This window comes from Canis lupus, chromosome 3 (genome assembly GCF_011100685.1).
Source record: "Canis lupus familiaris isolate Mischka breed German Shepherd chromosome 3, alternate assembly UU_Cfam_GSD_1.0, whole genome shotgun sequence".
Classification (NCBI taxonomy): domain Eukaryota; kingdom Metazoa; phylum Chordata; class Mammalia; order Carnivora; family Canidae; genus Canis; species Canis lupus.
The window spans coordinates 20945133-21017221 of NC_049224.1; the positions used below are offsets into that span (position 1 = coordinate 20945133).

Below are 72089 nucleotides of genomic sequence, written 5' to 3' on the forward strand. Positions count from 1 at the left end.
AAAAAGAACCCACCATACTTTTAGCATTCTCCAGAACCTATGTAATCAAATGATAATATTCTTTCATTAAATGCATCAAGGAATTACAATCCTTACCTGGTTAGTTTGTAGGGCCTTCAGATTTTCTGGATGAAATAACTGACTGTGCGTGCAACCAATAAAACTGAACTGAAAAGCTGATTAAGGGCACTTACTTAATGCAAAGCCACTCACTGAATATTCATATGATGCCTGTGTTTATGCAAATTAAAGCAAAAGAAAGCCCAAGGGGATTGGTTGCCATAGCCCACAAATACTGTGTACAGCAGAAAATATAGAGAGTAGTGACAAATAAATCTTAAAATTCATAGCTTTGGAGCAACAAAGAAGAAATGGTAAAATATTAAAAAGGCTAGGTGAATTACAGTTTTAAAGTGCTTTATTTAATCATATCACTTTAGAGCTATTGACTATTCCTACCATGTAATGATCTATAATTATCTTAATGCCAAAAGATACAGTCACTTGTGTTTGTCAGCTTTATTTATCCTGCAGTCATTTATATGAGCAGATCCCTTAAACACAGAAAAGAATAAATAGTTATAATAAAAACATAATTCAATACACTAATAACCAAACCCAGGGCCATATGTGGCCCTTTATTAAGTCTTTCATGTAGTGATCCTTCAGTGGTAATATCTTACTAGGGAATGAAGTCCAATGGAAGATCTCCAGCATTAGGTTGAGCTCACTGCTTTCTTAATACTGATAGGTATCTGCTTCACTTGAAGTGGGGATTATTTTATATTAGGAATAAATATTGTGAATCTTTTGGCCAAAATGATTCTGGTATATGCAGTTTTAAATTCCAAGGATTTTTACTTTTGGAGCCCAAATGCAGTAATATTTTCTGAAATGCATGCTATTGTGTAGTGTCTTAATCATGAAAAGATGTGAATCCTCACGTATGTATGTGAGAACCGATTACAGGCATTGACAGGATTCATAATATTTAAATGATACAATGCATGTCTGGCATTAAATGCTTTACGTTGTCAAGGATATTCTCCACGTTTTATTTTTTTAATAAGTAAGAATAGAGATGGCTAAAAATGCTGGCATGCATCTGATAGGTATTTTTTGTTTGCTTTTTGTTTTTTCCTTTGTTTTCTGGAACATACTTTCCAAACTTCAAAAATAAGAGGGAAGTGTTCTTCATTGCAGTTACCAATCACTAAAGAGTACTTATCACTTAATATTTTCCTAATAATTCTCACATCTTCATTCCACAGCCCCTCTGGTCTCCCTCACATAATGTAATAAATTTTCCAATACTTTCAAGAAATAGAAATATTTAAAGCAATTTAAGCATTTCTACAAAGCTGGCTACACTTATCATAGATACTAAAAGATGAGGTCCAATGTTTGTTAACTTGATTGTGGTGATTGATATCAGAAGTGTATGCATGTGTTTGAACTCACAACATTGTACACATTAAATATGGGCAGTATTTTGTATATCAGTTAGACCTCAAGAATGCAAGGGTAGGGAAAGAAGACGAGATCTAATTCCTGAACATTGTTTTACTAGAAGGTATTCAGAAAGAAAGAGATTTCTTTGTGGTAATTTCTGGTTGCCTAATTTCAGCTTTCAAATAATTTCCTTCTTTCAAAGTTGCTCACTGTCTTTCCATGAAAGTAATCCCCATAAATGTACATTTGTCAACTTTGACAGGTATTTTCTATAACTGATGTTATATGTATATATTAATTCTAATTAATGTCTCCTTAAAATTCCCTTAAGTTTCAGAATTGACTTGGGAAATAATGTGATTGGCATATGGAACACTTAGAAAAAAGTTGGTGAAATTCTAGAAGCCATGAACTTTCATTATGTGTTTATAAGGAACTTCTTTAATTTAATTTATTAACTATATATTCAGATATTTTCCAAAAATAGAATAAAAATTAATGGATAACTAATAATACATCTGTTTGCTAATCATGCAATTCTTTTTCTTTTATTGATTTAAGAACGTATTATTGAGAAGGTGGACTGGTAATTTCTGTTTTTAGTTAAAGAATCCTAAATTTAAAACTTCTAAGAAACAACATTTAGGTTAATCAGCAATAGTTGCCTTTTATTAAGCTTCTCTGTCTCCACAAAGATTATTTTTAAAAAAATCAGAGGACATAGTTAATTATCTGGTCCCAGCTCTTTTTTCTAAAAAAACATTTCTTTGTATAGCTTAATCCCAGTAGAAACTTTTTTTTTTCAGATGAAATACTTCAATGGCTAATAATAATAATGATCATAATAATAATTATTATTTGATTTTGTTTTCAATATAAGAACCCTCATTGAAAGTCCCAGAAAAAAGGCAGCTGGGTGGCTCAGTTAATTAAGTGTATGCCTTTGACTCAGGTTATGATCCCAGGGTCCTGGGTTCAAACCCCACATTGGGCTCCCTGCTCAGAGGGGAGTCTGCTTCTCTCTCTCCCTCTGCCCCTCTGAATCCCCCATGCCACTTTGTTCTCTCTCCAATAAATAAATAGAATCTATATAAAAAAAGAAGCCCTGGAAGAAATGATAAGATTATAAAACCAATCAATAATATGACAATGCACTTTCATGTTGGTAAATTTAGATTTTTCTTTTAAACCTCAAATGTTCCAACTTTCTAATTAAAATTTAAATGCATTTTTTTTTAACTAACACCAGGTATTGCTTGTTTAAGCTACATTAGCCATGTTTTGGTTGCAAAAAAACTAAGCCTTCCTTCAGAAAGATATTTCTGTTTTTAAAGAAACACATTACATACACACACACAAACACACACACACACACCCCTCGAATTGACTGTCAAAGCAAAATATAAATGGATATCATTAATGTCATCCTTTGTCCAATTCTTCATATCATTAGTGGGAATTTTCTTTCCTTTTCTTGGGTTGAATCTCTTAATCTCTGGCCCCTGTACAACTCTGGGGTATTTTGGACAATTTTAAAATATTTATAAACCAAATCCAAACTGCCCTAGGCCATGGTCACTTCAGACCTTTATTTTGTATCCATGTAGAGCAAGAGTAGCTTATTCAGAGAACTAGGTTCTATAGAAAACCAAAATAGTGTATTCCATGTGAAATAATCATATGCTTTTGAGACTGCATTAACTGGTTTAAATGAGGGGTCCACAATTTCCAGGCTCATAATTTGTTCAGTTCTTAGATCACAGTTAAGTGCTAAAAAATTAAAAGTTCTTATAAAGGTTTTGTAAAGAGATAAAGTTCAGCTCATTTGCTGATTATGATAGAAGTCTGAGTCTCTCTTTTGAAGCCCACTAATTGGGCTGTAGATAATCAATCCAAAGATAGTGAATGAATATACGGGTGCAACTAAACCTCAATCAGTAAATCAATCAGGTGAAATTGGTAGTCAATTGGCCCATATATAAAATTGGGACAGGAACTGGCTTCTCCCCTTGAAAACTAAACACCTAAAATTTATTTGGCCTATAAATATTTTAAAATTAAAATAAATTGCCAAGATTAAAAAGTGTAAGATTTTACATAAAAACCAGAATTTTCTGATTTTCTTCAAAAATCAGAAAATGTGTCATATTGGGTTGGCATCCCCATGAAATAACAAACCTCAGAAGCCAGATAAGTAAGATTACTTCTTCTAAGCAGATCCCAAGTTTTCCATCTGCTAGGAGTTCTCACCAGGATGCTTTTGCTCCTTTATGCTATCCCTTCAGGGATGGATTTGTGACCTGAGGCATTTGAGTTGAATTGTGAATCTGGGGTAGCACTGTTTTCAATATACACATGTCTCGTTTTTATATTTTTATTTAATAGATGTATGTTTAAACATTTGTTGTCCAAGGAGTCATTGAGAGGCAAAATAAATAATTCACAGGGTAGGTTACCACTAGGTAGTCAGGTTGTTTCCATGTGTACATTTTGACAATTCAACTTATGTCAGATATTATCATGCTATCCTTTTAATAACAACATCAACAAAAACATCTGGAACAGAAAAGTAAAATAAAACAATACTATTTTACATATCTTAATTTGTAATGGAGAAATAATCTATCTGCTCTCTAATCTCACCAAAGTAACTAACAACCTTTAGGTTTTTGGTTGCAGTTTACTTAAAACAGCATTTCTTCCCTGTTTGACTCCTTAGCAAGCATTGCCTACAACATAAGCAAATCCACCAAAGTCAAGGACATACCATTTTCTAGTAAGATCATTTGGTAGACTGTTTTTTCCCCCTAGAAAATGTTTTGTCTCCACAGGGGAAAAGTATTTTAAATAATCTCAGGGAGCTTCATCGCTTGATTGCTTAATGGTTTTGTTAGGTATAAGACGGGCAGCTTATACCTAGACAACTGGGTCTTCTCTACCTCAAATTGAAAAGTAGACAAAATGTTTCTTCCTCTCTCCTCTCCCTTCTGCTTGGTTTGCATGAACCCTACATTGTGATTATAGAGATTATAGAGATTATAGATTATACATTGTGTATATAGATTATATACCCTGACCATATTCAGCTCCTGATTTTGCTTTTGTCCTGACATTTTAAAATTCCTTTTACTGCTTCCTCTTTATAAGGGCTCAGGCTAATATCTGGTTCATTGAAATTAACTTGATGAATTAATTTGATCAATAGTTTAATAAAAGGACCAGTGGCAGAGAAAATTCAGTTCAAATGAATCTTTCAAATAGCTCTGTGTATGCAAGAATCAGCCAGAACAATATTGGCTCTGGTGGCACCTCATTTAAACTTCAAGGAGGTAATCTTGAGTAAATTTCATTGTAAAAAACATTTACAAACTTGGCACAGATCTCATTTTAGTGAGGAAATGGGGACTTTAATTGATTGCTTGATTTAACCTAGGATATAATACTAGTATAGGTACTACTGTTGCAGGCCAGAGTCTCATTTCCTAGGGTAATTTCTGAATTTGCATATTTTGGAACAACGTTTTGATAGGAATATTTTCAAGATACTAACTAGCTACTGTCTTCAGGTTGTTGTTCCACTTCAATCCTGTGATATGTCTGTTGAAGTCCATGGATCTGTTTGCATCATGATCACCCCATCTTCATTGCCATAAATTACAGGTATCCTATCTATTCCTTAATCTTTTTTCACATTTTTAATTACTTAAAGGTTGGCAGCTTCGACTTCCACTTCACGTATCTTCCAAAATTCTGGTTGTAACGTTCTAACTCTAAATATATCAATTCCTGGGAATCCCTGGGTGGCTCAGTGGTTTAGCGCCACCTTTGGCCCAGGACATGATCCTGGAGTCTTGGGATGGAGTCCCACATGGGGTTCCCTGCATGGAGCCTGCTTCTCCCTCTGCCTGTGTCTCTGCCTCTCTCAGTGTCTCTCGTGAATAAATAAATAAAATATTTAAAATAAATAAATATATATATCAATTCCATTTCTACAAACTTTGAACCTTGTCATTACCTGTGGCATGTCTGCACCTTTCTTTCCTCTGTACCTACAGCTCACCTATTTCTTCTCCATTTAACCTGCTTTTCATTTTCATTGCATGTAGTATATCTCTGTTTTCAGTTTGCCCTTGTACTAATCTGAATTCTATGAGAAGCCATAGTAAATGTGTTGCAATTTCCTCAACTACCTACCTTCAGAGCTTTCCTATCCAGAAATAAATCCCACTTTTATTTCCTTTACTCCCAGTTCCATATGAATGCTGAGGTTGTGGGGTTTTTTTTTTTTTTTGAGTGCAATATGAACTCATATTATCACCCTTAATCTCTGCAGTGAAATGGACATCTCATTCCTTCATATGTTCTATTTCCTATTGGGAATAGTGGGATATGATATTGAAAAGGGTGTGCCAAGTGCCAGTCATATATTTGACATTATGTACATGCAGAAATCTACCACTACAAAGCAGATACAGGATATCATTATTACCCAAAAAATGTTCCTTTGTGCTCCTTTCTGGTCAATCTTCATCCCTCATGCCTGGCACCACGCAATTATAAATCTGCTTTCTGCCACTATAAAATATTATATTTTTTTCTATATAAAATTATTTATCATTTCACATAGAATATTGTCTTTTTTGTATGGCTTCATTTACCTCGCACAAATGTTTGAAATTCATTCATGTTGTTGTGTGTGTCAGTGGCTTATCTCCTTTTAGTACTACTGAAAGATACTCCATTGTATATACATTACAATTTGTTTATCCATCCACCAGTAGTAGACATTTGAATTGTTTTTAGGTTGGAGATATTATAAATAAATTTTGTATGAGCATTTGCATACAAATTTTTATCAGGACATATGCATTAATTTTTCTCAGGTAAATACTTAGGATTAGAAGTGGTGAGTGGTGTGATAGTGTAAATTTATCCCTAAGAAACTACCAGACTTTTTCAGCCTGTCAATGGAAGACAGATTCTAAGGTAGCCCCCATGATCTCTGCTTTCTGGTGTTCATGCTCTTTTATAACTCTGTAGTTTGAGTGTGGGCAAGATCTGCGACTGGCTTCTAACTAATTGCATGTGGCAAATGTGAGCATATGTCATTCCTGTCAACATATTATCTTACATACAAATCTGTGCTGGCTGGTAGACTCGACTCACTCTAGAGTCACTCTCTCCTTTGCTGTCTTTGAAAAAGGGAGCTTCCATGAATTCTACAGCCAAAAATAAATTACTTCTGCCAAAAACCTGGGAGAGTTGGAAAAGGACCTCAAGCCTCAAATGAGAGCTTAGCCCTGGCCACCCCATAATGGCAGCCTCGTGAGACCTTACACAGGGGGTCTCCCTATGCCATGCCCAGACTTCTGACCTGTCGGAATCATTAGTTAATAATAATTGTATGGTTTTTAAGCTGCTGCTTATGGTAATCTGTTACACAGCAATAGAAGATTAAGAGGTTAGCTGTATCACTTTGTATTTCTACCACTGATGTGCACTCCAGTTGCTCCACATCCTTGATGTGGTATTATCAGTCTTTTGCATTTTAACCAAAAAAGGCTTGCTTGGATTTGGTTAGAATGGTATTGAATCTACAGAGGAATTTAGGAAGAACTGACATATTAATGTTGAGTATTCTAATGAATGAACATGGTATTTCTCTCCATTTATTTGTCTCCTTTAATTTCTCACAACAACATTTGTAGTTTTCAGTATCTAGGTCTGGCACCTGGATATATTATGTTACATTTATCCCTAAATAATCCATGCTCTTAATGTTAATTTTTTAAAAGATTTATTTATTTATTTATTCATAGAGACACACACACAGAGGTGGGGGGGGGGGGCAGAGACACAGGCAGAGGGAGAAGCAGACTCCACGCAGGGATCCTGGGTCTCTAGGATCAGGCCCTGAACTGAAGGAGGTGTTTAACTGCTGAGCCACCAGGGCTGCCCTCTTAAAGTTAATTTAAATGATATTTAAAAATGTTAATTTATAATGGTTTATTTGCTAGTATATATACATAAAAATGATTTTCATACACTGACCTTGTATTCTGCTATCTTGCTGGCTTTAGATTTTACTTGTGGCTTCCTGGCATTTTCAACATTGGTTTGGGGGGCTGAAAATAGCCTTTACTCTGGGGATAGTTTAGTCCTATATGGTTCTTCTGGGGTTTCTACTGAATTCCCTGAATGAACATCAGGGACGTCTCATCTCTGTATGCTCTGGGAAGTGTTCAGCTTAAAGCCTTTGCTCCCTCTTTGCCCTGGGAATACATACCGTAGTATTCAGCAAAGACTTACAAGAACTCACATGTGGTATTTTGAAGCTCCTCTTCTACTTACCTCCTGTTCTCCTTAACTCTAGCCTGTAGCTCCTGGCTGCTTCAGCCTCCCTGAATTCCAGTCTCTGTGTTGTCAATTCAGCAAGAGTAACCTTGTGCTCTCCATGATTCACCACTGGCACTGTGCTTCCTGCAGAAAACCAGGCAATCATAGAGTCTGCCCATTTTGTTTACTTTAATGTTGTCCACTGTCTTAAACAGTCCTTTTAGACATTTAATCCACTCTCCTAATTGCTTCCTGTGGAAATAGAAATCCAATCCCTGTTACTACATCATGGCAGGAAGTGTATACCTCTGCTTGTGTGTTAGACTTTTTAAATCCTCCAGATAGATCCTATTCTTCATTTTTTCCACAGATTACTTGGAATTTCTGGTCCACCAGATACCATTTGCTGTATGCTAACATAACTGACAAAACACAACCATATTTAGAATTGATGATTACACAGTCAATAGGCATGTCTTTCAGATATCAACAAATAAATAAAATAGACAAAAAATTAAATAAGGTATAGAGAATTTTATTAACACTTTCAATAGCCCTAATCTAATTGATTTATAGAGAATTTCCTGCCAATAAAAAGAAAATATATACATTCTTTCAAAATAGACACAAAACATTAATAAGTTAACCATTTGGCTTCAACATAATCTCAAGAATTCCCAAAAGCATACAGACTATAATCCTAGGAACAATGTGATAAAGTTTGTGATTAACAATAAAAAATAGCTAAAAATATATATTCATCTGAAATTAAAATATGCGCTTTGAAATAGCTCTTGTGTTGAAGAAGCTCTCAAAAGTAAAATTACAGATAATAATGGCGTTGCATCACATGCAAATTTAACTTCTGCAGATTCAAATATGCTTACTTATATGAGAGAAAAGAGTGCAAGTGAGATATAAATAACTATATAAATAATGGGGTTGATTCTGACTGCCATTCCATTCAAAGAGCAGATGCATGTGAAAAGAGAGAGATGTTCTGATCTGTTAGCTCTGCTGCTATACATGATACTAATATCACATCATATTGAATAGGGTACAGGTCTTTAAGTAACGTTAAAGTACCTTCCACTTTCATTACTGAATGACCAGGTAATTTGGACCAAACCACCAAGTGAAGCTTACCAGAAGATTACCAGGAAGCTAATGACATTTAGATTCCAGGGCTCTTCATTTGCCTGCTTCCTCACAAGACCCTGTGTCTGATACCCATAAATTGTATGAATTTCAGGATGCATAAAACATGGTAGTCAATCAAAGAAATATTGGAGTTCAAAATGATAGTGATAGTAACCATGTCAATATCTAGGAGAATATAGAAATCCAAATGTAACTTACCTTTGGGGCTCCTTCTGTGCAGGGGACATTTGCAGATCTTGAAAGAACTTTGAGAAGCTGAGCGCTATCTTCAACAACTTCTTTGCTCTCAAGTAACAAAAGCTGAGTCCAAGGCTTTGTGCCCTGGTAAACAACCCCTAAGGGCCACCCACACCTTACCAGTAAGGACAAACAGAAAGTAATGCAACCTTTGCAAGTACTGAGCAAGCTCTAAGTCATCTGGTTTCCACAGAAAACCTCAAACCTTGAAATTGACTTAAGATCACCTGTTTTGCTTGTGTCCCAAGATGCCTGATAAAAGTAAATGGAAGGAAAATAACTTCATTTAAGGCTTCAAATTATTTCTACAAATTCTTTTTCAAATAAAACATCCAGCACACGCAGCCAAAGATAAGGCAAAAAGACAACATAAGCAACAAGCAGCACAATAGACAATGAAATAGATCCACAGGCACACTACTCAATGAAATTGGTCACAGATTGTAAAATAACTTTATTTACTATGCTCTCAGAATTAGAAACATAATTTTCAAATGTCAGTAATGAACTGGAGATAATGGGGAGTCTGGGTGGCTTAGTCTGTTAAGATACTGCCTTCAGCTCAGGTCATGATCCCAGACTTCTGGGATTGAGTCCCACATCAGGATCTCTGCTTGGTGGGGAGTCTGCTTCTTCCTCTCCCTCTGACTACCACTCCTCCTGCTTGCTCTCTCTCTCTCTCTAATTAACAAATAAAATCTTAAAACAAAAGAACTGGAAATTATGAATAGTGATATAGCCTATTTAAAAAACCTGGAAATTCTAGAGCTGAAGAAAAACAAGAATTCCTTAGATATTACAATGGCAAATAAGACATATACGGGGAGAGAATTAAAGAAATACAAGAAAGAGAGATCAGAACAAGCTGTCTCTTATAGAACAGATGGCTTTCTGGCCTACACAAAACTTACTGGGGACAAACCACTGAGCCACGCAGGTGCCCCCCAATATATAAAATCTTTTTAAAAGCCCCAAATTTTATTTTTTAAAGTACTTTGACTACCAGATTATTCAGTGGATAAATGGAAAAACTGTGCTTAAGGAACTAGTAATATGTTTGGTGCCAGAAAATCGACTATCAACTTCTCCTTGTATCTCTCTACACAATTATAAGGGAAAGGACATGTGATCCAAGAATTTTATGCTCAGCTAAATGATCATTTGATTTAAACCCTTGACTTTTCTGGAAAAGAAAAATGAAAAAACAAAATCCAGTGTCAAAAACTGAATCAAAATATTAAAATTTAGGAATAAAAGCCTGTATTAGGTATCTATTTGCTGCATAAAAATTACCCCAAAACTTCCAGCTTAGGAGAACAAACATTTATTAAGTCACATTTTCTGTGGGATAGGAATTTTGGGGTGGTATAGCAGGGCAGTTCTGACTCAATGTTTCTCATGAGTCAAGCTCTTGGCTAGGGCTCAGTCATGAGAAGGCTGGACAGGCTGGAAGGGCCTGATCACTGATGGCTATTGGAAAAGAATTCAGTCCTTTGCTGTTGCTCCCAGGGAATCCCAGTTTATGAAGCAGACGTCTCCCTAGGGCTGCTTGAATGTCCTCATGACGAAATAGTTGGCTTCCCCTAGAATGAGTGGTCCAAGGAAGACAGAAATAAAAGCCACATTGCCCTTTATAGTCCTAATCTCAGAGGTTACTTTTGCCCATTCTCAAAGGTAGGACCACATGAGCTAATTTTATCTCTTGTCAGAGGACTGTCCAAGAACTTGTGGACATATCTAAAAATTTCTGGTGGAAATAAGTGCCAAATTATTAATCACCTTTATTTAATATCAGGCAGTTAATTAATACCTAGAAATTTTTAATGTAGTTAAGATTTTATTTTGATGCCGAAAGAATTTGTAGTCTTTCAAATCCTCAACATTTTTGAAACTAACATATCTTGTGGTGATGAAATATTTATGTGAAGTTAGCAAAGTTACTTTTGTTTCACTTCAGTTCCTAGTTCTTTTGTTACATTTAAATAAAACTAATTCAAAATTTTAAACTAATAATGCACAGTATGTTTCCATTTATGAAAATACTTCTATTACTTTCTATTATCTCTACACTCTTCTATCTAGAGATGTGCCTAGAGAGATGTCTATAATGGTATTTGCCTAATATTTCTTCTATTTATAAATGATATGTTGTTGCTTTTTTACTTTCTGATTTTCATTGTCTTGTGCAAAATTCTGCCCATGTGTATGTTTTTGTTTTTTGACCATGTGAGTCTTGCTTTCTTGGAAAGTACTAGTGTCAAGATCACAAGATTCTTGCTAGCTAGTGACAACATAAAATGCCTTATAAATTTTTGTGCACAGAGATAAGACCAACCAGATGACATTTCCTGCTGGTGGGGAGAGGATGCAGATTAGCAGGGAGAAAAATATATTAGCTTTCCCAGAGTGATATCTGACCGGCTCCAAAAAATGAACACTTCATGTGATTTCCCATATCTTCTCCTTGCTCCAGTCTACTTTCTTTTTAATTAAAAATCAGGTATGCAGAATAAATGTGAAGCTTACTATCATCATCAGTCCACTGATGACTCTAATTTTATTTCACTTCCTTTGTTTTATGTTTTGTTCCCTTCATTCACCCTTCCTAATCCCATTCCCTACCCACCTATTCTGAGATAAATCTTAATCAATTATGATTGTCTTGTTTTAAAAATATGCTGTAGAATTAGGTTAGATAACATTTTAATTCGGGGTTTTACATCTTTTTTTAAGTGGAATTTGCATACAATTTCTTCTCTTTGACTGTTACAATTCTGTTTTGATATTAAGCTGTATTCATTTAATAAAATGGGGTTTTTCTCTATCCTTAGAGACTCCTTTCATGAAACATTAATTACTGATTCTAAAAAATTTGCCCCAGCTGTTATATATACCTGATGTACCTGATAAGGTCTATGAAGACTTGGTGGGCGGGTATGAATCCTCCCTCTATCTCTGTCTTCCAGATGTTCTATATTCTCACATTAGCCCACATTTGGCCTCTATCAATTTGTTAAGATTTTCGAATGAATTTTTCCTATCAGATTGTGTGCTGTTAAGATAGTAAATGCTCATATCTTGTCTCTCCATGGAGGTTCCTGTCTTTCTTTAGATTTCAAGTTAGTTACCTTGAAACCTTAACTTCCCATTGGATTCAAAAGTAGTCATGATTTTGTAGAGTATCTGAACGTTTTTATTACTGTATGGATGGGAGTGATGTACTTTCCAGCTTTCTATATCTTCAACAGAATCCAAAAGTTCACTCTTCTGATTGCCTCCCAGGTCAAAGTCAAGTTCTAGACCACAGTGTAATTATCCTATAGAAATCTCTACTATCCAGTATAGGTTTCACTTTTACATCAGGCCTCATTTTTATCTACTTTTTACTGTGTTACACATATTTTTAAAGACAACCTCAAATCCTTTAGGAAATTGTTGGCTAATAAACAAAAAGAGAGAGGAAGGTCTATCTGCTTTTCTACTGCCTCCTTTTTTAAAGAGATTTCAAGCTTTCCCACTTAGTTTCTTTTCCTTTTTTGTTTTTTGAGGGTTATTATCCTTTGCCTATACTTTTATTTGGCACAAAAACTTGAAAAGGAAAGGGAAGAGAGATGGGTTGGAATACAGTACTTATTCATGTACTTTTTAAAAGTGATGATAGAGTCAGGAATGATTTTCCCCCAAGGTTTTTCAATAAACAGTTAAGAGAAAACTTTAATGAAAGGTCTGAAAGAGGCATGTACTAAATAATAGTGATTATACCTGTGGGTGGAGGTGGGGAAATAAAAGACTTTCACCAGAACATTATATATGCCTGTTTACTTTTTTCAATAAATATAAATCATGTTTTACTTAAAGTAAGAATAGCTTGTCCCAACCATTGTCTTTTCCCCTTTAAGCCCACAAATTGAGTAGCCATGGTATTAGGTTAGCAGCTGTGCATGGACTCAATCCATGGACTCAATTGCATGGGCTTCTCAAAGACGTTGAATATCTAATGTGTCAGAATTGGAATCTGATATTATTTGCTCAATATGTTATCAACTCTTGGGAAGACCAATCAGCTATTTGGTGGCAACTTAACCAAGTCATGTCTTCTCTGAGGTACATTTATGTGTTGGGACAAAACTAAGACGTAACACTTCAAAATTCTCTCTGGATCAGGCCAAAACTACCCTCCAGGGCCTTTGCCTAAAAGTTTTAAGTACTTTATTAGATCCAACCTTTTCCTGGTCTTGGGTCCTACACTCCTTTACTGGTTTTTCCTGGAAGTGTTTTCTTATTAAGCCACTTGCACATGATTCTTTCAATAGGATCAGGTGAATCCAGCCAAAAACACTATAAATAACACTGGCAAACCCATTGCTTTTTCACCAGCCCCATCTTCTCGGGATGCGCCTGCGGCCTTCTATGTCAATCTCTAGCCCTGCAGTAGGAGAATTCTGGGTGAGTGTCTGGAATTACTTCTACCTGATGCTATAATTCATTACATGTAGAAGTGCAAATATTCCTATGAAGGTATCCTTGTGCCTTGGCATGTTCTAGCCAAGTCCTTTAATAGTGATTTATAGAAGGCTTTCTTTTCAAGGGTCGCATGAATTTCTCCTGATGTATTTGACACTAGAGGTATAAGAAACTCACACGTAGGGCCCTTGTTACTATTCAAGCTACTTAAAATGAGCATTTTAATTTTTAAAAATAATTAGAAGTGTACAAGGCTGACTACAAGGAGTTTCTGATAATGCTGATATCTAGCAGTCTAAACATGGGAATTTACCATCTAAAAATAAATGCTAGTATTGAGTAATTGCTCTGGTTGCTAAGATTGTTTTAAACAATCACTACATGTCATTCCAAGTTGTACCTTATTTGCTGAAAGAACATTCAGATTTCATTCTTCCTAATTCAAATCTTGGTTTAAGAACAAGCGTAATTGGGAACTGAACTGAAATAACTTTGGATTCACTTTCTCAGCTAAACTGATTTTTTTCATGTTTTAATTGCTCCCTAATTTCTCTATTATTGCTACATGTCCTGAAATAAATTTTCCATCTGCTTTCCATGTTTGATTGTCATGTTGGTTTTCTTTGAAACTGCTAAACAAGCAGCTTTTCTAATCACAATTTGTGGCTGTAGTGTTTTTCAATGCTCACTATGCATATAGAAAATGCACTTGCTGTTCAAAAATACAGAGTAGATTGAATATAACTAGATAATTTCATTTGTGGATATAGACTGTACTCTGCAGCAGTTTTATTCCCATATTTAGTGGATTCCGGTGAAATGAACAATTTCTGGGGAAAAGTGATTAAAAGGGAATAGCAAACATCTGTGCATCTTTCTTCCAAATTTCTTTTCTGACTTTTTCCTCTAAATTTTTCTCTAACCAGGCTCTCAAAACTTTTTAGTTTAATTTTAAAAAGGAGTAATACTTTTTTTAAAAAAGCATAATGATATATTCCATAATTAGATACCTTTCTTAAAAGATAAGGAAACATGTTGCAATGTGAATACATTTCATATTTCTGAGGGATGAATTTAAAATGATTTAAATAGCATTGAGTTATTTCAGAGGTTTACCAGTATACAAGATTAAAGGATAACGAAAAGTATGAAACTAACATTTTTTTCTTTCTAAGATTATACTGGAAAAATACAAGTAAAATAATAAAGGAGCACACATTCTTCCATAGTAAATTTCATTTTCTATACAAGCTAATAGAAAAATCCAATAGCTCAACTCTGAATCAAGGCAGTCCATGGTCCATTGATTGTTAAGGTACTATTTTCACCATTCAAAAATGTATTATGAAAAAAAGTGTATTATGCATATAAGATAAAACTGACTCCATTTTAAGGGTAGTAAATTAGTAAACTTGGAAGGTGATTTGGCCACATACTGTATAAAGCCTTAAAAAATGTATCTTTGAGGGTAGTAAGTCCACTAGAAATAAGTTAATCTAAGAAAGTAGAGATCTATACAAAGACATGTTCAGTGATACTCATTTCAGTGTTACTTATGATCACACATAGTGTACATAATTTGGCTGCCCAATAGAAAGGGAATGGTTTAAAAAGGTAGGTATATTCATATATGGACAACTTAGCAATGATTTTAGGGGAATATTTGATCTCTTGTAAATGCTCACAAAATAAAATGAAGTCAATATATTCAGGATTATAATTTGTTATGAATATAGAGAAATTATGGCAAGATCACATAAAAATGGTGGTTTTCTCTGTTACGAAATTATTGGCAATTCTTTTTTTCTTTTTTATATGGTATGTATTTTCCAAACCTCTGCAATTGTAATGCTACCTTTTTTTATTTTTTTTTTATTTTTTTATTTTTTTTTTTGTAATGCTACTTTTAAGTAGAGGAACACAAAGGATACATTAAGCTTTTTATATTGTAATGCTAAATAACCACTTTCTGTATGTATCAAAAAGATGATTGAGGGATAGCTTAATTAATCAATAGTATTGGTATGGAAAGAATAATGCAGGCAGGTATCTACATTCAGATGAAATATGCGTGGAGAAAGTCAGGAGTTCGAAGTATTGTTTAATTTTTAGAGTGGTTTGCTGCAGTAAGAGACTGAGAAACTGTTACCTTTTCACCTCTAGTTTTAAACAGAAGTGTGTGTGTGTGTGTATGTGCGCGCAACGTGAATCTATGGGATGATATTTCTGTACTTCAGGCCTGTCAATCCCTCACCTTTCCAGAACACTAAACCAATAAAGTGAATTATTTTCAAGAACAACGAAACAGAGAAAATGTGATCCATAAATTGACTTCTTTGTTCTGCCAATTGACTAAGTGACACTTAGTCATCTCTAAGTGCCTGGAGAAAATAAAAGGCATTTCTTTTGTGACGCTGATGAACAATTAGGCAATTGTAAAGCATTGAACGACAAAGTGGAGAATGCAGAGTAATATTGTTTTAAGCATCTTCCCTCCCTTCCTCTTTTTATTTTTATTTTTGGAGGAAAAAAATGCTTGAGGCAGATATTTTACTCCCCCTCCTATTCTCTAGCTTTTAAAATAGTGATAAACGTTTGCAATGGCTAACGTACAGGGATACGAGCCAAGGTCCAAATAGAAAAGTTTTCTTTTTTTCTAAGTCAACCAACACATTGTTCAGGGGGAGAAAATGCTGCCAGGCTTTTTTAACTTTGTTCAAAGTTCAGAAGGTCTGATAAGTATTTCCAAATTTCATGCCCTGCAACAACTATAAGTTTTTCGTGTTGGGGATTATAGTGCTTTGCTGTCTGCAGTATTCATTATCCAACTCAGCTGAAATGGTTGTGGGCCTATCCCCTTTAAAACTACAAAGGCTTTGAAAGGTGTTAGTTATAAAGGGTTGTTTGGTTTATATAATATAACCTAGCTCTCTTTATAAAATAAATGCTAACAAAACTGTATTCTGTGGAATCCTATGAAATGTGCTTGATTTTCTTTACTCGATATATTCACATATCTACTTATATGTGTGTATACATATGCTTATATTTGGTGACAATTGCTAAGTGTAGGCTACTCTGTAAAGCAACATGACATGCTGCAGTGTAACCCTTTCTGTTAGAAATAGAAATGCTAGATAAATACAAGTAAACAGACACATCACAAATGTTCTTTTGGCCACAAATGGACCGAACTCAAAGGATAGCAATAAGCGTTAGGTAACTCAGAGTGTAGATAGTGAAAATACAATAAAAAGGGTAGGTCTGGGGCTCTAACACCCACAGGGACATAGAAAATGTCTTAAGGCTAAATCACAAAGCTATGGAAATGTACAAATTCTAGAACAATAACAAGAGTAAAAGAGAATAAAGAAAATTGTAATAAAACAATGGTCTTAAAAGGATGAACAAGAGAAGTGAATATGGGCTATAGTAATTCTACAACTAAAAATAATTTAAGTTTAAATAGCAGTAATCTCACTAAATACCAATTTAACTGATAGAGTAGATTCTCAAATAGATCAAGATGATAATAGAATAAAAGGAGATAGAGAAACCAAAAAATGGAAAGAAATCATTATAGAGCTGATTGAAGTATTTTCCCAGAACTGAAGAGACCTTCCAAATTAAAGGACCTCATAGGGCAGCCTGGGTGGTTCAGCGGTTTAGCGCTGCCTTCAGCTGAGCGTGTGATATTGGAGACCTGGGATGGAGTCCCATGTCAGGCTCCCTGCATGGAGCCTGCTTCTCCCTCTGCCTCTCTTTCTCTCTGTGTGTCTCATGAATAAAGTTTTTAAAATAAATAAAACGGCTCATAAAAATGGAGCAAAATATATACATGCCAATTAAAATAGTCATGGAATTTTGAAATAGTGGGAAAAACAGCATCATAAGATTTTTCAGAAGTGAGGGGGAATAAAGGTTTCATACAAAGGATCAAGAAGGCAGACCTCTCAATAGTAATACTGGAAGCTAAAAGAAAATGGAGGTCTACATGTAAAATGGGAGAAAATATTTATAAATTATGTATCTTAGAAGAAACTAATAAAAACTCAACTCATTAGAAATAATCCCAATTAAAAATTGGGTAGAGGATTGAGTAGACATTTCTCAAGATGGTATGTAAATGACCAATAAGCATATGAAAAAGATGTTCAATGCCATTAATAACTATAGAAATGCAAATCAAAACCACAATGTGTTATGATTTCCCTCATTAAGATAGCTACTATACGAAAAAGTTTGGTGATGTGAAGAAATTAGAGCTCCTCTGCAGTGTAAGTGAAAATGTAAATGGTAAAATGGTATAGCTGCTATGGGTAATAGTATTGAGGTTTCTCAAAAAATTATAATTACCATATGATGCAGTAATCCCACTTGTGAGTATATGTAGCCAAAAAAGAAAACTGAAAGCAGAGTCTCAAAAGAGTTATTAGCACCCCCATGTGCTTAATTTGTTCATAATAGCATTATTCGCAATAGATGAGGTGAAAAAACAACTATCAGTGGATGAACTGAATGAAAATGTGCTCTATACAAAAAAAAAAGAATGTGCTCTATACAAGGGAGTATTCGGCCTTCAAATAAAGAAATTGTCATGTACTACAACATGGATAAACTTTGTAGAGAATATGTTAAGTGAAATCAGTCACAAAAAGACAAACTATGTGATTCCATGTAGACGCAGTATCTAAAGTAGTCAAACATAGAAACAAAAAGTAGAATGGTGGCTGGAGGAAAATAAGTTGTTATTCAATAGGAATAGACTATTTTGCAAAATGGAAAAGATGTGGAGATTGATTAAAGTGAATTAATATTCCCAAACTGTATACTTAAAAGTGGTTAAGATGGTAACATCTGTGGGTTTTTTTTTTTTTTACTACAATTAAATTAAAAAAAAAAAAAAAGTAGAAGTGCTGGGGGCACCTGGGTGGCTTAATCAGTTAAGTATCTGACTCTTAATTTTGGTTCAGGTCATGATCTCAGGGTTGTAATACTGAGCTCTGCACTGGGCATGAAGCCTGCTTAAGATTCTCCCTCTGCCTTTCCCTCTCTTCTCCATTCTCTCTCTGTATTTTTTTAACTTTTTTTTAAAAAAACGATTTTATTTATTCATGAGAGACACAGAGAGAGGCAGAGACACAGGCAGAGGGAGAAGCAGGCTCCATGCAGGGAGCCCGATGTGGGACTTGATCCCGGGTCTCCAGGATCACACCCTGGGCTGCAGGTGGCGCTAAACTGCTGTGCCACCGGGGCTGCCCCTCTCACTCTGTCTTTAAAGAGAGGAAAAAAAAAAAAAAAGGTGCCGTTCTAATCAAGATAAAATAAGCATACCCTATCCTATCTTACCAAATGAACACAAAATCTCTAGACAGAAGGCATGGGGTGGCTGAGGACTGAAAAAATAAAGGGTTTTTCCCTTTTGTATTTCCTGGTCTGAGTGTAATTGTAGCCTAAAACTCAATACACCATATCAAGTGCAGACAGAGAGCTCCAAGAGAAGCTTTCTATTTCTGAGGATTGGTAAAGTGGACCCCCAAGTGTCCCCAAGAGTAGGGAAAATTTTAAGCTCTCCCTCCCCCCAGTTCTATTCCATCCTAGTCCCTAGTCAACCTCACATTGACAGTAGTGGAAACAGCAGTGGTAGCTAGGCAAGTGTGTAAAGCTTGAAGGGACAGACAACATATTGATCAGAGATCTGGTGGTTGTAAAAGCATAGGGAGAGTACCCACTGCTTCCCCCCACTCTGTTCTTCTGTTTTTGTTTTTTGTTTTACCGCTTTGCCCTACAGGCAGTCATACACAGTAATGTACTGTACAGAGTAATGGGAAGTATATAGCAGAGCGATGGAAATGGAACCCCAGCTTTATAGTCAGACAATCTGGAAGAGGGGGCTTCTGGGAACTACAAAGTGTTGGAGAGACTGTAGAGAGGAGGAAGCTAAGGGAAATAATCACACAGAAAGTGTATATGAATTCTTAGGTTTATTGCTGAGCTGCACATGCATGTACATTACCCTTAATAGCATAGGAAAATAGTTTTTAAGAGACTGTAGGTGAGACATGCTCTAGGTCCTAGACTGGCCACTGGGCAGTGTACATGCAGGGAATGGCATGTAGAAGTTTTGGAAACTGATGTTGAAGTCACGATATAAAAATGTATTAAGGAACTTGCAAACTAAACTTAATGGGGCCAATTGCCTGCTGAAGTAAATAACCTTTTCTATAAGACTTAAATGGGACCTAGAGCCTCCTAAGATATTCAAAAGATCTGGGATATCATATAGAATGATTTGGTATACAAAGGACCAGAAACCTTTCAATAACACAAAAAGAGATTTGAGTATACCAAGATGACACAGATACTGAAATCAAAAACATTAAAGTAGCTATTAAAACCATGTTCCTGAAAGTAAAGGTAAACACTCAGGCAACATATGGAGAGAGTTAACAAATAGTAAATAAAAAATGGAAATTGTAGAACTGAAAACAACCAAGGCAATTTCTTTGGATGGTCTCATAGCACAATGAAGATAGGAGAAGAAAGATCAGTGAACTCAGATATAGATCAGTAGAAATAATCCAACCCAAATGACAGAGAAAAAGACTGAAAAACAAAGAGACACAGGGATCACCGGTGCAACAGTTTGAAAAGGTATAATAGTACATTTCTAGATGTAGAGTAAGAGGAGTGCAGAACAAAATGTTTTAAAAGTATAATGGCTGATCCTCTCTGGGCTCAGACCTCGTTTACAGTGACATGGCTAACCACACCAAGAAAGTCAGAATCCGTAGTAATTATGGGACCTGTTATGGTGCCTCCTTCAGGAAAATGGTGAAGAAGATTAAAATAAGCCAGCACACCAAGTATGCTTTCTCCTTCTGTGGCAAAACCAAGATGAAAAGACGAGCTGTAGGGGTCTAGTTTGTGAATGAAAACAGTAGCAGGTGGTGCCTGGACCTGCAATACCACTTCTACCATCACGGTAAAGTCTGCCATCAGTAGACTGAAGGAGATGAAAGACCAGTAGCAGTGCTAGCGTTTGAAACATTGCTAGCCTATAGTAAATGGATTATGCATCACCAAAAATCTAATGGCTGAAAATTTCCCAAATTTTGTGAGAAATGTAAACTCGGAGTTCCAAAATGTTCAGCAAATACCAAAGATGAGACAGCCAAAGAAATGTGCTGAATATATACCATAAACTGAAAACTAAGGAAAATCTTGAAAGTAGCCATCTAAAAAATGACCTCTTACTAAGATTACAGATTTTGCCTCATAACCAATGAACACCAGAAACAGCAACATTCAAAGTGCTGAAAGAGAACAACAAACTCAGAATTCTATATCCAGTGAAAATACCATACAGGAATGAAGGTGCTATGAATATATTCCCAGATTAAAACAACAACAAAAAAAACTCAAGAGAACTTTTGCAAGGACAAAGAATCCAAATGAACTCCTTTCTTTTTTTTTTATTTATTTATTTATTTATTTATTCATGATAGACACAGAGAGAGAGAGGCAGAGACACAGGCAGAGAGAGAAGCAGGCTCCATGCACCGGGAGCCTGACATGGGATTCGATCCCAGGTCTCCAGGATCGCGCCCTGGGTCAAAGGCAGGCGCCAAACCACTGCGCCACCCAGGGATCCCTCCAAATGAACTCCTAAAGAAAGCACTTAAAACTTAAACAGCACATTTGTATATATTCCAGAGGTCAAAGAAATATCAAGATAAACTAGAAAACTTGTTTAATAAAAATATGAAAATACAATACATGATAGTGGGATGCAGGTAAAGCAGTGCTGAGATGAATTTATAACCTTAAATGTTTTCTATTAAAATAGGAAGGATTCGAGTCACTATATAAGCTCTCATTTTAAGAAACTAAAAAAAAAAAAAAAAAAAAAGTGGTGGGGGGTACAAAACTAAAAACTAAAAGGAAGTAATATGGATTCAAGCAGAAATTAGTGAAATTGAAAAATTTAAAAATAATAAAAACGATAGCTGATTCTTTGAAAAGATCAAGTTGATAAACCTTTACCTAGACAAACAAGAGAGAACACAAATTACTGAAATCAGGAAGGAAAGAGGGATATCAATACATATTCTAAAAACATTGAGAGAATTATAAGGGAATACTACAAATAGCTCTATGCACATAAATTTGATGACTTAAATGACCTGAACCAATTCCTTGAAAGCCGCAGGCTATAAACACTTGCACATAAAGAAATTACTTGAATTGTCCTATTTATAGAAATTTCAGGGAGAGAAAATCTTTCCAGCCCCAAATTGTACTTGCCAAAGAAAAAGAACACAAAATAACATAAATTCTACACAATTACTTTCAGAAAACATAAGTATTAGAATTTCCCAACTCATTTGGTGAGGCCAGCACTACTGATGCCAAAACCAAACAAAAATAGAACAGGAAAGCCTAATTACAGACTACTATTCCACACACATACACAAAAAATATCTCAAAATATTTGTAAATGGAATTCAGCAATAGATAAAAAGATGCACCATGACTATATGAAATTTATCCTAGTCATGCAAAGTTGGTTTGATTTTTGTTTTGTTTTGTTTTGTTTTTGAAAGTTGATTGGGTCTATCATATTAACAGACTAAGAACAAAAATTACAAGATCACATTCAACTGATACATATTAGCATTTGACAAAAATTAGCACCTATTCCTCAGGCATAGAAAACTATAACTAGAAAGTAACTTCCCTAATTTGACAGGAAAATCCACGAATAAACTAATAGCTAACATCATACTTAATGGTGAAATACTAAATATATCCTCCTGAGATTAGCAACAAAATGGTGATATTCACTGTCCTCTCTTCAACATTTAATAGCAAGTATTATCTAGGGCAATAAGAAAAAAAAATAAAAGGCATACATACTAGAAAAGAAGAAATAACTGCCCATCACTGACATGATTGCTGACTATGAAAATCTTAGCAATCTACCAAAAACTATAAAATGAATGAGTTTAGCAAGATAACAGGATCATGAGTCAACATGGAAAATCAATCATGTTTCTATATGCTAGCACTGAATATTAGAAACTAAAATAAAAATCAATTTGATTTCAATATTCTCAAAAAAGAAAAAAATGCTCAATGTGGTAGGCAAAATAATGACCACCTAGAGGTGTCCACCATATTGTAATCCCCAGAACCCATGAATATATGATGTTACATGGCAAAGGGAAATTAAGGTTGTTATTAGGTCTTGATCTCAGCATTTTGAGTTTGGGCCCCATGTTGGGCTCTGAGCTGGGCATGAAGCCCACTAAAAAAAAAAAATTATTCTGGATGGTTTGTTCAGGCCTAATATAATCACAAAACCCTTAAAAGTGGAAAAAGAAGGCAGAAGGGATTTAGAGAGATGGATGACAACAAGCCGAAAAGCCAAGAAATTTTCTATTAAATGGAAAAAGCAAAGAAACAGATTCTCCTGTAGTACTTCAAGAAAAGAATGTATCCTTGTAAACTGCTTGATTTTTATCCCAACAAGACATATTAGATTTCTAAACTACAGTCTGTACAATAATAAATTTTTGTTGTTTTATGCCACTAAGTTTGCAATAATTTTTTGGAACAGCCATATAAAATGAGTATAAATCTAATAGTATGTAAAGAATCTCTGTTTGAAAAAGTTTAAATGCTGGTGAAAAACTGTAAGATATCCTTTTAAAATTGTTTGTAAATTGAAAGACCAGATGCAGTGAGAATATAAATCTTGCCCAACTGATCTATGGGTATAATTCAGTTTTAATGGGAAACTCAGTAGAAATTATTGTAGATACTGATGAGCTATTTCTAAAACCTATACGAAAAATAAGAGTTGAGTTGAAAGAACCAGAGAACTTAATTTTAAGACTTACAATGGTAAGTCTGACACAAGGGTAATTAAGACCTTGGTTTTGGTGAAGGGGTAGGCACACTGATCAATGAAACAGCATAGTCTAGAAATAAACCCATACCATTATGACCAGGTGATTTTCGACAAACATGCAAAGGTAATTCAATGGATAAAATAGTCTATTCAAATGATGTGAACAATTAGACATGCATTGGCCAAAAAAATAAAATCTTGCCCTAACTTCTTATATTGTACAAGTAAACTCAGTAGAACAGCAATCCAAGCTCAATTCATAAAAGAAAAATGATAAATCGAACTTTTTCATAAAAAAAACCTTTTTTTGTGAAAGACATTAAGAAAATGGAAAGAGAAGCTGGAAACTGAGAAAACACTTAAACCTGATACCTTAGATCTAAAGAATTTGTAAAACTCAAAAAGGGCAAAATATTTGAAGACCTACTTCACAAGACTCTCTGGCAAATTATCACATTAAAAGCTGCTTCATATTTGCTGTTAGGGAATGCAAATTAAAATCAGTTAGACACCATTGGACACCTATTAAAATGGCTAAAATTAAAAATTAACAATACCAAGTGCTGACAACGATGTAGAACCAGTGTAACCCTTACAAACTGCTGGTGAGCATGCAAAGTGGCATAGCTACTCTTAAGAATTTAGAAGTTTCTTACAATGTTAAACCTATACTTGTCATGAGTCCCAGTATCCCCACTCTGAGGATTTATTTTGGAGAAATAAAAATTGAGGTTTTCACAAAAAGGGTGTTTATAGCCAGTCTACCCATAATCGCCTAAATATGGAAGCAACTCAAATATCTACTAATGGGTGAATGGGTATATGAATGCTAGTATAGCTTTACAATAGAATACTACTGGAAAAAAAGAACTCTTGATAGGCACAACAAATGGATGAACCTCAAAGGCATTATGCTAAGCTAAACACAGCCGTTATATACATATTGTATAAATCTATTTGTATAACATTCTGGAAAAACTGCACAAATAGGGTTAAGGAACAGATCAGTAGTTGCCAAAGTTTAGGAGTTGTGGAGTTTTGACTGCATAGATGCAGTGTGAGGGAGATTTTTGGAATGATACTATTCTGTATTCTGATTGTAGTGGTAGTTACATGAATCTCCACATTTTTAAACCCAGACCTGCATACATGCACACATAAAGTCAACCATTTATCATTATTTTCATATTAGCCCAAGATTTTAAATTACCTGAAGATTTAGAGATTCTTTTCAAGCTGAAAAACTGAAAAATATAATTACTATTGGAATAAAAAGCTTGTTAGAACTAAATTTCATGAGTATGAATTTTATTTCCAGGTAATAATTGTATTTTGATTGCTGTTTCATGCCACTCTCACAATATGAACTGTTAAGAATTTTACATAAAAATTTGTGATTAGTTATTTAAAACTCTAAGTCCTTCCCCTCCCCCACAATTGCTGAATTTGCTCTAGTTATGACACTAATGTGTTTAAATAACTTTTGTGTTTTAAAAAAATGGAGTACTATCTCCAAAATTCTGAAATAAAATAGTTTTCAAACTACATTTCTATACACAGCAACACAATTGTAGGTGGGGCTAAAGACAATTTGGAGACCAATATCTGGAAATAGTTATTTAGTACACATTCTTTCTCAGGAACCTGTTGGAACCAAGATGGCAATAGAAGAGTGTAAGACCTGTGATCAAGAAATTAAATCTTGAGACTCAAAAGGGGCTTAGGATGAGATGTAATGAGAGATGGTGCCATTTCAGACTGTTGGCTGTAAAAGAAATGATATTTTAGGAGTGTACCAACTAATTGAGAATAGTGACTGGTAGATCAGTACATATAGCATGGGGTTCTTAGGGAAGATTGCAGGTTCTGAAGAAGAATTAAAGGCTCTAGCCCAGAAGGATGTGGGAAGGAACTGGAAGAGGAGAGGAGATGATTTCACCCAGATACTTTAGGTCAGACTTAAAATTTGAATGGGAACCAATCAAGGAGATTGTGAGAAGAATGAAAAGTTTCCATTCAAAAGACTGGCTGGTGAGAAGGCCCAGGGCCATGGAACAAGAGGTGTTGTGGATAAAGTGAATGTGGATAGTTATAGGTTTTAGGAAAAAGACAAGTTACAGATGAGGCTAGAAACTAGCTCAGATCATATAGGGGCTGCAAGCCACATTGAATTACTTAGAATGTATAGTAAAATAATGGTAAGTTATAACAAGGATGGGATCAAAGACCACTCTGCATAGAGAATGGATTGGAAGAGGTAAATTTAAAGTGGTGAGACAAGATTGGATGTGTTCATGGATGTTTTGGTGGTATGGCTCAACACCCTAAGAACAAATAATACAGTTTAAAAATGAGTGAAAGACCCGAATAGATACTTTTCCAAAGAAGGCATACAGATGGCCAATAGACACATAACAAAATGCTCAACATAACTGATTATCAGAGAACTACAAATTAAAACTACAGTGAGATACCTGTCAGAATGGCTAAAATCAACAATTTAAGAAAAAACAGATGCTGGTGAGGATGTGGAGAAGGAACCTTCATGCACTGTTGGTGGGAATGGAAACTCATGCAACCACTCTGGAAAACCGTATAGAGGTTCCTAAAATATTAAAAAAAAAAAAAAAAAAAAAAAGCATGTAGGTTCCTCAAAAATTAAAAATGGAACTATCCTATGACCCCACAATTGATAAATACCAAATACTACTAGGTATCTGCCCAAAGAATACAAAAGTCTAATTCAAAGGGATACATGCACCATGATGATTATAGCATGATCTATAATAGCCAAGTTATGAAAGCTGTGTAAGTATCCACTGTCTGGTGAATGGATTAAAAAAACATACACACACTCACAATGGAGTATTTATTATTCAGCCATCAAAAAGAATGAAATCTTGGCATTTGCAACAACATAGAGCTAGAGAGTATTATACTAGGCAAAATAAGTCAGAGAATGACCTACCACATGGTTTCATCCATATGAATTTAGGATACAAAAGGGGGTATAAAAGAGGGAAGCAACCCAAGAAACCCTCTTAACTATAGAGAACAAACTGATGGTAACAGAGGTGGTGGTGGATGGGGGATTAAGGAGCGCATTTAGGATGAGCACCAGGTGTTGTATGGAAATGTGGAATCACTATATTGTTTATCTGAAACATATTACACTGTATGTTGACTGAAATTTAAATAAAACTTAAAGTATATGATAAGAAATATAGGGAGACTTTTGAATAGCTGATGGGGGTTCAAATAAAGTAGTGACACAGAAAATAGATGAGGCTAAGGGGAAGCAAAATGGCAGAAGAGTGGGGACCTTGTTTTATCTGGTCCCTTTAATTTAAATAGATACCTATCAAATCATTCTGAAAACTCATGAATTCAAACCGAGATAGAAGAAGAAAAGAATATGTGGAATTCTACAAGTAGAGAAGTGATCACTTTTTGCAGGTAGGACATGCAGAGAAGTGATTCTGAGGGGGTATATCTGAAGATAAACTGCAGGGGGAGGGGAGCCTCAGTAAGGCTGAGCCTCAGTAAGGCTGAGCCTCAGTAAGGCAGCTACTAGAAAGTGATAGAGCCCCGGGAGGGCAAAATCAGACTCCTTAGAAATCTGCTCCAGTGAAAGCTATCCCTGCCTGAAAGCTGCTCAGGTCGTGAAATGGGGCCAAATTCTAAGTGGGGCAGTGTGGTCTCAGGATCCTTGGAGTCACAGAAAGAATGGGGGCGCCTGACCTGGTAGAGGTCCAAGCATTGGAGCAGGGAAACTAGTTACCATCAGCCAACCTAGGAAGGGGCTCTCAGCTGGGTTTACCATAAACCGTAAGCTACAGCCAGATCAGGTGACCATTCTGTGTGTGACCACTCTCCGCCTTCCCCTGGGAGGGGGAGAGTGGGTGGTACATGACCTGGGGATGCAGGTCTCAGTGCCAGAACCATGCAAAAGACAGGAAAGCAGGGACCCTGTCCTTCCCCTTGGAGGAATGGAATGGTCTGTGCAAACTAGACTATGGCTTTTAGAGTGGAGGCCTGTAAAGAACCAAAACGGGTGACCCTCCACCATCCCCCAAGATGGGTGGAGTGGGTGTGTGCCACACTGGGGGACTGCTCTCCATGCCAAGGCCCTACAAAGTGCAGAAATGGCAAAACCTCTGCCTTCTCCTGGGAGGATTGATGTGGGTGCATACCGCAGGAGTTTGCAGAATTTGGTAGACACAAAAATAAACTGTTTATCGCTGAGGGTTTACTGAAGAGAGGGGACCTCAATCTTTTGGTTTGGGGGCTGGAGATTGGGCGCGGTCATTTTTATTTCGATCCTCTAAGGAAGTATTGGAAGGCCTTTAGGGAACAGAAGCCACAGAGAGCAACCAAACACAGCTTACACTGAACCAGGCCCTTAGCAAGGGGAGTTGCCACTGCCCAGGCAAAGACACCAACTGAAAATCAGCATAACGGGCCCCTCCACCCGAAGACCACCTGGACGAGCAAGTGAACAGCAAGCTTAAGGGTCACACAGGGCTATAAAACTCCAGTGCTGGTGGAAAATAGTATATAAAATGACGTTTTTTCCTCATTATTCATTTATCTTTCAGTTTAAAATTCTCCATTTCTTTCTTCTCTTTCAACTAGTTTATTATGTTACCAACCTTTGTTTTTAAATATTTTTAGCTTTAATTTTTTACTTACATTTACATTTTTGGCTTCCTTTCACTCAATTTTATTTTTGCATGTGGTTTTTTGTTTTTTTGTTTGTTTTTTTAGTAAAAATTTTAGTGTCTTCTAACACACAGATCAAAATACACTCAGGACCAAGTGGATCACCCTGTTTTGTCTACCCTATAAAATTATATTCTCTCTGCCCACCCACCAGCTTTTTTCTTTCCTTATTTTTTTTGTTTGTTGTTGTTTTTGTTGTCTTTTCCTTTTTTTCTGGTTTCTGACCTCTTCAGATTTGTGTAGTGTGTATTTCACTGGGGTTCTGGTTGATATTTTTGATAATGCTCACTCGTGCATGTATTCTTCTCTGGGCAAAATGACTAGAAGGAGAAATTCACAAAAGAATGAACTAGAGATAATACTCTCTGCTACAGATCTAATCTATGGATATAAATAAAATTTTGGAGCTAGAATTCAGGATAACTATTAGAAAGTTGCTAGCTGGGCTGGAATAAAGTATAAAAGACACTGGAGAATCTCTTACTGAAGAAATGAGATCTAATCAGGGTGAAATTAAAAATGTTCCAAAAGATGTAGTCTAACCTGGATGCTCTAGCAACTAGGATGAATGAGGCAGAAGAGATAGTAAGTGACATAGACAAGTTGTTGGAAAGGAAGGAATCTGAGGAAGAGACAACTAATGGACCATGTGGAGAGGCTTTGAGAAATCAGTGATGCCATAAAATGAAACAATATCAGAATTACGGGGATGCCCGATAGAGAAGAGAGGCCTAGGAGGTATATTTGGGTAAATCATAGCTGAGAACTTCCCTAATGTGGGGAAGGAAACAGTTCTTCATGTTGAAGAGGTAGAGAGGACCCCTCCCAAAATCAATAAAAATAGATCAATACCCTGACATATAATATTGAAGCTTGCAAATTTCAGAAATAGAAAATCCTGAAAGCAACTTGAGACAAGAGGTTCCTAACCTACAGGGGTAGGAATATTAGACTGGCATCAGACCTCTCCAGAGAGACCTGGTAGGCCAGAAAGGGCTGGTATGATATATTCAGGGTCCTAAATGAGAAGAACATGCAGCCAAGAATACTTAATCCAGCAAGGCTCTCATTCAGAATAGGAGAGAGAAAGAGTTTCCAAGATAGGCAGAAACTGAAAGAATATGTGACCACCAAGCCAGCCCCACAAGAAATATTAAGGGAAATCCTATAATCAAAGAGAGAACCCAAGAGTAACATAAACCAGAAAGAAAGGAATGATATAAAGAAGCAGGGACTTTACTGGCACTAAATTCAGGTCTTTCAGTAGTTAGTCTGAATGTGAATAGACTAAATGCTCCAGTCAAAAGACATAGGGTATCAGATTGGATGGAAAAGCAACACCCATTCATTGCTGTATACAAGAGACTCCTTTTAGACCCAAAGATAACCTCAGACTGAAATTGACGGGAGTAGAGAACAATTTTTCATGCCAATGGACTTCAAAAGAAAGCTGGAGTAACCATGCTTGTATCAGGAAAAAAAAGATGATGAGGGACACTATATCACACATAAAGGGTCTACCCAACAAATCATAAATATTCTCCTAATTTGAGAGCAACCAATCATATCAAATAATTAAATTAAAGAAATTTACTGATAATACAATCATAGTAGGGGACTTTATTTTTTCATTTGTTTTTAATGAAGTTTTATTTGCCAACATCCAGTATAACACCCAGTGCTCAGCCCATCAAGTGCCCCTCTCTGTGCCCATCACCCAGTTACCCCAATCCTTCCCGCCTGCCTCCCCTTCCACTACCCTTTGTTCACTTCCCAGAGTTGGGAGTCTCTCATGGTTTGTCACCCTCTCTGATTTTCCCCACTCAGTTCCTTTCCTTTCCCTTATAATCCCTTTCACTATTATATTCCCTGTATGAGTGAAAATATGATTGTCCTTCTCCAATTGACTTACTTCAATCAGTATAATATCCTCCAGTTCCATCCACGTTGAAGCAAATAGTGGGTATTCGTCCTTCCTGATGGCTGAGTAATATTCCATTGTATATATAGACCACGTCATCTTTATCCATTCATCTTTCAGTGGATACCGAGGCTCCTTCCACAGTTTGGATATTGTGGATATTGGGGTGCAGGTGTCCTGCTGTTTCACTGCATCAGATGCTGCATCTATATCTTTGGGGTAAATCCTCAGCAGGGAAATTGCTGGGTCATAGGGTAGCTCTATTTTTAACTCTTTGAGGAACCTCCACACGGTTTTCCAGAGTGGCTACACCCGTTCTCATTCCCACCAACAGTGCAAGAGGGTTCCCCTTTCTCCACATCCTCTCCAACATTTATTTCCTGCTTTGTTAATTTTCCCCATTCTCACTGGTGTGAGGTGGTATCTCATTGTGGTTTGGATTTGTATTTCCCTGATGGCAAGTGATGCAGAGCATTTTCTCATGTGCTTGTTGGCCATGTGTAGGTCTTCTTTGGAGAAGTGTCTTTTCATGTCTTCTGCCCATTTCATGATTGGATTTTTTTGTTTCTTTGCTGTTGAGTTTAAGAAGTTCTTTCTAGATCTTGGATACTAGCCCTTTATCTGATAGGTCATTTGCAAATATCTTCTCCCATTCTGTAGGTTGTCTCTTAGTTTTGTTGACTGTTTCTTTTGCTGTGCAGAAGCTTTTGATCTTGATGAAGTCCCAATAATTCACTTTTGCATTTCTCTTGCCTTCTTAGATGTATCTTGCAAGAAGTTGCTGTGGCCAAATTCAAAAAGGGTGTTGCCTGTGTTCTCCTCTAGGATTTTGATGGAATCTTGTCTCAGATTTAGATCTTTCATCCATTTTGAGTTTATCTTTGTGTCTGGTATAAGAGAATGGTCTAGTTTCATTCTTCTGCACGTGGCTGTCCAATTTTCCCAGCACCATTTATTGAAGAGACTGTCCTTTTTCCAGTAGATAGTCTTTCCTGTTTTGTCGAATATTAGTTGACCACAGAGTTGAGGGCCCATTTCTGGGTTCTCTATTCTGTTCCATGGATCTATGTGTCTCTTTGTGCCAGTACCACACTGTCTTAATGATCACAGCTTTGTAATACAGCTTGAAATCCAGCATTGAGATGCCCTTGGCATTAGTTTTCTTTTTCAATATTCCTCTGGCTATTCAGGGTCTTTTATGCTTCAGTACAAGTCTTAAGATTATTGTTCCAACTCTGTTAAAGTCCAGGGTATTTTGATAAAGATTGCATTGAACCTAGATTGTTCTGTGTAGCATATACATTTTCATTTATTCTTCCAATCCATGAGCATGGAATGTTTTTCCATCTCTTTGTGTCTTCCTCAATTTCTTTCTGAAGTGCTATGTAGCTTTTAGTGTATAGATCTTATACCTCTTCAGTTAATTTTATACCTAGGTATCTTATGCTTTTGGGTGCAGTTGTAAATGGGATTGAGTCCTTAATTTCTCTTTCTTCAGTCTCATTGTTAGTGTATAGAAATGCCACTGATTTATGGGCATTGATTTTTGTATCCTGCCACACTGCTGAATTGCTGTATGACTTCTAACAACCTTGGGATGCAGTCTTTTGGGTTTTCTATGTACAATATCACGTCATCTGCAAAGAGGGAGAGGTTGTCTTCTTTGCCAATGTGAATGCCTTTTGTTTCTTTTTGTTGTCTGATTGCTGAGGCTAGAACTTCTAGCACTATGTTGAACAACAGTGGTTGAGAGTGGGCATCCCTGTTGTGTTCCTGATCTTAAGGGAAAGACTCCCAGTTTTTCTTCATTGAGAATGATATTTGCTGTGGGCTTTTCATAAATGACTTTTAAGATACTGAGGAATGTTCCCTCTATCAGTAGGGGACTTTAATATCCCACTCACAGCAATGGACAGATAATCTAAGCTGAAGATCAACAAGGAAACACTGGCTTTGAATGACACACTGTACCATATGAACTTCATAGATGTATACAGAACATTCCATCCTAAAGCAACAGACTATTCTTTTTAAGTACACATGGAACTTTCTCCAGAATAGATCACACACTGGTTCACAAATCAGGTCTCAACCAATACCAAAAGATGGAAATTATTCCCTGTATGTTTTCAGTCCACAATGCTTTGAAACTGGAACTCAATCACAAGAGGAAATTTCAAAGGAACACAAATGCATGGAGCTAAAGAGCATTCTACTAAAGAACGAATGAATCAACCAGGAAATTAAAGAGGAATTTTAAAAATTCATGGAAACTAATGAAAATGAAAGCACAACTGTTCAAATCCTTTGGGATGCAGCAATGGAGGCCCTAAAAGGGAAGTATATTGCAATACAAGCTTCTCTCAGTAAATTATAAAAATCTCAAATACACAAACTAACGTTATACCTAAAGGAGCTGGAGAAAGAACAGCAAATAAAGCCTAAAGCCAGCAGTAAAAGGGAAGCAATAAAGATTAGAAGAGAAATCAATGAAATAGAAACCAAAAGAACAGTAGAACAGATCAATGAAATTGGAAGCTCGTTCTTTGAAAGCATTAGTAAGATCGATAAACCCCTAGCCAGACTTATCAAAAAGAAAAGAGAAGGGACTCAAATAAATAAAATCGTGAAGGAAAGAGGAGAGATTATGACCAACACTAAGGAAATAGAATTTTAAGAAAATATCATTAGCAACTGTATGCCAACAAATTACGCAATCTGGAAGAAATGGATGCATTCCTGGAAACTTATAAACTACCAAAACTGCAAAAGGAAGAAATAAAAAATCTGAACAGACTCATAACCAGCAAGGAAATTGAAGCAGTAATCAAAAACCCTCCCAACTAAGAAGAGTCCAGGACCAATGGCTTCTTGTGGGAATTCTACCTAACATTTAAGGAATAAACAATGTCTATTCTACTGAAGCTGTTTCAAAAAAAAAAAAAATAGGAATGTAGGAAATACTTCCAAACTTGTTTTATGAGGCCAGCATTACTTTGATCCCAAAACCAGACAAAGACCCCATCAAAAAGGAGAATTACAGACTAATATCCCTGGTGAACATGGATGCTGAAATTCTCCCAAAAATACTAGCTACTAGAATCCAACAATACATTAAAAGGATTATTTACCATGACCAAGTGGGATTTATTCCTTTGCTGCAGGTGTGGTTCAACATTTAAAAATCCGTCAACATGATACATCACATTAATAAAAAAAAAAAAACGGACAAAAAACCATATGATCCCCTCAATAGATTCAGAAAAGGATTTGATAAAAACTCTCCACAGCGTAGCGATAGAGGAAAAATACCCCAATATCATAAAAGCCATGTAAAAAACCCCACAGTAAATATCATTCTCAATGGAAAAAATGGAGAGCTTTGTTCCTAAGGTCAGGAACACGACAGGGAAGCTCCCCTCACAACTATTGTTTACCATGGTACTAGAAGTCCTAGCCTTAGCAATCAGACAACAAAAAGAAAAGGTATCTGAATTGGCAAAGAAGTCAAACTCACTTAGCAGATGACATGATACTTCATGTAGAAACCTCAAAGATTCCACCTCAAAATTGCTGGAATTCATATAGCAATTCAGCAACATGGCAGGATATAAAATCAATGCACAGAAATCAGTTGTATTTCTATACACTAACAGTGAGACTGAAAAAAAATTGAGGAAATAATCCCATTTACAATTGCACCAGAAAGTATAAGACACCTAGGAATAAACCTAACCAGAGGTAAAAGATCTATACTCTAAAAACTACAGAACACTTATGAAAGAAATTGCAGAAGACAGAAAGAGATGGAAAAACATTCATGTTCATTGATTGGGAGAATAAATATTGTAAAAATGTCTATGGAATTCTGTTGTTGAATGGTCCCAATGCTGCAGCATGACAATGAATGAATACACGGTGGGGGTCTCAAAGCCTCAAGGACTAAGAGCAAGCTCTTGCCCTTGCAGGCTGCGTTTATTCAGTTATCACACAAGGCAGACAAACCGTGCCCTCTGTTTTTCATTTCAATCTATTTTAGGGGTTGTTTACATATGAACTGAGGTCAGGCCGCTCTTTCTCATGGAACAAAAGAATGAATCCATACTGTTCACAGCCTGACCTTGCATAAGATAAAGTCTTCATCTGGACCATCATGTACATGGCATCTCCGTTTGTCTACTGTATGGACAGTTCCTTCTGAAACCTCCCTATGCAGTCATTCCCTAACAGTACTCAAAGCAGTCTACATGTTCAATGCATTCCCTATCAAAATACCATCACCATTTTCACAGAGCTGGAACAAATAGCCCTAAAATTTGTACGGAACCAGGAAAGACCCTGAATAGCCAGAGGAATGTTGAAAAAGAAAACCAAACCTGTTGGCATCACAATGCCAGACTTCAAGCTATACTGCAAAGTTGTGATCATCAAGACCATGTGGTACTGGCACAAAAACAGACACATAGATCCATGGAACAGAATAGAGAACCCAGAAGTGGACCCTCCACTCTATGGTCAGCTAATCTTCGAGAAAGCAGGAATGAATATCCAATGGAAAAAAGACAGTCTCTTCAACAACTAGTGCCGGAAAAATTGGATAGCCTCATGAGAAGAATGAAATTGGACCACTTTCTTACACATACACAAAGATAACCTCACAATGGGTGAAAGACCTAACTGTGAGACAGGAATCGATAAAAATCAGAGGAGAACACAGGCAACAACTTTTCTGATCTTGGTCCTGGCAACTTCTTGATAAACATGACTCCAAAGACAAAGGAAACAAAAGCAAAAATAAAATCTTGGGGCTTCAAGATAAAAAGCTTCTCCATAGCAGAGGAAACAGTCAACAAAACTAAAAGGCAACCTATGGAATGGGAGAAGATCTTTGCAAATGACACATCAGATAAAGGGCTCAAGTTCTATAAAGAAGTAATAAAACTCAGTACCTCAAAAAACAAAGAATCCAGTGACAAAATGGGAAGAAGACCTGTACAGACCTTTCTCCAAAGAAGACCTACAAATAGCCAACACACATGAGAAAATGCTCCATATCATTTGGCATCAGGGAAATACAAGTCAAAGCCACAATAAGATAGCATTTTACACCAGAGTGGCTAATACTAACAAGACAGGACACAACAAATATTGCCAAGGATGTGAAGAAAGGGGAACCCTCTTACACTGTTGGTGTGAATGCAAGCTGGTACTACCACCCCTGAAAATGGTATGGAGGTTCCTCAAGAATGTAAAAATAGAGCTACTCTACAACCCAGCAATTGTACTACTAGGTATTTACCCCAAAGATACAAATGTAGTGATCTAAAGGGGAAACTGCTACCCCAATGTTCATAGCAGCAATCTTCACAATAGCCAAACTGTGGTAAGAGTTGAGATGTCCATAGACAAATGAATGGATAAAGATGTAGTATATATACACAATGGAATATCAGCCATCAGAAAGGGTGAAAATTTACCATTTACATCGACATGGATGGAATTGAAGGGTTTATGCTGAGTGAAATAAGTCAAACAGAAAATTACCATACGGTTTCACTCATGTGGAATATAAGAAATAGTGCAGAGGATCATGGGGTAAGGAAGGTAAAACTGAATGGGAAGTCATCAAAGAGGGAGAAAAGCCATGAAATACTCTTAACTATAGGAAACCAGCTGAGGGTTGCTAGATGAAAGGTGGGTGGGAGGATGGAGAGATGGGGTGATTGGGTAATAGGCATTAGGGAGGGCACATGATGTGACAAGCACTGGGTGTTATACACTAATAAGTTACTGAACAGTACATCTGAAACTAATGTACTAGATGTTAGCTAATTGAATTTAAATTTAAAAAATTTAAAAAAGAAAAAAACAGATGTTGCCAAGGTTGCAGAAAAAAAGGAACCCTCTTACACTATGGTGGGAATGTAAACTGGTGCAGCCACTCTGGAAAACAGTATAGAGGTTCTTCAAAAAGTTAAAAATAGAACTACCCTATGGCTCAGATTGAACTACTGGGTATTTATTGAAAGCATACAAAAATACTGATTCAAAGCGGCACATGCATCCTGATATTTATAGCAGCATTATCATCAACTGCCAAATTATGGAAAGAGCCACATGTTCATCGACTCATGAACAGATAAGGAAGTAGTGATATATATATCACTATATGTATATATCCCCACACACCACATGTGTGTATTACTCATTAAAAAGAATGGAATCTTGCCATTTTCAAGGATGTTGGATAGAGCTAGGGTGTATTATGCTAAGTAAATCAGAGAAAGACAAATGAATTGTATAATTTAAGAAACAAAGCAGATGAACATAGGGGAAGGGGGAAAACAAGATCAGGAAACAAGGCATAGGAGATTTTTAACTGCAGAGAATAAGGGTTGAGGGAGGGGAGATGGGCAGGTGCTGGGCATTAAGGACAGCACTTGTAGTGATGAACACCGAGTGTTACTGTATGTCAGTGATAAATGACTAAATTCTACTCATGAAACCAGTATTATGTTATATGTTAACTAGAATATAACACAAACTTGCAATGAAAAGAATACTGAATTACATGTTTGAAAGTTACTATAGACTATAAATGTTCTCACCCAAAAGAAACAGTAATTATTTAATATGGGGTTTTCAGCTAACACTAGTGTGATCTTGCAGTATAGAAGCTTAACAAATCAACATGTAGTACACCTTAAACTACAATATGCTGTATGTCAATTTTATATCAAACTGGAAGGAAATATAAAAACAAAAAACAACCAAGGTAGTGAGAATGAAGTTGGAGAGAAGAACATGGTAGAGTCTATATAACTTGATGAGTGTGAATAAGAGAGAGAAGTAGAAAAATGAAACTGAAGCCACTGGTAGGGCCCAAAAGTGACCTGTGTCATACTTCTTGCTTCAAGGTTTTCTCATACTTGATTGAAATTAGGACTCTAAAGTTTGAAAAATGACATCTTGGCTCTATCGTAGGAACTGGAAATTGGATAGGCTTTTGTGAAGAGAAGGAACCTAAACTGAGGATGATGGTACTGAGAGAAAAAGATGCAGAGGATGAGAGGAAGAAGAGAAGGTCTCAAAGAATGTATGCCTGAAATAGACTCTTTAGGGTTAGGTGGTATAAGTAAATGCAGGCTGACCCAGGAATGTTGTTACTTTAGGTCTTCAACAGGTGCCCAGCTACAGTCTGGGTAGGGTCTGCAATTGATATGGAAGGTTCCACTGCTAAGTAACTTGGCTTCAGTAACTCTGCAGGCATCACAACAAGCTGCCGGGTTTGTACTTTGGGGAGGTGATTCTACTTCAATACAAGAATGTTTAGTAGGAGTCAGAGGATAGTGCTGAAGAGTGGGTCACTGCCCTGCCCTTGTGCTCTCCTTGATAACCAGCCACACGATAGGCAACAATTTGCACCATAAATGTTTTGACGCTGACTCTTCATGAGAAAAAGATACCACTGGGGTATCACCAGTGTCCAGGGAAGAAATATGAGTTCCCATCTTCCTTTTTGCAAAGCTATATGTAACAGGAATGAGGTTACAGTTGATATTGGTCTCTAAGTTTTCTGAATTATCAAAAGGAAGGTAGAGCGAGAGAACCATGTTAGAAAAGAAAAGAAAGATAAGCTTGGAAATGCCAAATGGCATTTGAAATATCTAATTTGAAGAGTCCACTGATAAGAATTTATTTTCTAATCCTAAAAATGGTTAAATGGAGAAGTCGTCTTTGTATTTAGCACACATATATCCAAGTCATAATATAAATGAAAATATTATTTTTCCTTCAGTAACATTAAATATAAGTAGGTTAGGAACATATCAAGACTATGAAGATTTTTAAAAATATTTTTAAGGATTTATTTGTTTTAAAGAGCATATGTAACTGTGAGGTACAGAAAGAAAGAGAGGGAGGGAGGGTCCCAAGCAGACTCTGCGCTGATCCCAGAGCCCCATGTGGGGCTCAACCTCATGACCCTGAGATCATGACCTGAGTAGAAACCAAAGGTTGAGTGCTTTACCAACTGTACCACCCAGGCACCCCAGGAATATGAAACCTTTGGTAATCTCTCATTACCTAAGCAGTCACTTGGTACTTTAATGGCAGCAGGTTTTGTAAGGCAAAGACCAATTTAATTCCCATGTTTAAAATGACTGCTTGACTAATCCTGTCTATTTAATTCCTTCTACAACATATGCTTGTTGTAGAGATAGATCTGAATTAAGAGTTGAGGTGATTGCATAATAGATGAAAAGGGAAAGGATACTTATCTTGTCTGAACTTAAATTAGCATTTTTTAGGCATATAGGGAATGCTTATTTTCATTCATTTATAATTGCTAGGAAACGTTTTTTTAAAATTTGGTATTTTCTATTAAATCATGGATCCAGTTGTCAAGTTAGTTTCAAATCAGACTAAAAATAGATAACAGATATAGGAGTTTTTAACATGGCCAAAGTTAGTAAATACTGTCTTCAATAATTCCGTAAATATTCTTTTTGATAAATAATGGAGGAAATAAAAATAAACAAATAATGGAAGCAAGCAAACAACCCACTCTCCCCTCTTTTTGTGTGTGTGTGGGGGAATCCTTAATTTTAAAAGAAATTTGTTTTTTTTTTGTTATCTTTAAAGGTTTTTAAAAATGTCTGGTACATCTGACTGAGCAGAGTATGCAAGACCAATTTATGGTGGGGGCCATGTAGTGCTGATGAAAATCTTACTTGCTCTTGACACTGGGCATCACACTGCATCTGTTTCTGTGATAGCATTGGATCCACAAATTAAGTATAGCAGGAAGAAAGTTTTTTTTTTTTTTAAGATTTTATTTATTTATTCATGAGACACACCAGGGAGAGGCAGAGACACAGGCAGAGGGAGAAGCAGGCTCCTTGCAGGTAGCCCGACATGGGACCAGATCCCGGGTCTCCAGGATCACACCCTGGGCTGAAGGCAGCGCTATACTGCTGGGCCACCGAGGCTGCCCAGGAAGGAAGGTCTTGAAGAGATTCAAACAAAATACATCGCATGTGTTGACATTGCAGTCTATTTTTATGGAGGAAAGGCCAAAAACTTATCTACTGTATTTAGAGGAAGTTCAACCAGGGGAAAAATACTATTGTCCTCCTTCTAAAGAAGATTCATCCTAAAAGTCCACCAACAGTAGGTTCTAGTGTCTTTCCGACAGGAACACATATCACAGAATTATTTCCTTGCAATCAAAATTTCCAGATTTAGAGAAAAAAGTAAATTGTATATTGGAAAATTATTCTATAGTACGAAATAACACATAGAAAACAGATGTGTATGTCTCCGTGAAATAGCATAAAGTGAACATCCGGTTTAGAACACTGAAATAGATCAGTAACAGAACACTGCCATCACTTAGGAATATCTCATGTCCCTTCAAATATGAAATGTGTCTCCAAATTGTTAGTTTAGTATTGCATATTTTTAAAAATTTTATACAGATAAAATCTTAGAATGTGTTTAATTTCTGGTTTCTTTTATCCTGCATTATGTTCATGAAGTTTATTCGTGGGTGAATACAGATATAATTCCTTAATTGTTGCCATTTTGTTGCTTTAATTTTTGTCTGTTATACAGATGCATGTAACTTATTTATCCAGCCTACCATTATGGGGCTTTATGAATTATTTCCATTTCTTAGATATTATGAATAATGTTGCCATGAACATTGATGTGCCCTTTTTTCGGGGGTGCATAGGTACATGTATTGTCCTATACCTAAGAGTGAAATTCCAAGATCACATAGTAGATAGAACTTCAGAAGGTAATTCTAAAAGAGAGCCAAATCTATTTAAAGCAGTTTGCACTCTTGCAGCAAGATATGAGATTTTCTGTTGCTGCATTTACTTAGGGACCAACCAGTGTTTAGTAACATCAGACTTTTCCTTTTAAACCTAGCCGTTTTGGTGGTATAGAGTGTGCAAAATTGTAGTTTTAATTTGCATTTTTCTTGATAATGATATTGAGCATCTTTTTGTATGTTTATTGGTCACTTACATATTCTGTATTATAAAGTTCCTGCTCAAATATATTTTTTTATTTTTCTATTGGATTATCTATTTTTTTCTTAATGACTTGAAAAAGTTTTTACATGTTTGAGACACAAGCTCTTTGACTATTATATGTGCTGAATATATTTTCCCTCTTTAGGTAGGCATTACATTTTCATTTTATCAAAAAAGTAATTTAATTTTTAAATGCCAGTATAATTAATGTACCAGGTTATATTAGTTTCAGGTGTACGATATAGTGCTGCAACAATTCTCTACATGACTCCGTGCTCATCACAAGAAGTGTAATCTTAATCCCCTTCATCTAATTCACTTGTCTTCTCACACACCTTCCTTCGGGTAAACATCTGTTTATTCTCTATAGTTAAATCTGCTTTTTTGTTGGTCTCTTTTTTCTTTGTTCAGTTGTTTTCTATTTTAAATTCTACATTAGTGAAATCACATGGTATTGGTCTTTCTCTGACATATTTTGCTTAGCATAGTACTCTTTAGCTCCACTGATGTTGCAAATGGCAAAAATTTCTTTCTTTTTTAATTTTTTTATTATTTATGATAGTCACAGAGAGAGAGAGAGGCAGAGACATAGGCATAGGGAGAAGCAGGCTCCATGCACTGGGAGCCCGACGTGGGATTCGATCCAGGGTCTCCAGGATCGCACCCTGGGCCAAAGGCAGGCACCAAACCGCTGTGCCACCCAGGGATCCCCCAAAATTTCATTCTCTTTTATGGCTGAGGTAATATTCCTGTGTGTGTGTGTGTGTGTGTGTGTGTGTGTGTGTGTATCCCATCTTTATCCATTCATCTATCAATGGACACTTGGGCTGCTTCCATAATTTGGCTATTGTAAATAATGCTGCAATAAACAGAGGGGTGCATATGTCTTTTTGAATTAGTATTTTCAGATTCTTTATGTAAATAACCAATAGTAGAAATACTGGATCATACGGTAGTTCTGTGTTTAATTTTTGAGGAATCTCCACATTGTTTTCCACAGCGGCTGTACAAGTTTGCATTCCCACCAACAGTGCGTGAAAGTCTTTTTCTCCACATCCTTGCCAATACCTGTTGTTTCTTGCGTTTTTTATTTTAGCCATTCTGACACGTGTGAGATGCTATCTTAATGTGGTTTTGATTTGCATTTCCCCACGTGTGTCTGTTGGCCACCTATATGTCTCTTCTTTGGAGAAATGTCTGTTCAAATCTTCTGCCCATTTCTGAATTGGATTATTTGTTTTTTGGATATTGAGTTGTATCAGTTCTTTGTATATTTTAGATGTGAGCCCTTTATCAGAGATATCATTTGCAAATATTTTCTCCCATTCACTGGTTGTATTTTAGTTTTGTTGTTTCCTTTGCCGTGCAGAAGCTTTTTATTTTGATGTAGTTCTAATAGTTTATTTTTGTTTTTCTATTCCTTGCTTCAGGGAATATATCTAGAAAAATGTTACTTTGGCTGATTAATCTGCTTGTACTCTCTTCTAGGAGTTTTACGGTTTCAGGCTTCTCATTTAAGTCTTTAATCCACTTTTAGTTTATTTTTGTGTACAGTGTAAAAGAGTGGTCTAGTTTCATTCCAATACCTGTAGCTGTCCAGTTCTCCCAACCAACTGGTGAACAAACTCTTGCTTTCCCATTGCATATTCTTGCCACCTTTGTCAAAGATTAAAAGATCTTTGATCTTTTAATGGCCAAAGATTGGCCATACAATCATGGATTTATTTCTGGGTTTTCTATCCTATTTTATTGATCTATGTCTATTTTGTGCCAATACCATACTGTTTTGATTACAGATTTGTAGTATAACTTGATGTTTAGAATTGTGATACTTCCAGGTTTGTTCTTCTTTCTCAAGATTGTTTTGGCTATTTGGGGTCTTCTGTGATTCTCTATAGATTTTAGGATTATTTGTTGTAGTTCTGTGAAAAATGCTGTTGATATTTTGAGAAGGGATTGTGTTAAATCTATAGATTGTGTGGTATGGACATTTTACCATATTGATACCTTCAAGCTGTGAGCATGGAATCTATTTCTTTGTGTCCTCTTCAATTTATTTTACAGTTTTCAAGGTGTAGCTCTTTCACCTTCTTGGTTAATTGTATTGCTAGGTTTTTTATTACTTTTGCTGAACTTATAAATGGCATTGTTTTCTTACTGTATTCTTTTGCTACCTCATTTGTGTTTAGAAATGCAGCAGATTTCTGTATACTAACTTTATAGCCTGAAATCTTACTAAATTCATTTATCTGTCCTAGTAGGATTTTTTTTGTGTGTGTGGAGTCTTCAGCATTTTCTACATATATAGTATGTCATCTGCAAATAGTAAAAGTCTTATTTTCTTACCAATTTGGATGCCTTTGATTTCTTGCATAATTGCTGTGGCTTGGACGTCTACTACTATGTTAAATAACAGAGGTGAGAGTAGACATCTCTGTCATGTTCCTGACTTTAGGAGAGAAGCTTAATTTTTCCCCATTGAGGATGATATGAGATGTGGCTTTTTCATATATGGCTTTTTTGGTATTGAGGTATGTCCCCTCTCTTTTTACACTGCAGAGAGTTTTTATGAAGAAATAATGCCTGTATTTTATTAGATGCTTTTTCTGCATCTACTGAGAGGATCACATGGTTCTTGTCCATTCTTTTACTAATGTGGTGCGCCACGTTGATTGATTTGTGGATATTGAATGACCCCTGCAGCCCAGGGATAAATCCCACTTGGTCATAATGAATAATCCTTTTAATGTACTGTTGGATTCTATTAGCTAGTATCTTGTTGAGAATTTTGGCATCCATGTTCGTCGGGGATATTAGTCTGTAATTCTCCTTTTTGATGGAGTCCTTGTCTGGTTTTGGGATCAAGGTAATGCTGGTTTCATACTGTGAGTTTGGAAGTTTTCCTTCCATTTCTGTTTTTTGAAACAGCTTCAGAAGCATAGGTATTAATTCTTCTTTAAATGTTTGCTAGAATTCCCCTGGGAAGCCATCTGGGGATGTTTGTTGGGAGGTTTTTGATCACTGTTTCAATTTCCTTGCCGGTCATAGATCTGTTCAGGTTTTCTATTCCTATTTCAGTTTTGGTAGTTTGCATGTTTCTACGAATGCATCCATTTCTTCCAGATTGCAAAATTTGTTGGCATATAATTGCTCATAATGTTCTCTTATAATCGATTGTAATTCTGTGATGTTGGTTGTGATCTTTCCTCTCTCATTTATTATTTTAATTATTTGGGTCCTTTATTTTTTTCCTTTTGATAAATCTGGCTAGGGGTTTGTCAATTTGGTTAATTCTTTCAAAGAACCAGCTCCTGCTTTCATTCATCTGTTCTGTTTTTAATTTCTATATCATTTATTTATCCTCCAATCTTTATTATTTCTCTTCTGTTGGGTATAGGCTTTATTTGCCATTCTTTTTCCAGCTCCTTTAGGTATAAGGTGAGGTGCTGTATACTTGAGGTTTTTCTTGTGCTATATACTTCTTTCTTAGGACCGCCTTTGCTGCATCCCAAAGGTTCTGAACTGTTGTGTTTTCATTTTTCATTTGTTTCCACATATTTTTAAAATTCTTCAATTCCCTGGTTAATCCATTCATTCTTTAGTTATGATACTCTTTAGCTTCCATGTATTTGTGTTGCTTCCAAATATTCTCTTGTTATTGAGTTCAAGGTTCTAAAGCACTGTGGTCTGAAAATATATATGGTATAATCTCAATATTTTTGTACTGGTTGATAACCTGATTTGTGACCCAATATGTGATCTATTCTGGAGAAAATTCCATGTGTACTCAAGAAGAATGTGTATTTTGTAGCTTTAGGATGAAATGTTCTGAATATACCTATAAAGTCCATCTGGTCCAGAGTATCATTCAAAGCCTCTGTTTTCTTGTTGATCTTCTTCTGCTTAGATGATCGGTCCATTGCTGTGAGTGGGGTATTAAAGTCTCCTACTATGATGGTATTATCATCAATAATAATAATGGGCCCTACCTAGGCCCAGATGACTTTCACTTGTGAATTCTCAGATTTTAAAATGACCTAACACCAATATTGTTCAAATAGAATAAAGTAGACCAGACCTGTAATGAACAGAGACAATTTACAGAAATAAGGACTTTATAGGCAGTAAAATGGGACTAAATTTGTATCTTTCAGTAAGTACGGTAATGTAAATGGACTAAAGGCTGTAATCAAAAGACACAGGCTACCAGATTGGATTTTAAAAAAAACAAGATCCATAGATATGCTGCTTACAAGAGACTCATTTTAGACCCAAAGACACCTCCAAATTGAAAGTGAGGGGGTAAAAAACCATCTATCATGCTAATAGACAGCAAAAAGAAAGCTGGAGTAGCAATTCTTATATCAGACTAACTAGATTTTAAATCAAAGACTGTAATAAGAAATGAAGGACACTATATCATAATAAAAGGGTCTATCCAATAAGATCCAACTATTGTAAATACTTATGCCACTAACTTGGGAACAGTCATTTATATCAACCAATTAATAACCAAATTAAAGATCTTAGGATGAGCTAGATTTGACCTATGTAAGTCAAATCTCAAATAGTCTTACTACTAATTTCCAGGGATAAAATTACTGATTTTCCTAGTCTGGTTTCAGGTATTTTGTTTAGAAGAATATTATCATTAGATTAAGTACTTTATTTAATACTTCATAAAACATAAAAACTTTAGATAAGCAAAGAGTTAATTACCAATGTATGAATCCTATTCTAAAATAAATTTACATAAAGAAAAACTTAGATCCTGATCAAAGATCTCAGTATAATAATATTCATAATGATAGAAATTTGATTATATATCTTACTAGTATATGTGGTATTGCTCAACTGCATGCTGAAGATTTATAAGCTTCTACATTCTACTTTTAGAGAACAAATTTTCATGTAGTTAATAATGTCAACCCCATGATGAAGACCAAAACCAAAGCAATGCCCAAATGATCAGAAGGTCATAATTTAAACTTGTACCAGTATGAAGAATCACAGAGAACTTAGTTGATCTGAATTTGATAAAGCAACTCTACAGGCTTTGAGGAAAGTTCAGAATCCATTATACCTACTAACTTTCTAAGTGTGTAATACTGCAATTACCTCTTAAAATTCATGCCATGTTATAACAGCTAAAATATAGATTAAATGGTGAATATTTTAGTTCCTGATGTTTTTTGGCATTTGCTTGAATGGATCTTAAAGAACAATTATGTTAGGAAATTATGAACAATGCATTATTTTGTAACTTGCAAATATGCATTGTCCCTCAGAATTTCTAAACATTTAATGCATAAATTGTGTGATATTTATACTTAGGTTACTTTGCCTAAAATAGGTAAGTAGTGAATATTCTTCAAATAAAAGGAAATCTATAGAATTACAGAATGGAATTATAGTTGCAAGGAAAACACATGGAACTTTACAACAACATGGCCTTAATATTTTGTTTTTGAAATTACCTAGGTTTTTTTCCAATTATGCATATCCAAGCTGCAATCTATAATTCTTTGCAACGTGCTCATACTTACTGGAAAAAAAATTTAAGTTTCATGAAAAATACATGACATTACCATATACATGCAATTGAAGGTTGTAACATGGCACATTATTTTCAGCTGACACTGCAATTAACATAAATTGGCAGGTTAAAGATTATTTAAATGTAGAAAACACTACATAATATAAACTGCTTGGGTAAATAGTGAATAAAAATCACGAATTTTTAGCAGACTCCAGCAGTATAGGAAAAATTCTTGGCTTAACTGTTTAAATTCTACTTAAACAGGTAAAAAATAACTGTCCCTGCTTTTTAATTTAATAATGCTAGTAAGAGGACTTGGTAGGAAAAAACTATTTCTTACTGGACTAGTTGGGAGTTGGACATCAAACAATCTAGGATTGTACATTTTGGGAGAGGCGAAATACATATCAAGGATATGCATAAGGCCAAATTGAATAAGACAAACTGGAGTAGAAAAAGATCATGGGAACAGCATGGCTGTATGAAAACTATGATTAAGGTATATAACCTATGTGTACAGATTACATCCCAGGAAACTCGGTCAACTATCAAAAGAGGCAAAGCTGGATCTATAGATGCTCAGAAATCATATTATGAAGTAAGATGCATGAGAAGAGATGCTCTTTCCTTGATCTCTGCCTCCAGCACATGCTACCTGACATTCTTGATGAAGTGCTGCAATATATTATGACAAATAGTATAGAATAATTATAGTGGTGCTAATATTTATTTTGTCTAATGAGACTGCCTGTTTACCACACACAGGCTTGGACTCATGGTGTTTATGTTCTCAGCTTTGCCATGTTAAAGTGGAAAGTCCAGTTGGTCATAGAGTAGAGATGTGATGAAAACTCAAGTAGTGTGTTGAAGGGGATAAATAAAAAGGCAACAGCAATTATGTTGAATAATTTCAAACCTTTTTAGTTTTTTTATCACTGATGATAAAGTGGCACACTGATTCATTTATTCTTATTAGCAAATGCACATTTTTAATTTACATTTCTTTGATTGCTAGTGAGTTTGACTATTTTTCTTTTTTCTTGTTGTATATTTTTTTAATTGAAGTTCTATTTGCCAACATCTACCATAACACCCAGTGCTCATTCTATCAAGTGCCCCCCTCAGTGCCTCTCACCCACTCACCCTATCCCCCTGCCCACCTCCCCTGCCAATACCCCTTGTTCATTTCGCAGAGTTAGGAGACTCTCATGTTCTGTCTCCCTCTCTGATATTTCCCACTCATTTTCTCTCCTTTTTCCTCTATTATTCCCTTTCACTATTTTTTATATTCCCCAAATGAATGAGATCATATAATGTTTGTCCTTTTCCAATTGACTTACTTCACTCAGCATATTACTCTCCAGTTCCATTCAGATGGAAGCAAATGGTTGGTATTTGTCGTTTCTGATGGCTGAGTAATATTCCATTGTATACATAGACCACAACTTCTTTATCCATTCATCTTTGATGGATACCAGGCTCCTTCCACAGTTTGGCTATTGTGGACATTGCTGTTATGAACATTGGGGTGCAGGTGTCCTGCTGTTCACTGCATCTGTATATTTGGGGTAAATATCCAGCAGGGCAATTGCCGGGTCATAGGGTAGCTCTAGTTTTAACTCTTTGAGGAACCTCCACACAGCTTTCCAGAGTGGCTGCACAAATTCACATTCCCACCAACAGTGCAAGAGGGTTCCCCTTTCTCCACATCCTCTCCAACATTTGTTGTTTCCTATCTTGTTCATTTTTGCCATCCTCACTGGTGTGAGGTGGTATCTCATTGTGGTTTGGAATTATATTTCCCTAATGGCAAGTGATGCGGAGCATTTTCTCATGTGCTTGTTGGCCATGTGTAGGTCTTCTTTGGTGAAATTTCTTTTTTTATATATGATCAATTTATTTTTTATTGGTGTTCAATTTGCCAACTTACAGAATAACACCCAGTGCTCATCCCGTCAAGTGCCCCCCTCAGTGCCCGTCACCCATTCATCCCCACCCCCCGCCCTCCTCCCCTTCCACCACCCCTAGTTCGTTTCCCAGAGTTAGGAGTCTTTATGTTCTGTCTCCCTTTCTGATATTTCCCACACATTTCTTCTCCCTTCCCTTATATTCCCTTTCACTATTATTTATATTCCCCAAATGAATGAGAACATACACTGTTTGTCCTTCTCTGATTGACTTACTTCACTCAGCATAATACCCTTCAGTTCCATTCATGTTGAAGCAAATGGTGGGTATTTGTCGTTTCTCATGGCTGAGTAATATTCCCTTGTATACATAAACCACATCTTTATCCATTCATCTTTCAATGGACACTGAGGCTCCTTCCACAGTTTGGCTATCGTGGCCATTGCTGCTATAAACATCGGGGTGCAGGTGTCCCAGCGTTTCATTGCATCTGTATCTTTGGGGCAAATCCCCAACAGTGCAATTGCTGGGTCGTAGGGGAGGTCTATTTTTAGCTCTTTGCAGAACCTCCACCCAGTTTTCCAGAGTGGCGGCACCAGTTCACATTCCCACCAACAGTGTAAGAGGGTTCCCTTTTCTCCACATCCTCTCCAACATTTGTGGTTTCCTGCCTTGTTAATTTTCCCCATTCTCACTGGTATGAGGTGGTATCTCATTGTGGTTTTGATTTGTATTTCCCTGATGGCAAGTGCTGTAGAGCATTTTCTCATGTGCATGTTGGCCATGTCTATGTCTTCCTCTGTGAGATTTCTGTTCATGTCTTTTGCCCATTTCATGATTGGATTATTTGTTTCTTTGGTGTTGAGTTTAATAAGTTCTTTATAGATCTTGGAAACTAGCCCTTTATCTGATAGGTCATTTGCAAATATCTTCTCCCATTCTGTAGGTTGTCTTTTAGTTTTGTTGACTGTATCCTTTGCTGTGCAAAAGCTTCTTATCTTGATGAAGTCCCAATAGTTCATTTTTGCTTTTGTTTCTTTTGCCTTCGTGGATGTATCTTGCAAGAAGTTACTGTGGCCGAGTCAAAAAGGGTGTTGCCTGTGTTCTCCTCTAGGATTTTGATGGAATCTTGTGTCACATTTAGATCTTTCATCCATTTTGAGTTTATCTTTGTGTATGGTGCAAGACAGTGGTCTAGTTTCATTCTTCTGCATGTGGATGTCCAATTTTCCCAGCACCATTTATTGAAGAGACTGTCTTTCTTCCAATGGATAGTCTTTCCTCCTTTATCGAATATTAGTTGACCATAAAGTTCAGGGTCCACTTCTGGGTTCTCTATTCTGTTCCATTGATCTATGTGTCTGTTTTTGTGCCAGTACCACACTGTCTTGATGACCACAGCTTTGTAGTACAACCTGAAATCTGGCATTGTGATGCCCCCAGATATGGTTTTCTTTTTTAAAATTCCCCTGGCTATTCGGGGTCTTTTCTGATTCCACACAAATCTTAAAATAATTTGTTCTAACTCTCTGAAGAAAGTCCATGGTATTTTGATAGGGATTGCATTAAACGTGTAAATTGCCCTGGGTAACATTGACATTTTCACAATATTAACTGCCAATCCATGAGCATGGAATATTTTTCCATCTCTTTGTGTCTTCCTCAATTTCTTTCAGAATTGTTCTATAGTTTTTAGGGTATAGATCCTTTACCTCTTTGGTTAGGTTTATTCCTAGGTATCTTATGCTTTTGGGTGCAATTGTCAATGGGATTGAGTCCTTAATTTCTCTTTCTTCAGTCTCATTGTTAGTGTATAGAAATGCCACTGATTTCTGGGCATTGATTTTGTATCCTGCCACACTGCCAAATTGCTGTATGAGTTCTAGCAATCTTGGATGGAGTCTTTTGGGCTTTCTATGTACAATATCATGTCATCTGCAAAGAGGGAGAGTTTGTCGTCTTCTTTGCCAATTTGAATGCCTTTTATTTATTTTTGTTGCCTGATTGCTGAGGCTAGGACTTCTAGTACATGTTGAATAGCAGTGGTGAGAGTGGACATCCCTGTCTTGTTCCTGATCTTAAGGGAAAGGCTCCCAGTGTTTCCCCATTGAGAATGATATTTGCTGTGGGCTTTTTGTAGATGGCTTTTAAGCTGCTGAGGAATGTTCCCACTATCCCTACACTCTGAAGAGTTTTGATCAGGAATGGACGCTGTATTTTGTCAAAAGCTTTCTCTGCATCTATTGAGAAGGATCATAGGGTTCTTGTTTTTTTCTCTTGTTGATATGATCGATCATGTTGATTGCTTTACTAGTGTTGAACCAGCCTTGTATCCAAGGGATAAATCCTACTTGGTCATGGTGAATAATCTTCTTAATGTACTGTTGGATCCTACTGGCTAGTATCTTTTTTTTTTTTTTTTTTTGCGGCGTAGCAGCTTTATAGGGGCCAGTGGCCCATTTATTGGCTAGTATCTTGTTGAGAATTTTTGCATCTGTGCTCATCAGGGATATTGGTCTATAATTCTCCTTTTTTGGTGGAGTCTTTGTCTGGTTTTGGAATCAAGGTGTAGCTGTAGAACGAGTTTGGAAGTATTCCATCCCTTTCTATCTTTCGGAACAGCTTTAGTAGGATAGGTATGGTTTCTTCTTTAAACGTTTGATAGAATTCCCCTGGGAAGCCATCTGGCCCTGGACTTTTGTGTCTTTGGTGGTTTTTGATGACTGCTTCAATTTCCTCCAGGTTATCGGCCTATTCAGGTTTTCTATTTCTTCCTGTTCCAGTTTTGGTAGTTTGTGGTTTTCCAGAAATGCGTCCATTTCTCTAGATTGCCTAATTTATTGGCGTATAGCTGCTCATAATGTTTTTAAAACTGTTTGTATTTCCTTGGTATCGGTGGTGATCTCTTTTTTCATTTGTGATTTTATTAGTCTTTTCTGTTTTATTTTTTAAAATTTTTTTTTGTAAATTTTTATTTATTTATGATAGTCACACACAGAGAGAGAGAGAGAGAGAGAGAGAGAGAGAGGCAGAGACATAGGCAGAGGGAGAAGCAGGCTCCATGCACCGGGAGCCCAACGTGGGATTCGATCCCGGGTCTCTAGGATCGCGCCCTGGGCCAAAGGCAGGCGCTAAACCGCTGCGCCACCCAGGGATCCCAGTCTTTTCTGTTTTAATAAGGCTGGCTAATGGTTTGTCTATCTTATTAATTCTTTCAAGGAACCAACTGCTGGTTTTTTGATCTGTTCTACAGTTCTTCTGGTCTCCGTTTCATTGAGTTCTGCTCGGATCTTTATTAACTATCTTATTCTGCTTGGTGTAGGTTTTATTTGCTGTTCTTCCTCCAGTTCTTTTAGGTGCAAGGTTAGCTTGTGTATTTGAGTTTTTTCCAATTTTTTGAGGGAGGCTTGTATTGCAATGTATTTCCCCCTCAGGACTGCTTTTGCTGTATCCCAAAGGTTTTGAATGGTTGTATCTTCATTCTCATTAGTTTCCATGAATCTTTTTAATTCTTCTCTAATTTTCTGGTTGACCCTTTCATCTTTTAGCAGGATGCTCTTTAACCTCCATGTGTTTGAGGTTTTTTTCCAAATTTCTTCTTGTGATTGAGTTTCAAAGTATTACGGTCTGAAAATATGCAGGGGACAATCCCAAACTTTTGGTATCAGTTGAGACCTGATATATAACACAGTATGTGGTCTATTCTGGAGAAAGTTCCATGTGCACTTGAGAAGAATGTGTATTCAGTTGCGTTTGGACGTAAAGTTCTGTAAATACCTGTGAAATCCATCTGGTTCAGTGTATCATTTAAAGCTCTTGTTTCTTTGGAGATGTTGTGCTTAGAAGATCTGTCATTTGCAGAAAATGCCATTGAAGTCTTCCAGTATTAGTGTCTTATTATCTAAGTATGTCTTTACTTTGGTTATTAATTGATTGATATACTTGGCATCTCCCACATTAGGGGCAGATATTCATGATTGTTAGCTCCTCTTGTTGGATAGATCCTTTAAGTATGATATAGTGTCCCTCTTCATCTCTTACTACAGTCTTTGAGATAAACTTTAATTTATCTGATACGAGGATGGCTACCCCTGCTTTCTTTTGAGGACTATTTGAATGGTAAATGGTTCTCCAACCTTTCATTTTAAGGCTGGAGGTGTCCTTAGGTCTAAAGTGAGTCTCTTATAGACAGCAAATAGATGGGTCCTGCTTTTTTATCCAGTTGGAAACCCAGCGTCTTTTGATGGGATCATTTAGCCCATTCACGTTCAGAGTTACTATTGAAAGATATGAACTTAGTGTCATCATAATACCTGTTCAGTCCCTGTTTTTGTGGATTATTTATTTGGGGTCCCCTTTCTTTTTGAGTCCCCCTTAATATTTCTTGCAGAGCTGGTTTGGTGGTCACATATTCTTTCAGTTTCTGCCTATGTTGGAAGTTCTTTATCTTTCCTTCTATTCTGAATGAGAGCCTTGCTCAATAAAGTATTCTTGGCTGCATGTTCTTCTATTTAGTACCCTAAATATATCCTGCCAGTCCTTTCTGGCATGCCAGGTCTCTGTGGAGAGGTCTTCTGTTAATCTAATATTTCTCCCCATATAAGTTAGAGATCTCTTGTGTCTCGCTGCTTTAAGGATTTTCTCTTTATCTTTGGAATTTGCAAGTTTCACTGTTAAATGTCGAGGTGTTGAACAGTTTTTGTTGGTTTTTTTTGGGGGGGGGGGATCTCTATATCTACTGGATCTGAATGCCTGTTTCCCTCCCCAAATTAGGGAAGTTCTCAGCTATGATTGTTCAAATATGCTTTCTGGTCCTCTGTCCCTCTCAGCACCCTCTGGAACCCCAATTAAACATAGATTTTTTTTCCTTCTGAGGCTGTCATTTATTTCCCTTAACCTTTCCTCATGGTCTTTTAATTGTGTTTCTCTTTTTTCCTCAGCTTCCTTCCTTGCCATCAACTTGTCTTCTAGGTCACTCACTTTTATCTTCTCATTAACCCTCATCGTTAGGACCTCCAGTTTGGATTGCATCTCATTTAACTGATTTTTAATTTTGGCCTGATTAGATCTAAATTCTGCAGTCATGAAGTCTCTTGAATCCTTTATGCTTTTTTCCAGAGCAATCAGTAGCTTTATAATTGTGTTGGTCTTCTGACATCGAATTGTAATCCAAATTCTGTAACTCTGTGGTAGAGTACTATTTCTGATTCTTTCTTTTGTGGTGAGTTCTTTCTAGTCATTTTGCTCAGTGCAGAGTGGCTGTATGGGCGGGCTGCATCAAGAATATCAACCACAACCTAAGTAAATTTCACCCTAGATTATTCTGCCGAGGTCAAGAGACCAGAAATTGAAAACAAAGATCAGAATGAAATAAAGCAAAAGAACCACTAAACTGAAAAATAAATTTTAAAACAAAGCAGTAAAAATAAAAGGCCAGGAATCCTAAAGAGGAAGAGAAAAAAAAAAGAAAAAAGAAAAGAGGCGACTGGGAGATGGTGATGGTGAAGAAGTTGTAGTGGAGGGAGGATGTAGTCTACCTGAGGGGTTCTAGAGGGTGATCCTCCTGTTTCTGAGTATATTAAGTTCTGTATGTTAGAAGCTGCTCAGTCCCAAGTTTATACAAACCAGAAATACTTGTAGAGGGCCCCAACATTGACCACCAAAACATAAGATAAAAGAGGGGGGCAGAATGGGAGTGAGGAATCTCACAGAATGAACCAGCATGGTATACCACTTGGTTCTGGGTGCATGCTGGGTCATGCTTCAGAAGGTATTAACTTCTGCCATTGTAGAACACAATGAGGCAGAGGAAACAAAAAACAGAAAACAAAACAATGTATCTTGTATATCTCCCAAAATTGAGTATGTTGAGGGGAATCTAGAAGTGGAAAATAGATCTAGGACCTGTAATTGAGAAATATGAAAGTCAAAATGAAAGAATCTGAAAAATGAACAGGTGGTAAAATATTGTAGTTAAGGTGGGAAAAGAGAAAAAGAATTGGAAATTTATAGTGTGATATAAAAATGAGTTGTACTGGAAAAAAGGAAGAAAAAAAATAGGAGGGTACCCTTAGGTTCTATATACTGTAAACCCCTCGACTTCCCCTGGAACTTTCCAGCGCTGCTCAGTCCAGAACTTGCTCTTCCTTGTCCTTCCAGCTGGTCTCTGGGGGGAGGGGCTGCTGTGCTGATGCTCAGGTGTGTGCACCTGGGGAGCTGGCCTGTCCCCTGCCAGGTGCTGGCTCAGTGGGAGCTGTTGACCCCCTGAGGCCCCTGCTCCCTGGCGGCCCCACTCAGTCCCAGGCACAGGGTGACACCAGGAGGAACAACCACAGTGGCAGTGGCCAGCCCTCCAGCCCTAGAGTCAGCTCCCCCAGTAACTCCCGCAGCTCCGGGTCTGCACTGGCCTGGATGCTCCGGGGCAGCAGGGGTCGCTAACCTGCACAGTTTGGGGCGCCTGGCAGCAGGAGCATCCTCACTGTCCTGTGCCCTCCCGGCCTCCACCTGTGAGCTGGATCCTGGGCTGTGTCCCCTGGCGCCCTGGGCTCCCGGGCCTGTGCCGCTGGAATTGTGCTCCTGGGGCCGCGCAGCCCCCTCGGCCCGGACCCCCCCTGAGCTGCCCCTGGGCCATGCAGCTCCCTCCACGTGAAGCCCTCTCCATGCGGAGCCTCCCCTGAGCTGCTCCTGGGGCTGCCCCTGAGCTGCTCCCCAGGCCGAGCAGCCCTATCCCCGCCGAGCCCCCCCCCCCAAGCTGCTCCCGAGGCCCCACTGGGCCCCCCAGCCCTTTCCCAGGCCGCACTGCAGTGTGGGGCGCTCTCCCCTGGGGGCACCTCCTCTGTTAGTGACCCGGGGAACCTGGGGGCCCCACTGCCCTTCCTGTGATCCCCCCCCCCCGTTCCCTGCGAGCACCCCTCTGTCCAGAAAGGATCTGGGGCAGATTTTCAAAGTTCCCCCGTCTCCCACCCGGGCTCCCCTGTCCCGAGGCCCCTGCCCCCCTTCAGCCCGGCTCCTCGGGGCCCCTCCGCTCCTCCCCAACTTCCTACCCGGTTAGAAGCGCAAAGCCTTCTCTCTCTAGCGGTCTCTGTTCTCTCTTTAGATCTCAGGTTGAATTGGTAGGCTTTCAGGATGGTTTGAAAGTTATCTCGGTAGGTTGGTGGGGCCAGGTGACTTGGGGACCCCACTCCTCCGCCATCTGGCCCCACCCCCCCTTAACCCTTTTTAGAGGATAAGTTGGGCGACTCACACACACATTCCCTAAGGATTTACACCAATGATGACACACAGAAAGAATAAAGTGGAACTAAGGCTATATTTGGAATTTTACCTACTTCTCTCATCTTCCATGTGCCTGCACTTCGTGTAAAGCCTCTTCGGTAAACAAACTTGCGTGTCCTATGAGTGGCCTTACAGCTCTGCATCTCTACTTCATTTCTATCTGAGAAAGATTTCGTATGCATCAAACAACTAGACCACATTTTCCACCCTAAGCCTCTGCGCTGTCTTGTGCCTGGATCACCTGAGTACTTTATATTAGTTCAGGGGTCTCTTTTTATAAACTATTGGTTTGCTAATGTCCTCTACTAGAAGACAAGGTTTTGCTCACAGAATAGTAATTCCCCTTGACCTTCTCTGGGTCTGCTTGGCACATGACAGTATTATTGTCAGGCAACTCATTTACAAATAGTGTAATTGAATGCATTAGGAGACTTCTAAAGTGCTGGTCGTATATGTGCGCTGCCAGCTGCTCTAATGATGGATAAGACGCGTTATTCTAAGCTTTAAAACACTCATCGTAGTGGGACTCTGGTGTGTGTATGTACATGTATTTGCACCTGTGCATGTATATATGCCCATGCATTTAATTGAAATTGAATTTTTACATTTTTAGATTGAAGTATAAGTGACATACAATAACCTATTAGTTTCAGGTGTACATCACAGTGACTTGATATTTTTACATATTATGAAATGATCTCCATGATAAGTCTAGCTACCATGTCACCATACAAAGTTATTAAAATATTATTGGCTATATTCCCTACGCTGTACATTACATTCCCATGAATTATTTATTTTATAACTGGAAGTTTGAACATCATAATCCTCTTCATTTATTTTATCTGTCTCCAATCCTTCCTTCCTCTTGTAACCAAGTTTATTTCCTGTATCTCTCAATGATTCTATTTCATTGTGTCTTGTTTTTTAGACAATACATATAACCAAAATCATACATTATCTGTCTTTCTCTGTCAGAGTCATTTCACTTAACTTACTCTAAGTCCATCCATGTTGTCACAACCGGTAAGATTTCATTCTTTTTTGTGGTTGGGCAGTAGTCCATTGTGTATGTGTGTATATTCACCTCCTTTTTTAAATTATCAGTGGATACATAGGTTGCTTCCATATCTTGGCTATTGTAAATAATGCCCACACATACGTGTGCATATATCTTTTTGGATAAATACCCAGACATAGAATTGCTGCATCATATGGTAGCTGTCTTTTTAATTATTTGAGTAATTGCTGTACTGTTTTTCCATAGTGGTTGCATCAATTTACATTCCTACCAAAAAGTGTATGAGGGTTTCCTTCCCCCCCGCCCCGTCTTTGCCAACGCTTATTTTTTTTCATCTTTTTTTTAAAAGATTTTATTTATTCATTAGAGGGGGGGGGGGCAGAGACACAGGCAGAGGGAGAAGCAGGCTCCATGCAGGGAGCCCGACATGGGACTGGATCCCACGTCTCCCGGATCAGGCCCTGGGCTGAAGGCGGTGCTAAACCGCTGAGCCCCCTGGGCTGCCCTTTTTTTCATCTTTTTAATAACAGCCAACCTGCCAGGATTAGATAGATAGCTCATTGTAGTTTTGATTTGCATTTCCCTGATGATTAGTGATGTTGAGCATCTTTTCACATGTATATCTAATTTGGGAAAAAAATGTTTATTCAGGTTCTTTACCCACTTTTCAATCAGGTTATTTGATTTTTTAAAATAATAAGTTGTGTAAGTGCTTTATGTGTTTCAGATATTAATCCCTTACAAGATGTGTGCTCTGTGAATATCTTCCCCATTTCTGTAGGTTGCCTTTTCACTTTGTTGAAGGTTTCTTTCCCTCTGCAAAAGCTTTTTAGTTTAATAGTAGTTGCATTTATTTTAGCTTTTGTTGCACTTGCCTGAGAAGACTGGTCCAAAAAATTATTGCTAAGATTTATGTTAAAGCACTTAGTGCCTACAGTTTCTTCAAGGAATTTTATGTTTTTAGATCTTACCTTCCAGTCTTTAATTCATTTTGAGTTTATTTCTCTATGTGATGTTAACATAGTGGTCCAGTTTGTTTTCTGTTTGTTTCATATAGCTGTTCAATTTTCTCAGTAGTATTTATTGAAGAGACTGTATTTTTCCCATTGTGTATTCTTACCTCCTTTATCATAGATTAATTTACCACAACAGAGACTTTTGGGGGGGGCTATCTGGTCCCATTTATTTATGTGTCTGTTTTTATGCCAGTACTATCCTGTTTTGATTACTATCAAAAACTTTGTAACATAGTTTGATATCAGAAATGTGTCTATTTGAGTTTTGACTTAAGCGAGTTTAGAACTTGGTGTCTGATTGTCTTAAACAGGAACCTGACAGGATTGAGGAAAGTAACTGTGATGTTGAGGGTACCTAAGTTCACAAGAGAATAGGGGTTGGGAAAAACCTCTGTTAAATTGAAATAAATTTATAATTAATTAATAAATTATAAATTTATTTCAATAACTTGTAATTACCATTGATAATTTCTACTCCATTCTCTGCAAAAAAAGGAAGAAATGTGAGATTGTAGAAATCACTCTATGCAAGGGATACAGGAATTGCTTCTAATGTTTTCAGAGTTTTTGCTGTTGTTTATTTCTGTTTTTCTGGATTTTTTTCCTCCTTTTCTCTCTACCTCCCTTTCCCTTAATCACTTTTCTTCCCTTTCTCTCATTCTAGTTTTGTATGTTTTGAGAATCAGAATGCAAAAGATGGCAGTAAAAATCTAGCGAAGGAACATGTCTGTATCACAATCTAAAACATTAATACACTTTGAGCTGAATCTGTGACAAATCAGCATTATTCATTCACATTTCAAAGTCAACCTTAATATCCCATTCTAGACTAGATCTTAGTCGTCCTGAGCATAATTAAATTAGTTGCAGAGATTGTGGTCCCAACATATAATTTCAAATGTCTTTCTGTGCCAGTTACCCTGAGGCTGTGATTTGAGCTACTTCTGGGACTCTTTGAGGACAGTAATGTGGCCTGTGTCTAGTGATCCTAGAGTTATGTTTATCTAATTTCTAATTCACCTCCTCTATGACTGAGTGGAGAGGATTTTACCATATATCAACCCTGAAGCATGATACCCAAGTCTCACATATGTGCCAATCTATCCTTGCTTAATTTGCTAGGAGGTCTTATTTTTAAATATGTTTTCCTCTGATGATTTTAACCCAGTTAAAATGGAAAAATACTGAAACCTATATACTTTTATTCTCACTTTAAGCTTTCTTGCCAAGATCTGACTTCAAAGTCTCAGTTTTAAAGAACAAATAATCTAAAAGAAAAGGAAGGACGGGAAGTGTTAATGTGTAAGACCTAGCTATTTTTTCTAAAGATTTTATTTATTTTAGAGAGCAAGCAAGAGTGAGCGAGAGGAAGAGCACAAGTGCATGAACAGGAGGAGGAGGAGAGCAAGGGGGAGAGAATCTCTAGCAGACTCTTGTCTGAGCACAGAGCCCCACATGGAGTCTGTCCCACAACCCTGAGATCATGACCTGAGTGGAAACCAAGAGTCTGTGCTTAACTGACTGAACCACCCCATCGCCCCATCCAAGACCTATCTTTCTGTGTGGCATTGGCCAGAAGGAAAAGATACAGGGTTGATTAATTTATTAATATTTTAACATTAAAGTCTCAAAATGACTAAGAAAACCTATATATTAGTAATAAAACGTAATTTCCGAAAGGGCACTGTGTAATACAAATACTAAATAAATTTCATAGCTGAATATTTAAAGTGTTTATTGCCAGTCATACACACTGGAAAAAATACAAGGGAAATGGAAAAAGTTGGCAAAATATTAATAGTGAAAAATTGCACAATTCGAGGAAAAACTAATAGAAATATGCAAACCATGTATATATAATTCTAAATTTTCTAGTAGCCACATTTTAAAAGCAAAAAGAAGCCTACTAATTTTAATAATATATTTTGTTATCCAGTAGATTAAAATAATCATTTCAACAAGTAATAAACATAAAAATATTGAGATTTTATGTTCTCTATTGTATTCGTAGTCCATTGTACATTTTATTCTTGCAACATATCTGTTTCATATTTTCACTGGAAACACTGAGTTTAGATTTTATATAATTTAACATCATATTCATATGTGAAAATTGTTTCAAAGATACTTAAAATTTCAAACAACTAAACACTTCCTCTAGCACTTGCATCCACATTAACAAAAATGGCTCATCTTTTATAGAAAAATTTATTAATCTTTGATTTAAAAATCTCGATTATAAACTATATGTGTTCAAGTTAACTTAATTTGCCATCTCTTGTGTCAACTAAATATTCCCATTAAATTGGAAGGGGCCTTGAAAATGAAAACCATGGGCAGGGGGTGGGAGTGAATGGGTGACGGGCACTGGGGGTTATTCTGTATGTTAGTAAATTGAACACCAATAAAAAATAAATTAAAAAAAAAAAGAAAAAAAAAAAAAGAAAATGAAAACCAACTCTAAGTGTAGCTATATACAGAAAAAGTTGTTCAGAATTTTTTCTTGTAGTTTTTTGCAGCCGATTTACATAATGCTATAAATTACAATTAGAAAGTTATTTATATAGACACTTTTTTAGATGTGTAAATTATTATTACTGATTTGTATTTATGCAAATTTTCCATTTCAGCATTTTTTTATACCTATTTAGGTCATAGATAAACTCAGAACTTTAAATTTCCAAGAAAAATTTTGAATTAACAGCAAATTATTCGAAACAGCTGACCTTTGTAAAAATTTTTCCAAGGCTCAACCAATGGGCACTGATAAAGAACACAGCATCACTAGACTCATTGTTTTTAAACAGTTTTATAAACAGCTGATACTGTACCATTATACATATGTACTGATCAATTTTGACAGTCCTTTCAATGACATTTTTATAGACAGTCTCTGCTTCAGAAATCTGAGGATAAATATTTTCAATATCAGAGGAATGAAACAAGAGAAATAATAATCACTTGTTTTAAAATTTAGAATTCCAAATTATAAATTTGACAAATGTGCATTTTTGATCTAAAATAGTTGTAACACTGTCCATCATGATATAAATTCATTTTTATATCTAACTCAAATTATTCTTAGAAAGATACAAGATTTTAAAAAGCTGTGCTGTGAGTTTTTTTTGGGTTGAGGATACCAATTAAGGGCATTTCTTCATATATCCATTTAAAAATAGCTTTCTTTTGTATGCTGGAGTCTCAGCCAATTTGTAGCTGTCCAAATTATAAGATTAGATCGTGATAATAACTATTTTTAAAATATTTCAAGGACATTTAATTCTGATTTCTAATGACCGATTTCACCAATTCTCTATTATTGAGAGGAAGGAAACTTAGTAATAAATTCAGTGTTTTTCAGAAATACCTCTTAGTGTTGCCAGTTTTATGTTTAACATTTTTTGTATTCAACAATTACTTTTTCACTTTGCTCTAATGACAAAATTATCAACGCTAAAATTTGTGATATAATTTCTTCTAGTCTCACTTTTTATTTTTGTGGTAGTAGTACTCTTTAGTTCCTTACTCCTCATTATTCCATTCAGTTTTTCATCAGTAGGATGCTATCATTTAAATTCAGTAAATTTCTTTATACTTATTAAAATTGAATTAATAACAAATAGTTAAATTTAATTATTAGTTAATTCTCATTCTAAGTTAGAATCTCCTAAAGCTTAAGGTGTTCTTTGGCCAGAAGATAGGTATATATGTAAGCTACACCCTTTTGGTTTTCGGTGATCAATCAAAACAGAATAATCAAAGAAATTAATTCAGAATCCAAAGACATATAATTTATACTGATTACTATTGGTAGTGGGTAACTATTACTCATTACCTTTTTTTTTTTTTTTTTTTTTTAATGAAAGAGAGCATGCTTTCAGGTATCAACTTTCTGTCTGAGTTGGGCAGGCAACCATGCTGTCTTTTGCTCTCTAACCATTGTTGCAATAATGTGGTCATCTGGTTCAAAGTCTGAAATCACTTGTTCTAATAGTAGGACAAAATATAAGTCTTAGGGAGACAGTTAATTCCTTGCTTGGAGGTAATGGATATTTTCAGCTTCATTCTCCCTCTTCCCTTGGCACACTGTTACCTAGGTTCCCAGTGCATGTCACCTTGGTCATAATCCCTGTGAGTATTGTTCTCTTTTTGTGAAGGGTCTCAAATTTGACATAATAATACGGTTCTCAGCCCAAAGACAGTGATCTGTAGGCTCAGAAGGGTTCCATGGGTGATTTGAAGAAGGAAATACAAAAGAACACAAAATTTCAGAAAATACAGTGAGAGTTAAAATGAAATTGGTGAAAATGTCACCTCTCTACCCTCAGTATGTCTCCAGACTTACAATTTTAGCTCCTTCAGTGGTACCAGTTCTTTATCAGTGTCAGGAGCACAGAATCCCTGATGCCATAAGTAGAATAGAGCAAGCTGGGCTGTCTCTGAGCTGAGGCCTGATCAAGAGATGAGAAATCATCTGCCAGATGATTCCTGACCTAAACTTTTTACTGCTAGTGCTAATGTGTGCAAGAGAAAGCAGCATCAATTTGCAGAAGTGATACTGGCTTATAGTACCATACTGTCTGTCTGATAAACATGGGAAATATAATAAAGTGGTGCCTGAAAAGGCAAAGAGAGAATGCTTAAACTTCTTAAGACATAAATTTGATTCTGACAGTGAGAGCAAGAATGTGAGTTTCTTCACAGGGAGTTCAATGTGTTCAGATTAAGTCAGTTGGATTGTTTCAGTGGAAATATCAGTTGGATTTATCAAGAAGAAATCTTAGATGAAGTTGAAAGGTTTCTCTATACTAAATTGTGCTAAAAATATTGAATTTGGGTAGCTGGCATCTCCTCTGCCAAAGGCAGGTCATTTAATTGTTAAAATTGTTTATTGCATAGCAGAGCTCAGGATACAACATGGTAAAGAATACAAATTTCAAAGGAGCAAAAGCAGTGATTAATAATTGCTAATGTTATTGAATGATAGCACTGTCCTGTGTGTTTTGCATATATTATTACCATGTGCTCTTCACAAGCAAACTGTGGGAATGATGTTTTAATTCTTCCTACTTTACAAAAAAGAAAAGTCAATGTAAGAAATTTTCCCAAGGTCAACCTGAGTAAACAGAATCCTGGCTAGAACCCTGCCTTGCAACTCCTATTTTTTAGGTTGAAGACTTATACTTATCAATCACTGGGTTAATGGAGTCCTGTAATATGTTTTAAAATTTAAAGAAAAAACAAAACGTACCTAGTTCACACGACAAAGAAGTATTTTTATGTTTTACTTATTATTTATTATTCTTAGTATTTCAGTGTATTTTTAATGTAGTTTTAATGAGGACAACTGTAATTTTTCCTGAGCAAAATTTTTCAAAATCAGCACCAAGTATATTTCAGGCACTGTGCTCCATAATTTGGTGTTTTGAGGGTACAGATATGAATTACTCATGGCATCCTCCTTTGAGTAGCGTATAATCCAGAGGAGACAACCTCGTCAGCAGAGATCTCCCACGTGGTGGAGCAAATGCAAGGAGAGCTCACAGAGGCCAATAGGTTTAGCTGAGGTCAGAAGGAAATGGTGTTTTGGTGCAGGGTAGGGTTGGGTGGAGCCACTGGGTATAGTAACACCGGGTGGATTCCCACATTTGGGGAGGAATTCTGTGAGATTGAGTTTTGGAGTGTGTGAGAGGGAAAATAACTAGTATTGAGCCAATAAAGGTAAATTAGCAGTAAAATCATAGTGGCTATCAATGCAACTACCATGTTTCCCAAGGTATGATATACATTAGGAAGATACCGAGAGGGCAAAACATTGATAAGGGAACATTTTTAAAAGATATATCCTAAAATTTTAGGAGATATTCCATAAGACTTCATATAAACTTTGAAAAACCAAGTGATAAAAACACGGCATTAAGCCAAAAACTCTCCTGAGAATTGCAATTTATATTTAGCTCTACAAATTGGACGAACTAGAACAGTTCACAAAATTAACATTCAAAGCCACAGAGAAAAGATGCATTTACATTCCGCCATATGCCAACTGAGCTGCATTTTTTGAAAGATGGACAAGCTTCGTGCACTGTTCAACTTTTTTTTTCAATTAATTACCCAATTACTTCACAAATTATATACTTGCTGCAAGTTGTGCTATTTTGAGATATTATATTTAAACCAATTTTCTTTCTTGTATGTTGAAAAACTCTACACAGATTTCATGTGGCTGAACGCCCCCTATTGCAAAATTTTGATTCAATTCATGAAGTCCAGGTTGGAATTTATCATGTATTTTGCTTTTCAAGGGGTTCTATTGGTGTATAATATAGTAATAAGCCACAGATCTCTCCCTTGTTCTGTTTTTTTTTTCTGCCTATCTTATACACATAGTAGTCCAATTTTCCAAGAAATAAATTTGCTGATCAGTATGAAGTGTACTAGAGTTAAATATGTACTTTTAAGTCCCTTCCCTAAAGGAATCAACCTTTTATTACCACGGGAATTGACTTGAGCCTGTCTTACTAAACATCTAAAACAAGGTAATAGAATCATTAGTGGAATGACGACATTTTTATCTTGGCACAGAATCATATAAACTAGAAATGTAGTGATTATTTTACCATTTAAATACATTTCAGTCAAAGAATAATTTGTGAACCCACTGTGTGTTCAGTTGTTAGTTCTCCATTTGTCTGTGTATCATCTAAATTCATCAAGATGCACTCCTGAGAGAGAGCAGTGTAATTTTACAAAATCCGATCTTTGTAGCTTGAAATATTTAAAAAGCAAACATAAACTGAAAGTTTCTTTACCTACAAAGTCCCCACTTTAAGAAACAATTAAAAATGTTACTGCTCTGAAAAAGCGAGTTCCTCCTCCTCTTTACATCATTCACGAATGTTTTTAAAGAAGAATCTTTTATACAAACTGGAGCAGACCACTGTTTTCCATTCTTTTAGAAAAGTGATAGAATGCATATGCTTATATAAGTGACAGAAACAGAAGAAAATGAGCAAAGTTGCTACCTTTGAGTCAAACTTTGAGACAAGGAAACTGAAAATCTTACGTTATAATCTTTTCTCAATTCTAAAATGCCATTAATTGCAAGAATATTTAGCTTCAATTATGACAGCTTTTTGACAAACAAGATGTGTTAAGTGTGTGCATTTATCCCTTGACCTATCCAAATATCAGACATATTAAAATGTGAATAATGGAATTGAGACATTAGTTTATGCACACAGAGGAAACATTTTTCCTATATGATGTGCATATTTGCGTGTGTATATGCCTATAATCTCACTTACTGAAGGGAAGGCAAGAGGAAGGAAGATTGATTGCTAACTGACTGGGTACATACAGACTCACTTGCTTCTTGAAATCTCTTCCACTGTTCAGTTGCAGATGCCTCAGGCATTCAGCTACAAAGAGACAAATACCCACCCACACATCAATACTCTATTTAGTAGTTTAAAACACCTATCATCTAAAACGTAGTTCTTTAAAAATTCTAAATACAGTTGAAAATCTGTTACATAATGACAAAAAGGCAGAAAGAGGTACTAACTATAGTACTTTTTAATGGAAATAGATATGTGCTCTGGGCAAGATCTGTAGGAGAGGGGAAAGGTCAAGCTTTGAAGATTCGATTCCCTTCCTATGCAGCCTTTTAACTTTTCACAGTAGTTACTAAGCTCATAACTGTTTTGTGTTCTGGATGCTTTAGCATCCTTTAAAAATATTTAATTATCTAGTACCAAGGCAGGAAAAAAGAGATGGTAAGACTTAAAACGAAAAGCATATAGGCTAGATTTAAGTTTTGACAGGCCCTCTGTAGAGCTGATATTAGCTGAGAGAACTGTACAGATTTTCCTTCCTAAAATAGACTGCTAGCACTTTCAAAGCTTGTGGATAGGGATGAGCAGAGTAGACTGGGAACACAGTCCACTTACTCAGTGTGCTTCACAGTGTCTCTTCTATAAATAATTTACCCTGTAAATCCAAAGGAATAATGAGCAACTTACATAATTTATCCTGATAGTCTCTGTAGTCTTGCAAGTGGCTTTGGTTCCATGTAAACATACAATCTTATGTCTGAGAAGGAACACAACATAGTGATGGCAATGCAGGATGCAGAGAGAGGGGTCCTACTGAGTCTCGTGTGGTCTTTAAGCCCATTTGGTTTTGATAAAATTGTCATTTGAATCTCATTCATGTCAAAATGCAAAAACAAAATGCAATATTTCCATAAAGGATGAGTAAAAGTGTTAGAAATTGTGCACTCATGAAAACCTATTGTTATATTTTTATATACATGAATACTTCCACTAAATACCATACACTTCCCTGGAATAAGAGCTATCTCTTAAGATTTCATTGTATCCTCAGGGTCTAACACACCTCTGTACACAGAGGAGACGCTTAATAAATTCTTGATCCATTTTCCATCCATTCAGTTTATTGAATTGCTATTATGTACTGTGAACTGCTACAAGGGTCCTAAGATGAAACAAATGTAGACCCTATTTTCAAGGAGCTATCTATCTAGGAGGGTAAATGAGATCCACAAAATATATGACCTCTAGAAGATATATAAAATAGTAAGACAAACTGAAAAGAGGACAGTGTTTGAGTCAAAGCACAGGCAAAATTCAACTTGAAGTTCAAAGGAAGGAATTCAGTAAATGGGAAAGGCTTCATGAAAGAGGTTGAATCTATGGGTGATAATAGAAAATATTTGAGTCAATGATGTAGCATTATTTCAGAAACAGATATAATAGAAAGAATTTGACATGAAAAAATTAGATTCTTTGAAATATAAAAATGTTAAGTTGTTTCAAGAAGGTGTTTATCTATGCAATATTGTCTAATCTATGCAGTTCTTAGCAAAAGTACATACATGTAAAGGGTAAATTCTTGTATATCTGTCCACTCATTTAATAAACATTTGTCTGCTGATAACCATTTTACTGTGATGTGCTAAAAGCACCAGAAGGTATTAAAAAATGAAAACACCATTCATGTTCTCAGGAGCTTACAGAGGGTATATATATAAGAAACTATTCTTGTATATATACAAGAAGAATTAATATATAATTCTTGTATATATACAAGAATTATTAAGGTATAAAGGATAGATATATGTATACACACACACACACACACACACACACACATACACATACATATGTAGCAGTTATTATTAAGGTAGACTTGGCTAATTATAAACATCCATAGTAGTTGTGTTTGGCTACTCCAACACATTTAAAAATAGGAAGTAGTCCAATGCAGAGCTTATCAATTTTATCAAAGTTAAAATACAGATGATTCCTGTCTTAACAATGTAATCGGTTCCTAGTACAAGCAAAGCCCTTATAAATCAATCCTTTGATGTTATAAATTTAGGGTTTCATTCCTGGAAAAAAACCATTATAAATTAAAGTTATTAATGAAAGTAAAGTAAAATGTATATAAAAAATATTTGTGTTCTATGTATTAAGTGTATAGGGGGAAAGTAGCATAATATAAAATTACGTTGTAGATTTCTTTGGAAGTATATTTCTACAATTGCTACTATGGCTATTTTAATTACAATAAGAAAGATGATAAATGCAGAATGGCACAATTTAAGATTTTATTAAGTCTGGGCTTTCCCACGGGATAAAATACACTTAGAAAATTTTATGGATTAGGATTTTTATTCTGTTTTTAGAAAGCACTTCAGTTTCTCACATTGCTTCATTTCATCATTTATATGACCTATTTGGTAAAATTTGCAATATAGCCTTTATAGTTGAGCTGTTTTTTTTTTTTTTAATTCTGAATAAGCAGGCAAGTGAATAGCCTTTTGATATAAGTAAACATAAACATACAGGATTGACTAGAATAAAATATGAAACCCAGAGATTATTTCAACTGATATATAAAATCTATGTTTAGAGGAACAACAACAATAAGAAAACAAGGGGCCATAATCAGAAATCTTGTAATTAACAATAAGTTAAATGACATATTATTACCTGGACAAAGATAATGATCTGTATTTCCAAATTTTTTGCTTTACATACCCCTACTTAAGATTGAAACTTTGATTTATTAGTGCATTCTTTCCCTCTGCACTTGTACAGCAAATGACATTGTCCTCTTGTTATCACAAGTGTGTGACTATATGTTGCAGGCATTTTTTTCCTACACTCAGTCACAACCATAATTTATTCATCCCAAGGTGTACCCTGGCCAACACTGGACAAGGTTGTTCCTTTTATGAAAGAAATAATTCCTGAGGAGGGCTCTTTTCCTCTTTGATGCTATTATCGTACTGGCTCGGTTATTAATCTGCTAAGGTGATCATGTCCTACTTCGGATACTTTCTTACCCACATGCAAATGAATCACATAAGGAACTACATTCATGAACTTGATTATTAGGTTTATTTCATTGTTATTTTTAAAAGAATATGGGCATCTGGATATGTAAATGAGAGTATAAATGAAAGTCAGTTATTGCAATCTACTTTCTCCTACGTTGTCTGATATTTCCCCTCAGCTCTTTTGCACCTGACTGGTTGCATGGTTTTAGCCTCCATTAAAATAGGTCTGAGACTTCAGAAAAACAAATTGTGCCTGAAATTGGGACTATTAAAATTCTACAGGGCCATCCACAAGCCAGCAGCGGCACTGCATAGGACCCGTAAAGAACAAAATATAAAAACATAGGACATGTGGTGCTCCATTCATTCTGGCACAGCTAACATTTTTAACCTCCAGAAGTCGACTTCATATACTTTTGTCGAATTATAACTTACAAAACCAAGGTTGGGTCAGACTAGCTTCACACTACTTAAAAAGATTGCCTTAGAAGTAAAATACTAAAACTTTCTCAATGACAAATGTAGTCACCTTCATTATAATCATTATTTCCTATATGTGGGGTATTTCTAAGACAATTAAGCAAGTGAAAAAAAATCATTTTCATGCGTTAGAACGTATCTATTCTAAAAAGCTATCTGCAGCAAAGAGGTGTCTTTTCCCACATACATATTGATGGGGGAAAAGAGTGGTTGTTGCTTCTAACAAAGACAAGGAAGAAAGGCAAAATTAGTGCAGGAATTCAAAGGAGGATAAAAGAAGTTCAGCTCCTTGAAAAGTAACCTCCCTCCACAGTCCTTGTGACCACTGCCATCACTAAAAATATTCCCTAGATCTTCAAACACCTCCCAGGTCCAGTATCAAGCCACTACAGCTTCTGAGTATTTCTTTGTAAGTGTGCATACATTTCCTTATAGTCAACCCTCTTTTTTACATACAAAGCTTTTAGCTCCTAGAATGACTCCATTCAATAGAACAGAATTCTCAACTCTAACTTGAGTTTGTAAACATAGGTGGAATGTGAAAATATGTCAAGGCTTCAAACCTGCAGTATATGGGTAAGGAAATTAATCTCCAGAGCACTAATTTGCTCTGGAGGAGCAACTCTAGATTCCAGAACAGCTCATCATACTGACTCAGGACTAAGGCACAGCAGGCAATAATGGATGTGTAGTCTTTGATTGTTCTGGTCTGTCTTTGGCAACAGGGAAAGCTGTTTGGGGATGATGGTTGATATTGATGTGAAAACTGGACATAGTACACATTTATAAAAAGTCCCCTCTGCACTATTGTGTTTAGTATTCCTTGTGGAGTGGGTAGGAAAATGTGAAACGGAGTGGGAGAGACACCTGAAAATAAACAAGAAACAACTTGAAATTGGCTTGCAAAAAGGGCTCTTGTTATACTGTAAAGAATAGTTAATCTATAAAGAATCAAAGTGTATTCTATTCAACAGCTAGAAAAATGGTCTGTATTCCAACTGAGTTGAATTCAAGGTAGGAAAGTTGTGTCTGAAAGTTCTATTATACCTACCCATGTTTTGCAAGTCAATTAGGTTCTGAATATTTCTTATGCTGTTAATTATCTTCTATACCTACCATACTACTAAAAACTTATATACGATTTTGTAGACTGCTCAGTACAGTAACAGCTCATCCTCAACAGGCTAGTCTTGCAATGTATTTCTGAATAAATATATATTGCAGAATGTCTATTCCCATATCCCACAGCTCATCATTGTCATGTCAAACAGCCTTCCCTCTACTAGAGTCTTTAATATAGAAGTACGTACCAACTAATTGATTATAGTTGTCCAGACCTGCCCAGAATTAAACTTTTTGGTTTCCTTTGTATGATTTAAAACAATGAGTCCAATTAAAGGAGATTTAACAAGCGGATAGGTCTTCTTTGAATTGTAATCACCTGCTTTTGCTAAACTACATAATCAGAAGGAATTAATACTTAATCCTCATGCCCTACCACCCATTATTTTCAGTATGGGTATAGAATAAGCATATCATGTTGGGTTGAACAGATGTGGAGATCCATAATACCATCATCTAAAAATAGACTGTGGCTTAGCTTCAAAGTGCATACTAAAAAATACACTGGCTTTTTGGGTAACTATTATAATACTAGTCCACATAGTTAAGGCAAAAGCCATCCCAATCTAATTACCATTCTTAAAGTTTATATGTCAATGTGTTTTTGAATGCTGGTATCAATGTGAAATATTCTGATATTCCAGAAGACTGCTTGTTAGGAAAATATAATCTTAGGAATGCAACATGACGTCTATGAAACTTCCGATTTAATTGTGCTTCAAAAGCTCAGCTCTCATGTGTATATTTTAAGTTAGCTCTTTTCCAAGACATTCTTATGCATGTCTATCTCTTTCCTAGTACTAATAAGTTTATTAAGCTCTTGAGTTTTGCCCATCAAAGCAAATACTGTGTTTAATAAACTTCTTAATGTATCTGTAATTAATAACTCTTACTTGAAAAAGTAACTCCTATTATTTCATACATTATATATGTACCAGTTGATATATGTGTGTCTGCAGTTTAAAGGAACATATAAGTGAAAGGGTATTTCACTAGTGATATTTGAAATCTTGCCAGCTTTCTTGACATTTTACAGACACACAATCATCTTCAGGTCACTCATAAACATTACCTAGTAAATAAAGGAGATGGGGAGGGGAGGGGGAAAAAAGAGGCCAATTCAAACTGCCAAGCAAAAAACAGTGATTGGGTTGGATCAGAATGGAGTATAAGTCAAAGAAGTTCTCTGGAAGCATTTCAAACCTATACTAATGAGTTAATAAGATGAAAACATTTAAATTCCAGAAGTTCTTATGGGATCTTGGACACTAAGGAATGGTGTAAGAAAGGATCTTGGTTTCTGATGCTGATTTAAATCAATCCGCAGCAAGTGCTTTGTTGTTATTGGGTTTTACTTCCCTCACAGAGGTCATCTGAAAAACAAGGTTTTATTAAGGAGAATTAAAAATACTATCAAGAATGTTACAAATAGGAAACAGATTAAAATACATTCTCTAAAAAACAGGAGTTGGTATCTTTAAGTATATTACACTTTAATCTCCTATACAGATGTTATGTTTCCAGCAGTGGCAATATTATAGATGATCAGTTTACTAGAGCTTGTGAGCCTTTTTGTGTGAATGTACACAAATTTAGTATAATTCTTCCAATCTTTTGTGACTTGAGTAAGAAATTTAATGAACCTTCAATTGCATCAGATTGAATATTTTAAAATAGCTACGGTCTTTGTTATATAAACAATACGTCATTCTTTAGAAACAGGCTTAAATTCAAGCACAATGATTTGGTGGAAAAGAATATAGTAAATTTGTCTCCTAAAGACATTAGTATTTTCAAGTATGGCTACAAGTGTAAATTAGGATTTACCCTCTTTATTCAATACTAGGTTATTTATATTTTGTATGTGTGTCTCTATGTTTTATTCATTTGAAATTGTGGTGTCAGGACTTCCCTGTCTTTTATTTACTCTTTTTTTTTTTTAAGTATCCTAGAAGATTAAAGAGTCCTAAAATCCTTTAATTCTGTTTGTTTCAACTTCTAGTTACATACAATAGAATAAATTGAATAATTACAGGAACTAAATCAATCTGGATGGGAATCAAAATAGATGTATAAAATTTACCAGAATAGAAATGTTTCAAATACAATAGGATATAATAAAATACAATGCAATATTGTAAGTTTTAAAATGCAAGTAATCTAAAATATTCTGAACTTGTCCTTTTTCTTCTATTTTTATTTTCTATTTATAATTAAAAAAATTTTGTAGAGGTAGCACATGAGAGTTGTGGGGTTGAGGGTGGAGGAGGAGGAAAAGGGAGGGGGAGGGAGGGGGGAGAGAGAGAGAGAGAGACAGAGAGAGAGAGTATCTTAAGCAGGTCTACACTCAGTGCAGAACTGGAGGCAGGGCTTCATCTCATGACCCTGAGATCATCACCTGAACCAATACCAAGAATTGGATACTTAATTCATTGAACCTCCTAAGCACCCATTTCTTCTATTTTTAAATGTACTTTTAATTGCACTAACAGTACACAACCAAAAGGTAACTACTTTTAAAAATGGAACATATTAGTGAGAGCTAAAATACTCAGTTAATAAAAGCCCCCAAAAAACTTTCAAAAGCTTTTCTCTGCAGAGCTCACCACTTGTGTCTAAATAAAACTTTATTGAAGATAAGTTTGCACCAGTAGTAGAGGAAGGGTGGTGAAATGAGCTCTTACAAATATTCTAAATTTAACTAATCTTAAGTTATATTTTTCTTTTGCACCTGATAAATTTTTTTTCCCTCCTATCCCATGTTATAAGCTCCCTGATTACTTCTTAACATTACCCAAGAAATGTATAATTTATTTAAATGGACTCATTTTTTTTCATATTGAAGGAAAATCAAAGCACCTCAGAGTTCATGGAAATGAATAAAAATCCTTAAACCACATTAATTATCTTTGCATCATTAACCAAAACAATATTGGCACCCACTAAATGTAAATAAAATTAGTTTTAACTGCTAGTACATATCTCCATACAACACTGTTTACATTTTCATAATTTGTGGTGGTTTTTTTTTTAATTTATTCATGAAAGACACAGAGAGAGGCAGAGACACAAGAGACACAGGCAGAGGGAGAAGCAGGCTCCCTGCA

The 72089-nt window shown here is 36.2% G+C and overlaps 1 pseudogene; it reads left to right on the forward strand.

Annotated features, from left to right (window-relative positions):
* The first annotated feature begins 20409 nt into the window (after positions 1-20409).
* LOC106558468 lies at positions 20410-20680 on the forward strand (annotated as a pseudogene).
* The last annotated feature ends 51409 nt before the right edge of the window (positions 20681-72089 follow it).